We start from the raw sequence: 72,089 nt of genomic DNA, 5'->3' as shown, positions 1-72,089 counted from the left end.
TTTACAATTGGGAGTGTAGGCCAATACGCCACATCATTGTCCGTGCCAATTTTTCTCCATATTCTGTGGATGCCATATGACCCGAAAAGGTTTATTTTTATCTCATCAAACCAGATAACATTCCCGAATTCGTTCTCCTTATTTATATGCTCCTTAGCGGCCGACTCATTGAGGTCCCGGGTTCGATTCCTGGTCGGGTCGGGGATTTTAATCGCCTCTGATTAATTCTTCTGGCCCGGGGACTGGGTCTTTGTGTTTGTCCCAACAGTTTCCTCTTCATATTCAGACAACACACTACATTACCAACCACCACAGAAACACGCATTAGTGATTACATCCCTCCATATATTGTTGGCGTCAAGAAGGGCATCCGGCCGTAAAACAGGGCCAAACGTACGTGTGTGTGTGTGTGTGTGTGTGTGTGTGTGTGTGTGTGTGTGTGTGTGTGTGCGCTACACAGTTCGCACCCACGACTCCACAGTTGTGTGGAAAAGCGGTAGAAAAAGATGATGATCTATATGCTCTTAGCGAATGTCAGCCTAAGCCGTCTGTTTTTTCTACTTACGTATGGCCTTTTCCGAGGGATTCTTCCATAGTACCCTTGCCGATACAGGATTCCACAGATGGTGGAGTTGCTGATCTTCTTTCCAGTTCGTTCCTCCGTGAGTTGCCTCAATACTGGTGCATTTCATTTGGAATCTGACTTTATCAGCCGAACAACAAACCGTTCTTACCTTTCAGTTAAACACTTTCACCTGGGTTTCGTTGGCGTGTTCTTAATAGTGCCTTTGTATTTAAATTTATCAACTACAAACTGCACCGTAGAATGTGTTCTATTGATCAGTTGTCCAATCTTTCGTAATGGAAATCCTTTTGTGCCAGTTTAAATACAGTGCTCTTATGCTCCGTGCTTTGCACTCTTACCTCCACAGATACACTAGGAAGGAGTTTAACACACTTGACCAGTCGTATGCCGTCACTGAGTCTTTTCCGTGCATTGCAAACGAACGGTGCGCATCATCCTGTCCATGTGTACGAATACAACTGGTACACCCGTTTGTCGATGCTGGTACATTCATATCAAATCGTCCTGCCTATATGTAAATAAGTATGGTTATGACTAGCGAATTATCATTGACAAACCATGTTTTAACCCGTAATGTACGTTTTATTTCAGTTTTTCAATCGTTAATGTGAATATGCGAGTCTTGATAAGAAATTGAAGCCTGTACGAATAACAGAGTCACATACTGTATGTATATATATACAGTGAGCTCTGGTTAATTCGATATTGGAAAATTCGAGTGAAAATTACGAGCCATACATCCTAATCAATGCAAAAAATCATATTTTCGGAGCTTATATTGGTATAATTAGAAGTCAGGGTTTTATCGCAACTTACTTTTGTAACAGTTCTACGAATTGAAGCCTTCAAATAATTCCCAAGAATTCTCTATTTTGGTAGCTTCCTAGTAAAAAAAAAGAAATGAAATGGCGTATAGCTTTTAGTGCCGGGAATGTCTGAGGACAAGCTCGGCTTGCCAGATGCAGGTTTTTTGATTTGACTCCCATAGGCGACTTGCGCGTCATGATGAGGATGAAGTGATGATGAAGACGACACATACAGCCAACCCCCTGCCAGTGAAATTATGGTTAAAATTCCCGACCCTACCGGGAATCGAACCCAGGACCCCTTGTGACCAAAGGCCAGCACACTAACCATTTAGCCATAGAGCCTGACAGCTTCCTAGTTATGGTCAGGCAGTCGCTATTGTTAACAGACTTGACCTTTATCTCTGCGACTGTCAATGAGTAGGATCGGCATGGCCTTGACCATCGCTTGTCTACGGGGCATCCGCATTTGGCCACCGGAAATATTCCCCTGAAATCTTCAATCTTGGAATGCGAGCAAACATTTGCAAACTGTTTCCGTAAAACAGGTTTAAAAATAAAGAAACCAATGTAGAAATTGTTCCAGAAGAACTAGAAATGCACGTGGAACCTGAGCGATGACAAGAAGTAGTGACTGATGTCAGTTCTGCCGTGTATTTAGCTACTGATACTGAAGTTCTAGTACGTTGAGAACTAACAGGAGAAGAGATGGTGCAAAATTCCAATCCATCCTATGATAAATAGGAGAGCAGTCATGACATAGAGCCTGCACTGACCACGTCTGAAGCTTTCAAAATGGTAAAAAATTTAAGGAGATTTGTTGAAATTCAGTCAAATGTTTATGATGACACGTTTGAAGCTTTATATACTATTGACGACTTTGTCTATCATGTAAAACAAAACAAAAAATCACTGACCAGGCGAGTTGGCTGCGCGGTTACGGGCGCGCATTTATGAGGTTGCATCCCGGAGATAGTGGTTCGAACACCACTGCCGGCAGCCCTGAAGATGGTTTTCCGTGGTTTCCTATTTTCACACCAGGCAAATGCTGAGGCTGTATCTTAAATAAGGCCATGGCAGATTCCTTCCCACTCCTAGCCCTTTCCTATCCCATCGTCGCCATAAGACTTATCTGTGTACCGGGCGAATTGGCCGTGCGGTTAGGGGCGCGCAGCTGTGAGGTTGCATCCCGGAGATAGTGGGTTCGAACTCTACTGTCGGCATTCCTGAAGATGGCTTTCCGTGGTTTCCAATTCTCACACCAGGCAAATGCTAGGGCTGTACTTTAATTAAGGCCACGGCCGATTCCTTCCCACGCCTTGCCCTTCCCTATCCCATCGTCGCTATAAAACCTATCTGTGTTGGGGCGACGTAAAACAAATAGTAAAGAAAACACTGACTTTTTCAAGTTAGCAATGCAATTCGGGTATTGTTATATGTGCTAAATTCTGTGTAAATATTGTAAATGCTGATGTTTTACTAGAGTTTATACAGTACATTTTCGTGTAAAAATTATCTACAGCACAGGACAACATGGCAACTGTTAAGGTACGGTAGAATGCATAATACTTTAATAATTATTCATTACAGTGAATTTATTAAATTTTATGTATTTATATACTGTACCACATTTTCTTTAGAATAGTCATTCTTGGTTAATTCGAATTTTGACTAATTCAATTCGTTTGCTTCTGATTCCCTTTGGAATTCGAATTAAAGAGAGTCCACTTTATATAAATATACACATACAGGTGCCCCCATTTTTCCCCGGACATATGGCACCAGCTAGGAACTAAATATATCTCAGTCCTATCTTACACAACATCTTACAGCAATATTAGGTGTAGTTAGCCTGATATAGACTTCCCCACACTATGCAAAAACGGTACATCCAGTAATCTGGAGATAGTGGGTTCGAGCCCCACTGTCGGCGGCCCTGAAGATGGTTTTCACTGGTTTCCCATTTTCACACCAGGCAAATGCCGGGGCTATACCTTAATTAAGGCCACGGCCGCTTCCTTCCAATTCCTAGGCCTTTCCTCTCCCATCGTCGCCGTAAGACATAGCCTATCTGTGTCGATGCGACGTAAAGCAAAATAGCAACAACAACAACAACAACAACAAAAACGGTACAAGTGACAGTATGTTAGGGCCATCTCAAAAGCACTGTACCATTTTACATGGAGAGGAATCCAATATTCTAGTAATATCTACGAAATGATACTGTACTTACAAGCCTCCGTGGCTCAGGCAGCAGCGCGTCGGCCTCTCACCGTTGGTTTCCATGGTTCAAATCCCGGTCACTTCATGTGAGATTTATGCTAGAAAAAGCGGAGGCGGGACAGGTTGTTCTCCGGCTACTCCGGTTTTCCCTGCCATCTTTCATTCCAGCGACACTCTCCAATATCGTTTCATTTCATCTGTTAGTGTCCGACTCGTTGGCTGAATGGTCAGCTTACTGGCCTTTGGTTCAGAGGGTCCCGGGTCCGATACCCAGCCGGGTCGGGGATTTTAACCTTAATTGGTTAATTCCGATGGCACGGGGGCTGGGTGTATGTATTGTCTTCATCATTTTATCCTCATCACGACGCGCAGGTCGCCTACGGGAGTCAAATAGAAAGACCTGCACCTGGCGAGCTGAACCCGTCCTGGGATACCCCGGCACTAACAACCATACGGCATTTCATTTCATCTGTCAGTCATTAATCATTGCCACATAGGAGTGCGACAGGCTTCGGGAGCCGGCACAATTCCTATCCTCGCCGCAATATTGGGGCTTCAATCATTCCATCACTGACCCGGTCACTGACTAGAAAACAGTTTGTAGGTTTTTATTTTCACTGTACTTACAAACCATAGCCGCACCGGGCGAGTTGGCCGTGCGCGTAGAGGCGTGCGGCTGTGAGCTTGCATCCGGGAGATAGTAGGTTCGAATCCCACTATCGGCAGCCCTGAATATGGTTTCCCGTGGTTTCCCATTTTCACACCAGGAAAATGCTGGGGCTGTACCTTAATTAAGGCCACGGCCGCTTCCTTCCAACTCCTAGGCCTTTCCTATCCCATCGTCGCCATAAGACCTATCTGTGTCGGTGCGACGTAAAGCCCCTAGCAAAAAAAAAAAACCATAGCCAGTGATATAGCTGTCAGTAGAGAATTACGCACCTGATTGGTCCAAGAGGCCATTTTCTTTTGATAGAAACGGTCGTTCGTAGTATCATAGGAAAGGTGATGGGTTAGGACCAGCGACCTCGATAGCTGCAGTCGCTTAAGTGCAGCTATTCCTGTAACATCGTTACCGTAAGACCTATTATCGGCACACTTTATCTGGAAGTACTAGTGTACGGGGGTGAGGAGTAAGGAGGGAGCTGTCCCGGTTCCGGTAGTGCTGCCAACTGAATGAAAATGAAATTTGAATTGAATCGAGAATACCATCTATATGAAGTTTCTAAACCTTTATTATCTTCAGCCAACGACTGTGTCACGTACACATTATATAACATTATATAACATTTCTCGATGCGAATCTTGTTCCTAGCATGAATTCTATAGTTTGGCTTTGCTGTGTAAACAACAACAGTACTAGTACGTAAAGTGTCCGCCAGATGTCGCACTACGATGCTTAAGCGATTCATAGTTTGTGTTTCAAAGGTTGCCAGTACGAATCTCGAAGATTGCCGAGGTGGACCGATTCAGCACTAGGGTGTAAATGCATCCAGATAAAGTGTGCCGATAACATGTGTGTTGGTGCGACGTAAAGCAGCTTGTAAAAAAGAATGTTAGGATCAATTACAGACATGTCAATTCACAGCCATTTTGTATAGTCTCATCACATCGAAATAGATAGAAACGTGTTTTTCGCAGTATTTTATAATCCATGACACGAAAATGCTGTACAGCAAATGTGATATCTTTCGCCATGTAATTACTGCCGTTAGAGCGTTCAAAAAGAGGGTAAAATCGAGCCATAAGGCTGTAACACATCAGTAACTTTTCGAAGCGAGAACTTTCGCCTTCTTCGTGAATAGAGAGTTATAAGGGGTTGACTTTTACGCTGGTAGTAGCTGCGTGGAGTTACGCACCGTAGATATACCTGGATAGGCTACTTGGAGGGTTCGAATCCTTCTTGAGTCATTGCTTTGAAGTTTTCATTTCGTAGTCGTACGAAGATTCGACTTTTATGAAGTCTCAAATACTCTTCCAATGAAGTTATAGTAGATAGACATAATAATCATCGTCACGGAAACACCTGCTACGAGCAAATCCATTGTGAATACCACCTGAAACATTATACTGGACTCATTCAACCAAGTAGGCCCTAATAGGTACATACTCCACGCGCAGGGAATGGTTCCAACTATCTGGGCTTAACAGAGACATGATTCTTAAGCATAGTGTGGTGTTTGCAGCAAGGCAAACCTATCTGCGCGTTCGAGTTCAGAACTTGTAACATACAAGATCAGTTTCGAAGCAATAGATTATTCCATTAATACAGAGATACGAGACCTATTAAACTTCGTCGTGTGGAGTGGATACATGGTACTAATCGCAGCCAGCATGTGATTTTTTTTGCCGGATTCAGTGTTCGAATCTAGCGACAAGCTTTCCATTTTAATTTTTATACTCTTAAAGGCTTTCGTAATTAAGATTTAACTTATTAAGGTTTAACCTCCTTAAGTCTCAAAAGTCACTTTCCACCTTAAAAAGAAAGCATACATCAAAAAGGAATAATAGATTTAGATTTAGGATTTAGATTTGTCTTCAACAATGCGACCCACACGAACATTTAACAACGAAATAAAAAAATTGTCCTCTATCGGTCTCGAACCTCCGACTAACGAGCCCCGCCTTGCTCCTCTAACTTAAACCACGCTTGGCTATGACGAGCTGTCGTTTGCCAGGGTTGTATCAACACTAATTCTCGTCATTCAACGGTCATATTCTCTGTATATTGTGCCCTTCAGGACTCTGAAGTTCCGGCCAGGCGAAAGCCGGTCTCGAACCCAGAGTACCGAAGTGAAAGAACTCTCACAAACGTGAGCTGGTGCACATAGTCTTACCTGAACACATTTCTTCGCTCAGCCGGATAAGGGCGCTCTTCTCAGGGATAACATGGGGATAAGTGGGCAACAAAAGATAAAATACTAGGAAATGTGACTAATCAGGTAAGAATTCGCTAAATTAAAATAAAAATATCTAACAGAAAACATCACTGCATTCAAAGTTTAACAAACAGGGATTTATTACATAAAATTGAATTTATTTACAAAAATAAGAGCTTTTAAAATGCTTGGGTCAAGATAATGTTGAGCCGATGACAACCAGTTCACTGCCTTCACGAAAACAGCTGTGCTGTAACAAGCATGTTACAATTGTGTAAGTAACGACATCTAGAAAAACGGATATCTGCTGAAATACACATCTAACAGTAATTCCCATAAAACTTACTATGCCTCGTACCATCGAACCCCGGTGCAAACAAAAATCACCACATAATGTACAGTGTCCTGACTCGGACACGAACCCTAGTCCCATGAAGAGTAAGGCGTATAATATTCATAAACAAACAATATAAAAGAACACAACCAACATATCCAAGGGTGTCAATATCAAACGGGCCAGTGTAAAAATTAACGTAGAGCAAATAGAACATTAAAACAAATCATCTCCTTGCTTTCAAAACATCACGGTCGTCTCTTCCTCTAAACACACTCGACAAGCTGCAGACGGCAATATGACCAATTCTCAAGACTGTGACGTCAGGCACAGCACCCTCACCCTCCGACCACTTCACACGCGACAGTCCACATAATTTACGAGCTCAGCTGGGCTGCAGGCTAAAAAATCTCGCTTTTCAAAAACACCTCACGTAATCTGCTGCTAAAAGCCCTCTTTTAAATATACCTGGGCTATCCGCCCTCATCTCAATATCACCCGCACTATCACAAATCTTACTTCCGCCTCTCATGGGCTCAACCTTGGTGCTATAAAAACACAAATCACTAATCGATAGTCACATGGCCATAATACGGCATCTCCAATACATCAAATACACTCTCTAACTGTGCGGGGCTTTCTCATATCAATACATACAGTTGGCTATATGCTTAATGCTCATATCTCTCACATATTCGAACTCGCTCGCTCTATCAGTGAAGCTAGGTGAATTACGGGTTCCATCCTGGTCACAACTATACACGTCTACGTCTGCAGAGACAAATGCCTGAACGCGACCCAATAAAAAGTGCCTGCCTGTTAGACTAATCTACTATGACCAAAGAGTTCGACCTGACCCATAAAGATAACACGTACGCTAATGTAATACTATCAAAGAAAAAATAAACACGCCAACAAGGAATCTACAAACAATCATCTACCCTAATGTACGGGGTTCGAGCTTGAGGCCTAGCTCTTTATTACCAAGAAATATTCCTACCCTAATAAATCTGTTGACTGACGGCCCCCCGATTCCTATCTAAATTTAAATGACATGCTTGAAACAGAATTGGAAAGCTCTGACCTAATGTTATTGATGACATGACGGAGCGGCCCTCCCTGTGGACCACTGAATTTACCACATCATGACAGACTGCGGCGCTTGCATCAGATACTGTTGACCCCTTGGAGACATTCTTTCTTGCGTGACTCCTTCGTACAGCTCCTTAGAAAGTTGAAAGATGTCCCCTTCGACGTCGCGCTGATCAGGTGCTCCCAACGTTCCTGGATCGATGCCCGTTGTCGTGTTGGCTTCAGCTCCTGGTTGTGGCTTCCTCGCAATGATGATGTCAAAACTCGTTCTGACTTGATGCTGGGGTAACTGAAAACAAATTCATTCATTACAGACTGTCCAAACTCGATGCCTGTTTCCACTACTATTGTGTCTCACACGTTACATTGACCAAGTCTTGTTCAGCATTTTAAACCTGGTACACAATAGTTTCTTCACTACTCTTAGTCACTGTTATTTCATCCCTTCACTCGGACACCATGTAGTTCTTGAATTACTATCCTGAGCCAATATTAATTCTAGCCTTTCGTCAGTTATACCTTGACCTCAAAGAAATATGAAGCTACTAGTTCATCAGTCTCTTACAGGCAATACCTCATCTCCCCATAGCATATCCTCACAGGTAAAATCAAGAGTTCAACTGAATATTCAAGTTGATTACTTACTTCCTCGCAGTTACAGTAGTACTAGTAGTATGTGCAGCTCGAAGACAAAGCGTTGTTCTCAGTACCAACACGCAGTATGACGACTCGTTCTAGCCGCCTTCTGGTCAAAGAATGAGCCTGATATGCCAGGCGGCCTTATTTTTATAATCCAGTTTAGCGTCATCACGCCGCTTGATCGCGTGCAGGATACGCGCGCCCGCGACTCGAAGTTTTCCCGCACAAAGTACTTCCAGTGCTCTATTTAACGAATGCATTTATGATTGCAGCCCTAATGCATATCGAAATTAAGCAGAAATTATGCAGGTTGCAATTCTTGTCTCAAATCCAATGCAACTCTTCCGTAACCAAAGATATTAATTTAATTCTTTCTTCCCTCCTAATGTACGTTTTGCCGGGATCTAGGAAGCGTCCCCAATCTTCATTAAGAGGCTTGGCTTGGGACATAACTCCCTTTAATGAGGTTCTGGAGATTTCTCATAATGACGCTCTAGCTCACTTCACATAAGAACGCTTCTTCTGGACTCATTTATGAAAAACACTATAAGACAATGACTTCGTGGGTGGTCTTATATAATCCCAATATCCAATACTAAAATCAATATTCTTGGCCCATGAACAGTACGGTTCAATATGAAGTTTCTGTGATACAGAATTTTCACGATTCGTTACCATCATTCGGTATGTTATCGTTAATGCTGATTTTGTTGACACGAATAAACGAATTATAGATAGCGTAGTAAGACCAGACATCGCTGTGAGTTGCCAAGGTCAATGTTTTTAGGTTAGGCTATAATCTGCGGGTTGCATAAAACTGAGTGAATAGGGGCAGCTGTACCACTCGGTATATCTGTCTGCAGTGTAGGACTTGGAATAAGTTTTCCTTCATTCATTTTGTGAAAAAACGGGCGACTCATTTCCAGTTATGATGTAATCTATAGTGAATTTAATACCCCTATCCTCCCAAGTGTGGCCGCAAATAAGTGCAATGTTTACAAGAATGGCTCAGCAATTGATCATCTCATAATCTCATACTGGGAAAGAAATCCGGTAGGCGTTTGTCATTGCTGTTAGCTATCTCACACGTCGTCGTTTCTATTTCCAGGTCTCGCGGTGAAATCGCCCATTAACACTGTACTATCTTTGATGTTGATCTTGATTTTACACATTCCTGAACGGCTCATAAAACTTGTTTACCTCATTCTCATCTACTGCTTCACACGGTGAATGTAATGGCACAACTCTGGTTATAAAGCTTGCAACCACTGAATCTATCCTTATGATTAATGTGTCTAACAAAAACTACCTTTCATGTTATGATTTTCGTGATTAAGAACCCCAGTCCACCCTCTGTTATATCCATTCTTACATATTTTTTTAAAACGCCACACCATCCCCTATCTCTTACTTCCAAGTCCTCTCACCCAAAAATAGCATATCAGTATATTTCGAGTAATACGGCCCTCTCGGGACTGGGGGCTAGAAACTCTTTTATCCATCACCTGACCTCGAACCACCAAACATATCCTGACTACAGAGAGGACGTCACCCTCTGGGTGACCCGCTCCACCTCTGTAGGATCGGGAACGAAACATTTTAATTACTGAAGTGAGGGTTGCCGGATTACTGGAAAAGCAAGATTATTGGAATTTGTATCCTATACATTCTAGTTTTATACAAGAAAACCGAAGTTTGGTAACGGGGGTTCACACATTTTTTTTAAAATACAACGTTATTATAACATGTTTCTGATGTATATTAAATCCTTCCGAGATAAAAATGATCATAAAATTAGGCCATAAGGATAAAATAAACACTCCCCTAAGTAAAAGAGAAAGGAAGTCGCGATGTTGCTGCTGAATATTTGTAGCATTAATAAAGTTCGCGTTGTTTCCAATTTTCACACTAGGCACATGCTGGAGCTCTGCCATCGTCGCCATAAGACCTATCTTGTGTGTCGGTGCGACGTAAAGCAAATTGTAAGAAAGATAACATAATAATAATAATAATAATAATAATAATAATAATAATAATAATAATAATAATAACAACTAGCTGAAACGCGTCAAGACATGGCGGTCAATGGGGTAAATATTTATTGAAGGATTTCCTTATATACGACATTCTTGTACTTAATTTTTTTACAGCAATGAAAGAAATCATCTTTCTTCCTTAATCTGCTTACCCTCCAGGGTTGGTTTTTCCCTCGGACTCAGCGAGGGATCCCACCTCTACCTCCTCAAGGGCAGTGTCCTGGAGCGTGAGACATTGGGTCGGGGAATACAACTGGGGAGTATGACCAGTACCTCGACCAGGCAGCCTCGCCTGCTATGCTGAACAGGGGCCTTGGTGGGGGGTGGGAAGATTGCATGGGATAGACAAGAAAGAGCGAAGGAAGCGGCCGTGGCCTTAAGTTAGGTACCATTCCGGCATTTGCCTGGAGGAGAAGTGGCAAACCACGGAAAACCACTTCTAGGATGACTGAGGTGGAAATCGAACCCACCTCTACTCAGTTGACCTCCCGAGGCTGAGTGGACCCCGTTCCAGCCCTCGGGCCACTTTTCAAATTTCGTGGCAGAGCCGGGAATCGAACCCGGGCCTCCGGAGGTGGCAGCTAATCACACTAACCACTACCCCACAAAGGCGGACTGAAAGAAATCATAAAGAAATAATATTGTTTGGCGATAAGCGTGTGGCAAAGCAGGCAAAACCTTTATGAAATCTCCCTCAAGAAGAATAATTTTCGCACCAGAAGGAATGGAATGTCATTACCTATGATATAATTTAGAAGGCGATTCACTATTTGCCATTGGGACTTTATCTCATATTGAGCCATGCTTATCGAATATCGTCAGCTGCTTTGGAATTTAGTTTGAATCCAGACACCGAACTCTCATATAAATTTAGAGGAATTTTGAATATAATGTGCACTGTTCAACAACTGGCAAGACAAGCAGAACAGCAGATTCCTGTCCACGAAGTACAGTACAGTACAGCTGGCCTGGCCCCGCTGTGTAGGGGGCAACGCGTCCGCCTGTCACTACTACTACTACTAAATGTTTTCATTCCTCCCCTGAAGGGGGAGGTGGGCCTTCTAGACGGTGACGCCGTCTCTTAGGCCGGGAGGTTTGTTACGGTGAAGGAGATGTGCGGGGAAGGTGAGAGTATTGGCGCCCGTGGCCTATACCTGGAAATGTCCCAGCATTTGCCTTAGTGCAGGAGATGTGAAAACACCGTGATGTAGGTTGCCCTTTACTCGTGAATAACAGCCAGAAACTAGTGTTCCATATTGGCCGAAACAGTGCTAGTGCTCTCCAGAAACAAAATCTTCAAGTTCTTCCATTCGAAAAACATTGAAATCAAGACTTTGGATATGTTACTTCCGCATCTGAACATTTCACAGGAGCAACCGTGTACAGGTAAATCGTCTTGTGGATATAAAATATTCGAGCCTGAACTTTATTAATATTACTAGGCTAAATTTTGTTACATCGATTTTGAGAGAACGGTTGAACAGATTGGCATCGTAAAGCATTCTGACGAAAGCTTTTTGCCTATAGATTGCTTGATGATGATGCTTGTTGTTTTAAGGGGCCTAACAAGCCTAACACATTGCCTATAGATTTGCAGTGTGTCTTGAAAAAAAAATTCTTGCCGTATATCATTAAATCATTAAAGGAAAACGTAGCATTCTGACTGGCTTTTGCACTTGCCAGTACATAAAGCCCGCCTGAACCGTAAGAGTAGTAGTAGTAGTAGTAGTAGTAGTAGTAGTAGTAGAAGATTGGTTTTACAATATTCCATGCGACTTCCATGGGTTTTATAAGAACTTGAAAAAATGCTGCGTATCCACGGCACTCACGTGCATATTAGTTACCGCCGTGCTGAGTGGCTCACACGGTTGAGGCGCTCAACAGCTCCACCTTTAGCTGTCATAGATGGCCTAGGCATCACTGAAAAGGAGTACCGTACTAGGGACATGCTATTTGCTTTACGTCGCACCGACACATAGGTCTTATTGCGACGATGGGATAGGAAAGGCGTAGGAATGGGAAGGAAGCGGCCATGGCCTTAATTAAGGTACAGCCCCAGCATTTGCCTGGTGTGAAATTGGGAAACCACGGAAAACCATCTTCAGAGTTGCCGACAGTGGGGTTCGAACCCACTATCTCCCGATTACTGGATACTGGCCGCACTTCAGCGACTGCAGCTATCGATCTCGGTACTAGGGAAATGAGGACGGAGGTAGTTTCCTGCTTCTTTCCTCACTGAACCAGAAGTTGCTATTGCATATCAGTCTGCCAAGTCCAGTGAAATGCATGCACCCTATGTACAAAATTTACACACCTTTCATAGCATGGACTGGCTTCATAAAGAACGGTATTACTAGTATCGGTTATATCTCAGTCACGTTCCTATTGCCCAAGCCAAGGATAAGAGAGAGACAGGTCAATGAAAGTAAAACAGTTGCTGTAGCCTATACCAGAATACATAGTGCACTGTAAATACTGGGTCTCGCCAGCAAAGGCATAAAATCTTTCTATGTCTCATAAAATATACCGTCCGTACACCTCACTCCCCCTACCAGGAGTGTTTCCGTCTCTTTCACGCTATAGCTGTCCTCTTCGGGGTTCCCTTGTACAGCTCGTCTCACCTCCGATAGGCCGGGGCTGCCAAGGGGCCACCACGGTGGCTACCCACTTGAATTAGCCTGGAATACTGGACGTGGTGGACTACTGAACGGCCAGATTACGGAGATGCTAACACAACCTCTTGCCATGGACGCTTCCTTCCCACTCCTAGCCCTTTCATATCCCATCGTCGCCGCTTCCTTCCCTCTTCCCTGTTTAACCCTTCTGAACTTCCCATGCCCCCTCAAGGCCCCTGGATTGAGAAAGAAAGAAATAAAGATTATTATTATTATTTTCATTATTATTATCAATAGTAAGGGTCTGATCGTCTGTGTTACAGTAATGGATTGGGAAAATAATTTTATTTCCAAATTTTTTAGTTACTAGATCCTTCTTTTCGTAAAGAAATTCAGGATGTTACTCCATTCTCACTGCCTTTGTCTTGAGTTAATTTTTATATTGGCTCTCTACGAGTTACTAAAACTATCCTTCAATGTAAATTATTTGTATCCAATTCCAAAAAATTAAGAGGTAGAAAGTGAGGATTCTAGAGAATGTTCATAAGTTGAGGAATACAAATTTAATTATAACTTCACTTGCAATTATCGTCTCGGATACAACCCTCCCAGTTGAGTAATTCCTAGAACTTCTTCAGGAAGATTTTCTTGTTTTCCGTCCGGCTGCTTGACTGAATGGTCGACGTACTGGTTTTCGGTCCAGGGGGTACAGGATTCAATTCACGGCCAGGCCGAAGTGTTTTAAAAGCTCTGTATAGTAACGTATGGTTGTGTGTTCAGTATTTCAATCGCTGCGTGGATTCGTGTTGTTAGGTCCTCCTTTAATGAAATAGGAGTCTCGTACACCATATCCTTCACCGTGCCCCAGACAAAAGAAAAAATCACCGCGTGTCCAATTTCTGCAGTCTAGCTGGAGGTTGACACTGCCAGGACACTGCCCTTGAGGCGGTAGTGGTGGGATCCCTCACTGAGTCCGAGCAAGAAACAACCCTGGAGGGTAAATGGAATAAGAAAAAAGATTATTATTAGGGAGATTTATGTACACTGACTGACAGTGACAATGCAACACCAAGGAGGAGTGGTTCGAAAGGGATGAAAGTTGGGGAAAAAACAGAGACGGCACGGACGAATAATTGATGTTTATTTCAAACCGATATGCAGGTTACACAATGCGCACGGCATCGACTCAGTAGGATGTAGGACCACCGCGAGCGGCGATGCACGCAGAAACACGTCGAGGTACAGAGTCAAGAAGAGTGCGGATGGTGTCCTGAGGGATGGTTCTCCATTCTCTGTCAACCATTTGCCACAGTTGGTCGTCCGTACGAGGCTGGGGCAGAGTTTACAAACGGCGTCCAATGAGATCCCACACGTGTTCGATTGGTGAGAGATCCGGAGAGTACGCTGGCCACGGAAGCATCTGTACACCTCGTAGAGCCTGTTGGGAGATGCGAGCAGTGTGTGGGCGGGCATTATCCTGCTGAAACAGAGCATTGGACAGCCCCTGAAGGTACGGGAGTGCCACCGGCCGCAGCACATGCTGCACGTAGCGGTGGGCATTTAACGTGCCTTGAATACGCACTAGAGGTGGCGTGGAATCATACGCAATAGCGCCCCAAACCATGATGCCGCGTTGTCTAGCGGTAGGGCGCTCCACAGTTAGTGCCGGATTTGACCTTTCTCCACGCCGACGCCACACTCGTCTGCGGTGACTATCACTGACAGAACAGAAGCGTGACTCATCGGAGAACACGACGTTCCGCCATTCCCTCATCCAAGTCGCTCTAGCCCGGCACCATGCCAGGCGTGCACGTCTATGCTGTGGAGTCAATGGTAGTCTTCTGAGCGAACGCCGGGAGTGCAGGCCTCCTTCAACCAATCGACGGGAAATTGTTCTGGTCGATATTGGAACAGCCAAGGTGTCTTGCACATGCTGAAGAATGGCGGTTGACGTGGCGTGCGGGGCTGCCACCGCTTGGCGGCGGATGCGCCGATTCTCGCGTGCTGACGTCACTCGGGCTGCGCCTGGACCCCTCGCACGTGCCACATGTCCCTGCGCCAACCATCTTCGCCACAGGCGCTGCACCGTGGACACATCCCTATGGGTATCGGCTGCGATTTGACGAAGCGACCAACCTGCCCTTCTCAGCCCGATCACCATACCCCTCGTAAAGTCGTCTGTCTGCTGGAAATGCCTCCGTTGACGGCGGCCTGGCATTCTTAGCTATACACGTGTCCTGTGGCACACGACAATACGTTTTACAATGAATGTCGGCTGAGAAATCACGGTACGAAGTGGGCCATTCGCCAACGCCGTGTCCCATTTATCGTTCGCTACGTGCGCAGCACAGCGGCGCATTTCACATCATGAGCATACCTCAGCGACGTCAGTCTACCCTGCAATTGGCATAAAGTTCTGACCCCTCCTTCTTGGTGTTGCATTTGCTCTGTCAGTCAGTGTATGTTGTGATTATGTTTAAAAAGTTTAATAATAATAATAATAATAATAATAATAATAATAATAATAATAATAATAATAATTTATTATTTAAAAGCTCTGTATAGTAACGTATGGTTGTGTGTTCAGTATTTCATAATAATAATAATTTATTATTATTATTATTATTATTATTATTATTATTATTATTATTATTATTATTATTATTATTATTAAGGGTCTGATCGTCTGTGTTACAGTAATGGATTGGGAAAATATATTTTACTTCCAAATAGTAAAGTTACTTGATCCTTCCTTTCGTAAAGAAATTCAGTATCTTATTCCATTCTCACTACCTCTCTCTTTTTAATTTTACAATCTGCTTTATGTCGCACCGACACGGATAGGTCTTACGGCGAAAGGCCATGGCTTACCAAGTGACCGCCGCTCAGCCCGGAGGCCTGCAGATTAGGTGGTGTCGTGTGGTCAGGACGACGAATTCTCTCGGCCGGTATTTTCGGCTTTCTAGACCGGGGCCGTCATCTTTCCGTCAGACAGCTCCCCAGTTGTAATCACGTAGGCTGAGTGGACCTCGAACCAGGCCTGAGATCCCGGTAAAAATCCCTGACCTGGCCGAGAATTTTCCGTCTACGAGTGCACGTCTTTGTCCTCTCTGGCTAGGCGTTGCTTAGCAGCCAGGGACAGCAAATACCTTAAATGCTTTTCTTATGGATGGAGTCCATTCGCCGCTCCTTTTGCTCAGCAAAGTAGTATGACGAGCTCATTGAATTCATTTGAAGCCAAGAAGTTCTTCTCAATGGAGCACATAGCCTAGCTAACGTGCACAGTCGGTATGCCTTCATTGTATTCCTACTGAAGGTTTTTATTCTTCTTTTCAAAGCTGAAAAGCACCGAGCTCGATAGCTGCAGTCGCTGAAGTGCGGCCATTGTCCAGTATTCGGGAGATAGTAGGTTCGAATCCCACTGTCGGCAGCCCTGAAAATGGTTTTCCGTGGTTTCCGTGGTTCCCATTTTCACACCAGGCAGATGCTGGGGCTGTACCTTAATTAAGGCCACGGCCGCTTCCTTCCAACTCCTAGCCCTTCCCTGTCCCATCGTCGCCAAAAGAACTATCTGTGTCGGTGCGACGTAAAGCAAAAAAAAAAAAAAAAAAAAAAAAAAAAAAGCAAAGTTGAAAAGCGCCTTTTACCCTCAGATGTTGTCATAGGTAACATTTTCGCGATATTCAAAAATGCAGGAAAGAAGTGTTAAAGCACCAGATGCATTTTCAAAATCATTCCTACTATATAAATCACTTAATTCCTGCCTAATTTCCTGTTAACTCGAAGTGAATAACTTAGCGACCATTTCACATTCAGAATCAGGAAAGGGCTTTCTAAATTTTGAAAATAAGCTGGGCTGAAATAGCTTTGCTGCAGATAAATGCTCGTTAAAACTAGAACGATCGGCCATATCTGTTAAAATTTCGTCACACACCACTTTTGCCACGAACTATTTGCTGCTGTTAAATTAGGGCACGGGTTTGGATCACACTCGCAATACTCTGTGCCGCACTAATCCAGCGAATTTCTAATGTTCTGAATAGGCAACAAGGTAGAAACATTCCTTAGAGCCTTTACACTGTCAATTTCCCTATGTTGTAGTTCACTGAATATAATATCAGCAAGTGGCATGATTTTACTAAAAAGGTTCGAGGCAAAAGTGGAAGTCCTGATCTCTTAAAATGTTCCTCAAACCTGTTGCTTTTCTGGTTATGGAGTACTCATTAATATAATCTTCCACAATTGTTCCTAGGCACTCACTCGGTTCATTTTTGTGGACGAAGTCAGTTCTTACGCATCATGCCCTAAAATTCCAGCAAGTGTGGGATCCGTTTATTAACGACCTCATCTACCGTAGTACGGCTCTCCGTTTCCAAGATTCCGAGAAAAATAAGGAAAATCTCTCCAAATTACAAAAATTAACCTTTCACTTGCTTGTTCGGGGTTGCACACAGCTCAGTAATGAAGTTAATTTGATCGGCGTAGCAATGAAGAAAGTGCGCATTCATTCTTGCCTGTACACCTGTGTGTTGCCCGCTCATCACATCATAGCTCTGAGCTTTCATTGTTTCAGGGGACGTATTTACTTCCAGTATCTCCAGTTCGACGAGTACAATTTGACTAATTCCGTCTACAATAAGATGACTGGGCAGCACGAAGCTAAAGAACATTTCGTTTATTTCGCCATTCAGTTCATATCGCACAATAAAAACAAGCTCAGACAACGTGGTACAGTCAGTGGCTTCATCAGCTTCAATCGCCAAGTAATCTGTCAGAGAAATCTCGTCATATATCAACTGAAGGCCCGTGGAATTGGTTGAATCTAGAAGCTCGTTCTGTATTGATTTAGGTAGTCCCAGAAAAACACCATTGGTAGTTTCATGAATGTGCTCCTTTAATGTAGAGTCTAGCTCGGCCATTAAATTAACCAACCCACGAAACATTCCAGGATTATCGGATGAATCGATTTCATCGCGTCCTCGCAGTGCGAGCTCAAATTTTGGACGAAACTTGATGCAATCAATGTTTACTGAGTATATAACGGTTTTTCGATACGTCCTCATTGAACTGCCTTATTTTCAATCTATACGCACTGTCGAACTGGCACCTTACCAAGCATCGCGAACTGAATACTATTGTTTTTATACTTTTCGCTAGATGTATTATTTCCTTATTTTCATTCAAGTGTTTTAGGTACGTAACAGCAGTTAATGTCCACACGAGATCACCAGGATTCATTGCCAAACACGTGTAGCAAAAGAAAGCATTTCTTACCTCACTTCCACACAACCAATCTGCGTGCTTGTAACAGTGTGCGACTGCATTTTTTGATTATCCAGCTTTACTTTTGTAAGGATTCTGAACCTGTGTAATATTTAAATCAGGTTTTGGAGGTCCTAGCCTTTTTTAGTTCTAATCTACTCTCAAAAGAAAGATTTACGCTCTTTAAAATAGCGTCCACAGAATTCATTTTCGAAAGCAGGAATAATTAACTTCTGGTACCCTAAGAAGTAAGCATGTTTAGAAAAAGTATGAAAATTCGAAAGAAAAAAACACATTCAAGACTTAAGCAGTGTGAACACAGCTCACCAGTTTGAACTCTAGAGCCTGGCGCATTATTATTATTATTATTATTATTATTATTATTATTATTATTATTATTATTATTATTATTATTATTATTGTACCGGGTGGTACACTTCCGCTCCGCTAATTCAAACCTTGCGCCAGTTGAAACTCCTCTACTGGAGGAAGTCTGAACTTTATCTACTGTGTTAATTCTCAAGTTTTTCAGAAGATGTCACTACTTGTAAATTTTGAAGTTTCTGAACTGGGTCGTTTTCGATGTATTTTGTTTTGCCTGTAGTAAGAAGTGTGGACATTCTCTTCCAGATGGCACTACTGAAGGACTACAGTTATGCACCCTAGTGCGAAGTGAAAGAACTGTGTTTTGGAGAAATTTTGGGTTCATAAGTTTGTTCTTTGTTAAATTTTTTTCAGTCATTGTTTAAGTTGGCAATATTAACCCTTTCTTTCCGACAGTTTTGAATTTGACCAATAAGGATTTCTGTAATTAATTTTCCACCAATAAGGTGTTTCTTCCTCATCTAGTGTAGGGGTTTTCGTCGTTAACCAATAAAATTTTGTGGGAGGGTGTTCTCATTCCTGAAACGCCTTGAACCTTCCACGAGGGTATATAAACTGCTGATTTTCGGGTCTCCTGGCCACTTCAGTAACATCTATCAGTGCGTAAAGTACGTAGCAGGGGGCGGGAAGCGCCTCTTTCTTCGGGCAGCAGTTCAGCCACCAGGTAATGGCCGTTTAATAACTTCTTTTCTTGTCAGCTCAGCAGTTTAACTCTCGGGGCAGGTCCGAAGCCTTTCCACCATGTAACTTTTCCCCTAAAATGTAAAGACACTTAGTATCAATTCTATCTTTTAAACTACATATCGCCGGGCTGAGTGGCTCAGACGGTTAAGGCGCTGGCCTTCGAACCCCAACTTGGCAGGTTCGATCCTGGCTCAGTCCGGTGGTATTTGAAGGTGCTCAAATACGACAGCCCCGTGTCGGTAGATATACTGGCACGTAAAAGAACTCCTGCGGGACTAAATTCCGGCACCTCGGCGTCTCCGAAGACCTTAAAAAGTAGTTAGTGGGACGTAAAGCAAATAACATTATTATTATTATTAAACTACATATTGGGATGGAGAGTGCTTAACCCTCTCGAGCTCCCACTCATATTGCATTGAGGTGAACTTATTTTCACAACCGTTTCTTACTTAACGTAATGTAAATTGTCTCCTTCTATAAGTCACCTCTTTAGTATGGGATTAGCACTTGCAGTAACGGCCTAGTGCCAAGTAGGTTTTATATTAAGTGTATTAGGAGTGCAAGTACGCCTCCTCTCAAGTTGGTATTTTAGAGGCCATGTAATTGACCTGTTTCTTTACCGAATAGGCCTCAGTAGGTTGGGTATTTTTACCCCTGTGTTATTTGTGTTTGGAGGTCAACTTGAATGTGGAGTTTGGTGTGGCCTTTGATAGGCTTAAACTTAAGAGCGAGTCGCTCTTTCTTAAATTTTGTTTTCTGCGCGCCTCGAGGAGGCTTTACTGTGTAATCGGGAGCAAGTGCTCCTGGGCATGATTGGGGTCTTCTGCCCCTTTGTTGAATTCTGTATATCGTAAGGTTGGGCTTATAGCTCAAGAATTGTGTGTCTGGCTCTCGGAGCCCAAATTCTGTAACTCTGTACATTATCGATTTGTGTTTCGGCTACTGAGTACCTGTTCTATTTGTTATTTCTTAATCTTGAAAAGAAAATATAACCTTGTTAAATTTTATCTTAACTTTAATTTCGTATTTTTAGACCTGTTCACCCCCGCACCTTCTTTCACCTCTGCTAATCCACCAAACCGCGGTAACAATTATTATTATTATTATCATTATTATTTTTATTATTATTATTTTAAGAAGTATGTACCTCAGTGAGGCTACAGAATTAGTTACAAATAGAGGACTGCGGCGGCATTTAGTAAATTCACAGACGCTTGCAGACTGAACGCTGAAAGGCATAACGGCCTATAATGAAGATGTATGTATGTATGTATTATTTAATATTTAATGGATATATAATGTAGAAAGAAAAATTATACATGCATACCTCTTATTCACCAATCATCTCAGCATTTTTTCTGTCTAGCAGTGTGGCTATGCTGCTGGACATTACCTTGTTGCACTTACTTTAACTTCGCGCACTTTGCAGAAGAGGATAATTCCTTCGGCAGATAAACATTCCTCCCAGAACGCTTTAATGCAATTTCTCAATTTAACACTTTCGTTAGGTATCTTTATGTTTTCTTTATCACTGTTAATGTAAGAATGAAGCCTTGAAAAATGGCTCTGTTGAAATATTTAAGAAAGGTGAGGTGAGAAAGGTAATTTAGGTGGCACCTGAAGTGGTCACGAGCCAGAATTGCTACGCGGATAAGAAGATAAAGCCATTGTGGTGTTTCCTTATCTCTTAACAAGGGTGACATTCCAGTGGACGTAAATACCCGCACTGCAAATCTTATTCTACAGGACGTTATTCTAAAGCTAGTGATGTAAAATCAGACGAGAGACGATACAATAAGCGTCAACTATACAGCTTTGAGGCCCGTGCTTTAATGTTCGCCGGGCTGAGTGGTTCAGGTGGTTGAGGCGCTGGCTTTCTGACCCCAACGTGGCAGGTTCGATCCTGGCTCAGTCCGATGGTATTTGAAGATGCTCAAATACATCAGCCTCGTGTCGGTAGATTTACTAGCACGTAGAACAACTCCTGCGGGACTAAATTCCGGCACCTCGGCGTCTTCGAAAACCGTAACAGTTGTTAGTGAGACGTAAAGCCAATAACATTAGTAATATCTTTAAGGTTCGTCAGAGTGGCACAAACACATTTACACAAGCAGCATTCAAAGTAAAGTACCGTTACAGTTTTCCGTGCAAAATATAACAAAAAATGACCCTAAACAATTAAAATGACCGAAACATTACCAAAACAATAAAAATGGTAAAATAATATGCCCTAAAATAAGGCTCAATTCGTGCTTAATTTCGACAAATAGCGAAAACGGAAGCCAGGAAAACTATTATTATTATTATTATTATTATTATTATTATTATTATTATTATTATTATTATTATTATTATTATCCCTCTCTGAAAGGTCAGCGTTCTGATCTTCAAGCCGTGGGCTTCTACGTTGAATTCCCGCCGGAGTATTGGTATTTTAAGCGTGCATACTGAGTTCCTGTGGTTAGGAAGGTGAGACTTGGTTTCGTCCCCAACATTCCTGTGATCACATCACAGGACATTTCAGTTCCCTACATTACACCGACACACAAAGCCCACTTTCCGCTGCAGAAGCCGCCCATCCTCATAGGAACGTCTGCACTACAGTACATGGGCTGTACCAGATTACTACACATGTATTTTGCAATAATAATAATAATAATAATAATAATAATAATAATAATAATAATAATAATAATAATAATAATAATAATGTTATCCTTAGTCTACAGTAGGTAATACATGTAATGCTTACCCGGAAGGACCTGGGTTCGGTTCCCATCAGAAAGCGTTTCGAAACGAGGTTTCAACTGGTGGAGAGGTCCATTGTTCTGGGACTCCTTGATGAGTAAGATTAATTCATGGTGACAAGGGCGAGTGTGTATAGTGCTAATCACCCTCTCTCATTATGAAAGGCCGGGCTGAATGGCTCAGAAGGTTGAGGCGCTGGTCTTCTGACCCAGAGTTGGCAGGTTGGATCCTGGCTCAATCCGATTGTATTTGAAGGTGCTCAAATACGTCAGCCTCGTGCCGGTAGACTTACTGGCACGTAAAAGAACTCCTGCGGGGTAATATTTCGGCACCTCGGCGTCTCCAAAAACCAAAGTAGTTAGTGGGACGTAAAGAAACAATAACATTATTTATCTATTCATTCACTAAAATGGGAGAGTGCTTCCGTAGCATAACGGTTAGCATTATTAGCTGCCGTCCTCGGAGGCTTGGGTTCGATTTCCGGTACTGCCAGAAAATTATGAACGACAAGAGGCCTGGCGCGTGCACCTCACCTCCATTGGAGGTGTGCCCGAAAAGAGCATACCGACTGCAATGGAACTTCATCGCGTTAACAATTAAGATATCGTAAACTTATTAGAAATTATTCTGCCGTAAAGTGATATTTACATACCTAACTGTATTTTTAAAAAGTAACGTGGCGTATCCAAGGCATTGATTGAAATAAAACTTGAAAGGATGATCAATTATGACATGTCCACGAACCTACTACGCTGGCGTAGCAGGGGGAGAGGTGATACTCCCACGTGGCGCGTCCCTGGGGAGGAGGTTATTAACCGGCCTGCCGGCGGACTTGAGGCAAATAAAATACCTCTCGCGGACCAAACACACAACCCCCTGTGGGTTGGGGACGCAGACGAAGATTTCACTAACGGTATCCCCAGCCTGTCGTACGAGGTGACTAAAAGGGGCGACCAAAGGATGGTTATATTAGAACCATGAAACTACTTGTGATTAGTACCACCACGCGGGGAACACCATGGGTCGCTTTTACTTGCGCGTAGTACCACTATGTTAGGTACCAAATAGGTTTTCGATTAGCAGCAAACGAGAGCGCGACGGCTTTTACAGTGCCTGTGATTAGTAGCACTATATGAGCGACACCATGGGATGACGGGACCCATGGTTCTAGCTTACCTATGATTAGTGCCCACTATATGAGGAACACCACGGGACAGTACGAGTCCCTGTGGTTACTACACTTTTGTGATGAACACCATACGTTTGCGTTGCCTGTAAATGGCGCAGCAATGTGCGACACACCGTAGGTCTGCAATACATGTGCGAATTTCATTACCTGTGAGTAGTACCATAATGTGCGGAACACCGAGAGAGTACGCTACTTTTGTTTAGTACTACAACATGATAAATACCATGGTTCTACTTTTCTAGCGATAAGTACCATTATTAGGGGCCGATGACTTGGATTTTGGACTCCTTTCGACTACCAGCATCATCGATTCAGTATCGTGCTATACAAGCAGTCCCTTGGTCAGTAATACTATTGTTTTACACAAGCTTCTGTGCATGTGAGGCACTGTGGGTCGGTTCCACTGATCGTTTTAAATTCACATCCATCCATCTATCCACGGACGGACGGAGGGAGGGATGGATGGATGGATGGATGGACGGACGGACGGACGGACGGATGGATGCGAATTTAAAACGATCAGTGGAACCGACCCACAGTGCCTCACATGCACAGAAGCTTGCGTAAAACAATAGTATTACTGACCAAGGGACTGCTTCTATAGCACGATACTGAATCGATTATGCTGGTAGTCGAAAGGAGTCCAAAATCCAAGGCATCGGCCCCTCATAATGGTACTTACCGCTAGAAAAGTAGAACCATGGTATTTATCATGTTGCGGTACTAATCACGTTTTGAATTCCGGCCAGTGGAGGATTTTGGATTTTTAATTTGTCATTTCATTTCGTACCATTAGGGGCGATGACCTAGATGTTAGGCCCTCTTAAACAACAAGCATCATCATCATCGTCAATTATGAGATGTGTGCAATGAGAGAGCCCCACTGCTTGAGCTAACGGCATGAGAGCGTTTTGAAGCAGCAAGTTCAAAGGGTCCTGAGCAGTTGAGCGCGTACCACCAAGCTAGCGGTTGAACATGGACATGGCCAGACGAGCAGAACCGGCTCTACTGCTCACACGCTTCCTGCCCAACGCAGTTTCAAGTCATATCAGTTTGTTTCTTGTTGCTCAGCTGTAAGCGAGTTTTCCGGAGCTCACTATGTCCTTTGGAGCAAATAAATAATTGATTTCATCACTTTTTAAACGACCGGGATGTATCTCACAAATATTTTAAAGACAGGAACGTTACCTGACAGATTGTTAATGATATCCAGAACAATGGGCAATAATAATGTATTTTATACCTTTATATGGCAATTTGCTTCTTTCAGTTAATAAAAATGCAATATTTTCTGTAGTGACGTTATATTATTTTCTTATGGACATAGTTTCCTGTATTAATGGTTTAATGTTTAATTTCTCTACTTTTTACAAATGTCAATGCATAATTGGTTTTTATAGATCCCTTTTTTTACCTTTATGCGAAACTATGCTTTCTAATGAAATGAAATGGCGTATGGCTTTTAGTGCCGGGAGTGTCCGAGGACAAGTTCGGCTCGCCAGATGCATGTCTTTTGATTTGACTCCCGTAGGCGACCTGCGCGTCGTGATGAGGATGAAATGATGATGAGGACGACACACACACACACACACACAGCTCCCGTGTCAGAGGAATTAACCAATTATGGTTAAAATTCCCGACCCTGCCGGGAATCGAACCCGGGAGCCCTGTGACCAAAGCCCAGCACGCTAACCATTTAGCCATTGAGCCGGACATGCTTTCTAATGATTCAATATCTCTATTTTCTTCCTTTATACAGTTAAGCAATACTATTCTATTTCAAGTACAATAGAACTAGTGTTGGTGTTTTACTTACCTGAAATAAATATCAAGCCTCTCCTCTACCGTGATTTTTTTTTTTTTTTTTTTGTAATTTAGTTCCATTCTCTGCAACCTGCGTTTCAGTTTATTAATAATTTATCAAATGTCTCTACAGACATTCGTAAGTATTAAAAAAATCGTTCACTGCAGTTGTATAATTATTTATACAGTTATTAAACTCGCCGTGTTCTTCCCGTCGTAAATTCATTTCATGAGTGGGCTGTCTCTCACTGTCAATCAGATGAATCCATAGTGGAGAAATCTCGCTTAGAAATAACAATCTCTCAAATCTTCATAGCATTGGCGGCATGTTGTCTGTGCAATTCCTGTTACAATACTGCTTTCTAGAGTTGGGTCGATTCGTGAACGAATCGTTAATTTGAACGACTCAAAATAAAGAATCGTGTGAATCGATTCGCGGTATGAATTATTAGTCGTTCAAATGAATCGTGGAATTTGGAGTCGTACGAGTAAGAATGAATCGTCGTTCAAATGATGTGTTGTGAGTCGTTGAATTTGGAGTCATATGTGGTTGTACCCAACTCCGCACGAAGCTGGCAGCGAGCATTACCGATTCGTCCCGAAGTCTGCGATGCGTGAGCTCACGAAACTTCAAAATACGTGAAGTACTCATTTATAATTATTTTGTATATCCTAATCATTTATCAGTTTTGGTAAAATCCAGTATTATTAATTACTTTGCTTGACAAAAGACAGTAAATGAATTTTATTTAGAGATTCAATATACTTTAATGTTTCTGGTGATATTTTGTATTTACACAGAGCAGTTCCTGGTAAGAAACCTTTCACGCATCTATGGATCTTTGGAATAGTTCTCCGTCCAGCTTGAATGAGTCGCGAAAGCACTGGAAAAGGATCGTGAACGAATCGTAAGAATCGATTCGTAATGTAAGAATGAATCGTTAGAATCGATTCTTGAAAAAGAGTCGTATTGCCCAACTCAACTGCTTTCTGTCCGGCCAACGTACGAGCACCGGGCGAGTTGGCCGTGCGGTTATAGTCGCACGGCTGTGAGCTTGTATTCGGGAGATAGTAGGTTCGAATCCCACTGTAGGCAGCCCTGAAGATTGTTTTCCGTGGTTTCCCATTTTCACATCAGGCAAATGCTGGGGCTTACCTCAATGAAGGCCACGGCCGCTTCCTTCCCACTCCTAGGCCTTCCCTATCCCGTCGTCGCCATAAGACCTATCTGTGTCGGTGCGACGTAAGGCCACTAGCAACGTACCAGCGCAGCTCAACGCTACTTTCCTGCTCGCTAAAGATCAGAGAGCAGCTCACTTGTAATACTTCGTGCTGAGAAGACTAGATGGCGATACGCGCTGTCGAAGCGCAAGCAAAGCCACAGCAATTTGTTTACACAATGCTATCGTACAGTCCGTTTGTCGGTCATTGTTTATGCTCTATTCCTGAACAAGTTATTATGTTTGCCTACGTTATTTCTGTGTACAGGTAATAGTCAAAGGAGTATTTCGATGTGAACCTTCCAAGTTATGTAGAGTTATTTATCTCATAAGTTCTGTACATACAGTGTTGCCAGGTCTACAAATACAGAACGGTAGATTGTACGTAAACATTTCGGGAGTTTTAACGACTATTTCTGTAGTTTCTCGAGCACTGAAATGGAAATGGCGTATGGCTTTTAGTGCCGGGAGTGTCCGAGGACAAGTTCGGCTCGCCAGATGCATGTCTTTTGATTTGACTCCCGTAGGCGACCTGCGCGTCGTGATGAGGATGAAATGATGATGAGGACGACACACACACACACACACACAGCTCCCGTGTCAGAGGAATTAACCAATTATGGTTAAAATTCCCGACCCTGCCGGGAATCGAACCCGGGAGCCCTGTGACCAAAGCCCAGCACGCTAACCATTTAGCCATTGAGCCGGACATGCTTTCTAATGATTCAATATCTCTATTTTCTTCCTTTATACAGTTAAGCAATACTATTCTATTTCAAGTACAATAGAACTAGTGTTGGTGTTTTACTTACCTGAAATAAATATCAAGCCTCTCCTCTACCGTGATTTTTTTTTTTTTTTTTTTGTAATTTAGTTCCATTCTCTGCAACCTGCGTTTCAGTTTATTAATAATTTATCAAATGTCTCTACAGACATTCGTAAGTATTAAAAAAATCGTTCACTGCAGTTGTATAATTATTTATACAGTTATTAAACTCGCCGTGTTCTTCCCGTCGTAAATTCATTTCATGAGTGGGCTGTCTCTCACTGTCAATCAGATGAATCCATAGTGGAGAAATCTCGCTTAGAAATAACAATCTCTCAAATCTTCATAGCATTGGCGGCATGTTGTCTGTGCAATTCCTGTTACAATACTGCTTTCTAGAGTTGGGTCGATTCGTGAACGAATCGTTAATTTGAACGACTCAAAATAAAGAATCGTGTGAATCGATTCGCGGTATGAATGATTAGTCGTTCAAATGAATCGTGGAATTTGGAGTCGTACGAGTAAGAATGAATCGTCGTTCAAATGATGTGTTGTGAGTCGTTGAATTTGGAGTCATATGTGGTTGTACCCAACTCCGCACGAAGCTGGCAGCGAGCATTACCGATTCGTCCCGAAGTCTGCGATGCGTGAGCTCACGAAACTTCAAAATACGTGAAGTACTCATTTATAATTATTTTGTATATCCTAATCATTTATCAGTTTTGGTAAAATCCAGTATTATTAATTACTTTGCTTGACAAAAGACAGTAAATGAATTTTATTTAGAGATTCAATATACTTTAATGTTTCTGGTGATATTTTGTATTTACACAGAGCAGTTCCTGGTAAGAAACCTTTCACGCATCTATGGATCTTTGGAATAGTTCTCCGTCCAGCTTGAATGAGTCGCGAAAGCACTGGAAAAGGATCGTGAACGAATCGTAAGAATCGATTCGTAATGTAAGAATGAATCGTTAGAATCGATTCTTGAAAAAGAGTCGTATTGCCCAACTCAACTGCTTTCTGTCCGGCCAACGTACGAGCACCGGGCGAGTTGGCCGTGCGGTTATAGTCGCACGGCTGTGAGCTTGTATTCGGGAGATAGTAGGTTCGAATCCCACTGTAGGCAGCCCTGAAGATTGTTTTCCGTGGTTTCCCATTTTCACATCAGGCAAATGCTGGGGCTTACCTCAATGAAGGCCACGGCCGCTTCCTTCCCACTCCTAGGCCTTCCCTATCCCGTCGTCGCCATAAGACCTATCTGTGTCGGTGCGACGTAAGGCCACTAGCAACGTACCAGCGCAGCTCAACGCTACTTTCCTGCTCGCTAAAGATCAGAGAGCAGCTCACTTGTAATACTTCGTGCTGAGAAGACTAGATGGCGATACGCGCTGTCGAAGCGCAAGCAAAGCCACAGCAATTTGTTTACACAATGCTATCGTACAGTCCGTTTGTCGGTCATTGTTTATGCTCTATTCCTGAACAAGTTATTATGTTTGCCTACGTTATTTCTGTGTACAGGTAATAGTCAAAGGAGTATTTCGATGTGAACCTTCCACGTTATGTAGAGTTATTTATCTCATAAGTTCTGTACATACAGTGTTGCCAGGTCTACAAATACAGAACGGTAGATTGTACGTAAACATTTCGGGAGTTTTAACGACTATTTCTGTAGTTTCTCGAGCACTGAAATGGAAATGGCGTATGGCTTTTAGTGCCGGGAGTGTCCGAGGACAAGTTCGGCTCGTCAGATGCAGGACTTTTGATGTGACTTCCGTAAGCGACCTGCGCGTCGTGATGGGGATGAAATGATGAAGACGACACATACACCAATCCCCCGTGCCAGCGAAATTAACCAAATAAGGTTAAAATTCCCGACCCTGCCGGGAATCGAACCCGGGACCCCTGTGACCAAAGGCCAGCACGCTAACCATTTAGCCATGGAGCAGGACACTCGAGCACTGAAATATTATAACTAAATTAAAGAATGTAATAGTCATTTGAATTTATTATGAGAAAAATACACAATTTCACTCACCCATACTCTCTGGCCACTCAATTCTTCTTGGTCTTCTTCTCATTTTTCTTCTTATTCTTCTACTTCTCTTTCTTCCCAATCTTCCTGTAGATGTAGTTATTTATCAGGCGTAGAAACTGTGTGCCAATTTTGAAGTCGTAGCAGGATGCAGATTTTATATTCTATATGCGGGTCGGTGATTTTCCTTCAAATGATGCAGTCAAACGTGAGTTTTGAGTTCAATTAAGAGGGGAGAGATTACGTAACTCGAGCCTAAATTGAATGCGGGGAAGTACCTAACGAGTGATGTTGTCGATAAAACGTCGCGCAATGAGACGAGGAAAGAGTTTTTCGGCACAAATATGTTATGTGCCATTAATAATTATTAATATTTTTCCTTAAATTTGGATTAGAAGAAATTTCGGGAGACTTTATTTTTTTTTTAAGGTTTTCTGGTGTGCTACAAAAATCGGGAGATCTCCTGAAATTTCGGGAGACCTGGCAACACTGTGTACATACAGAAAACATAAACACGGTTCAACCTGGAAAAAGGGCTAAATACCGGGGTACATAGTTGTCACATGTCAAATATAATTAATTTTGTTTCCTATGCATAACGTAATGAAATGAATATAACTAAACGCACTTACTTAGTACAAGGCGTTTGTATACAAAGTAAATTATTTTGTTTCCTCATCATAATCTACCGCACTGAATATAACGAGATATTGGGGACAATAACATGTTAAATGTTTAGATCTGTTTAGATACGGGCCCCTTCACTAGTTGTAACTGAGAGTCGTGCAAGCAGCTGCTAGGCTGTACCTTCCGTCAGAGCGCATGATCTGCTCCTCTACCAGCCTGAGCTGATTTGTGCCCGCCTTTGAATGAAGACATCAGAACATGACTGGATGCTTTCCATTGTCACATGGGCTGTCAACAGCATGGCAAAATAAGCAATTCTGAATAGGAAACCGGCAGTTCCCTCGTTTGTGCTAATAAAATTTTATGTTAATAGCGAGCACGTTTACATAGAGATGAGCAAGGTTTCATACTACGTAATATTTTAGCTTCCGTTATGAACGGCACTGAAGTATGAAAACTTTGATATTTTGATATATTCATATACTGTACGTGTTAGTAGAAAAGGTTTGTTGAGTGTAAAATTCTGTTGGCCTTGTCAATTTCACGCTTTCATGTCGGCCATCATACGTTAGAACTCGCTCCAAATAATTGTGCCACGCGGTGTGCGAGAGGGGAAGTGTACACGCATGTACAGAAATGGTGTCCCGATATAAACGAAGGACTGCGTCCCCCCACATCCTCGCTTAACGCATTGCTGCAGGTGGACAGGCCGCTACAAGACTGTTATGATTGAAATGGGCACAGTGCTAGATGTATAGCAATACACATACTGTGCCTTCAGCACTACCCGTTCACTCCCTTTCCTTCCTTTTCGTTATTGGATTGGCCTTCATCACCACACCTTCACTCCCTCCTCTCCTTTACGGTTCTGGAGTGGGGAAGTGTTGATTGTTTATGTCGGGACACCATTTCTGCGCATACGTGAACACTCGCTTCTAAGCCGTGCAGAACGGTTCAGACGGTTGAGGCTCTGGCCTTTTGACGCCAGTCCGGTGGTATCTGAAGGTGCTCAAATACGTCAGCCTTGTGTCCTTAGATTTACTCGCACGTAAAAGAACTCCTGTGGGACAAAATTCCGGCACCTCTGCAACTCCGAAAACTGTCAAAAAATTGTTAGTGGAACGTAAAAATCAATAACACTACGGTATATTAACAACACTTACTTCTACTATGGTTTTTCATCTCAGAGTGAAGGACTTGAGCTTCGAAGACCTTGACTTAGGACGGGCCAGAAAGCGGCAACATTCCCCTGAACAGGAGATGTACTAAAGAAAGCATGCTAAATAGTTCAGTCTACTGCAGACCTTAACAGCGTTAAGATAATTTACGAGCAGATTGCTAGTAATGACCCGCTATGCTCGGTAACAGAAAACTGGCAATGGTGCTTCACGCTGTTGCAATTTTGATTGTCACTTTTTTCTTCCCTGTCCAGCAGTAGCGCCAGATGTGTGCTAAGCCCTCGAGCGAGCTAAACCTCACTCATTGCTTCAAGGACATATCAACAGTGCGCCCGCTAGTATGAGATTGGATAAGACTTTCATAACTTAGGATGACCGAACGAGTTGGCCGTACGGTTGGGGGCGCACAGCTTTGAGCTTGAATTCGGGAGATAGTGGGTTCGAACCCCAATCTTGGCAGCCCTGAAGATGGTTTTCCGTGGTTTCCCATTTTCACACCGGGCAAATGCTGGGGGCTGTACATTAAGTAAGGCCACGGCAGCTTCCTTCCCACTCCTAGCCATTTCCTACTCATTGTCTCCATAAGACCTATCTGTGTCGGTGCGACGTAAAGCAACTTGGAAAGAAAACGAAAAAACTTTGGATGTAAGTTATGTAAAACTCTGCTGTTGGTGGGGAATTTAGATTTTTATTTTCTGTGCGCGGCACAATATTATTTGCATCTAAGTTATCCACTGGAATTTTTCCTGACTGCGTTGTTCACGCAACCCAGCTACTTTTAGCCATTAATTGTAACACTTTAAAATATGTTAATTGACCATTCCCCAAGTTTCATTGAAATCTGTCCTGTCGAAACCAAACAGTTCCCATGTTACTACGGATACTAGGAATAGTAAATATCGTTGTCCTCCATTACTCCAGGGTCCCAATGGTATGTATGGAATGGCAGAGCCGAGAGCTCAACCTTGCCATAGTAGCCATCCACTGTTCATATTCCTCTACTGAATATTTTGACGACTAGCTTCAGAATAAAGCAGCTTCTGTTAAACATAGGTTTCACTATATGTCCTCTTGTGCTGGAAAGACTAATTAAAATACAGAAACAACATGCGTGTTCTACACGACGAACTGGTATTTCCTCTGAAACTGGCTCGTGTTCTTGCGACTCAACCATGCGCATCTGAAAACAAAATAAACTGTTTAACACAGAGAGGCAGTGATGTCCCTCAGAGGCTGCATTATGTAGGTCACGCCAAGACCAGAGGCCAAAAGTCTTCAATCAAGCACATAAACAAGCACAGAGGGAACTTGATCAAGTCGAGTGAAACATGCGCTCGTAAGCCGACAGCTACACTGAATACTCCCTTGCTCTTCATTTACTCGTAAATACCAAGGACCACATTTAAAACCAGACAGGATACCTCATGCACTACGAGAAGTCTTGGAAGTCAATGACAATGCGGTTATGGTCACGCCGCAGTCGGTTGAAATTTATGTGTGCTTGCATGCTAGATTTCCATATTATTTGATTGAAATGGCGTATGGCTTTTAGTGCCGGGAGTGTCCGAGGACATGTTCGGCTCGCCAGGTGCAGGTCTTTCGATTTGACACCCGTAGGTGACCTGCGCGCCGTGATGAGGATGAAATGATGATGAAGACGACACATACACCCAGCCCCAGTGCCAGTGAAATTAACCAATGATGGTTAAAATTCCCGACCCTGCCGGGAATCGAACCCGGGACCCCTGTGACCAAAGGCCAGCACGCTAACCATTTAGCCATGGAGGCGGACATTATTTGATTATAAGACTTAGAATGGTGTGCTGGGACTTATAGTTAGTCTTACAAACTCCGAGCTCCTAACAATATGCCTCCCCGGTCCTGTCGAGGTGAGAATTCTTACACTTTTTGTCACGACGTGGGTCAGAACATTATAGTTGCGAACACCATTCTGCAAAAATCAAGAGAACGCCGGATATCATTGTGTTGGATAACCACGCAAGTAACTCTTATATGAGTGTAAATTATTACGTAATAATTTATTATTTATCAGACCTCCATCTGTTATATGACTCGAGTCAGCATCCTTCTCAAAGAGGAAGTAAATAAGTATTCATTGTACTAAAATATGTGCTGATCAGTAGCCAATCGCACTATGTGTGGTAACATATAAACACGAAGCGATTTATTTGCTTAGATTAATGACCATAGTGTTTCACCCTTCAAAGGAAAGGAACTTACTACCAGATTGATATCTAATAACCACGAACCTGCTACGCAGGCGTAGCAGGGGGAGAGGTGATACTCCCACGTGGCGCGTCCCAGGTGGCGGATAGGGGGGTCCTAACCGGCTTGCCGGAGGACTTGAGGGAAATAAAATACCTCACGCGGACCAAACACACTACCCCCTGCGGGTGGGGGACGCAATGTAGAATACACCCGCGGTGTCCCCTGCCTGTCGTAAGAGGCGACTACAAGGGGCAACCAGGGATGATTGAATTAGAACCATGAAACTACTCTTGATTCGTACCATCATGCGGGGAACACCATGGGTTGCATGTACTTGCGAGTAGTATCACTAAATTGGTACGAAATAGGTTTGTGATTAGTTGTAGTAAAAAGCCTGGCCTGGTGGATTCCAGTACCCGTGCGTTGTATCCATGTGAGCAACACCGCGGGTCTGGGCGTAGCCTGTGAGTTGTACCGCTGTATGAGCGGCACCGTGGGTCAGCGTTGCCTGTGATTGGTACCCACTATGTGAGGAACACCACGGGAATACCGGCGCCTGTGACTAGTACACCTAGGTGAGGAACCTTACCGGTTTGCGTTGGCTATGAGTGGCGCCATTGTGTGAGAAACACCATAGGTCTGCGTTCCCTGTACGAATTGCAATACTTGTGAGTTAGTACCATCTTGTGTGGACCACCGTGAGTCTTCGCTACTTTTCATCAGTACCCCAAAATGACAAATACCATGGTTCTACTTTACTCGCGACATGTACCATTCTGTGGGGCCTTAGACGTGAATTTAGCACCCCTTCAGACATCAAGCATCATTGTGCTTTATAAATGGTCCCTTGGTCAGTAATACTCTAATTAACTAACCTTCTTTTTGAGTCTGATCCACTCTTTTTTTTGTTTTGTTTTTTGTAGGGTTCATGTCCATGCATTCATTCTTCATGACATTTTTTATTTTATTTTAGTCAGTGGATGAATTTGAATTTTTTGTTATTTCATTTCGTACCATTAGGGGCCGATGACCTCGATGTTAGGCCCCTTTAAACAACAAGCATAATCATCATCATCATCATCATCGATATCTAATAATAAACAGGCCAATAGGTCAGACCAGAGCCCCCCTCCCAACACACCCCCCAACATACACACTCACAAGTGTTAGAGTATATAAATGCCGATGTAATCTGTGTATGATTGGTCAGTATAAGAGTAGATCTACTGTAGCTTGCATGCTGAAGGACTTCACTTCGGTTTCTAATAAATCATCTGTACCTTTCATCTTCAATAAGTCTTGTTATTCAGAAGTTATCAGAGTACCATATCAACTACGAATACGGTGGGTATCACGTACTTGGAACTTTGAATAATACTATCATCATTCTTCGACTTATATGACATCTTCTATTGGACTCGAGTTACGACTCAGGTCTGAACCCAAGATACCTTAATTCGAGACATAATTCAAAACTGATTATCGTCGCACCTTCGGCTACGCAACAATGGTTTTCAAAACGTCATGATGGTCTATCAGAATCTACGTATCAGTACGACACATTTGATTAGCATGCGCACCTTATTAACAATACCAAACCATAACACAACATAATATATGAAAACCTACAACCTGCTTTCCCGTCATTGACCGGGTCAGGGATGTAATGAATGAATCATATATAGGCTAGTAGTACGATGGGGTCGCCACTCCCAAAGTGATTTATTACTGGCTGATAGGTGCTATGAAATGAGAATGGAGAGTGTTGCTAGAATGAAAGATGACAGGGAAAACCGGAGTACCCGGAGAAAAACCTGTCGCGCCTCCGCTTTGTCCAGCACAAATCTCATATGGAGCGACCGGGATTTGAACCACGGTATCCAGCGGTGAGAGGTCGACGCACTGCCGTCTGAGCCACGGAGGCTCACAACATAATATAATCATTCATAAATCGCTCGGCAGTCCTGAAGATGATTTTCCGTGTTTTCTCATTTTAACACCAGGTACATGCTGGAAATGTACCTTAAGGCAACGGCCACTACCTTCCCAATCCTACCCCTTTCCCGTCCTTGCATCGCCGAAAACACCCGACGTTCAATCACTAGCAAAAAAAAGAAAGGCAGATATAAATCACCACAGTAATGTCATGCTGAAACAAGAGACACCATTTTTGAGAAAAACGACATTCAAATGCAGCGTTGAATATTTTGTTAAGAAAGATACATTTCAGAACTGTAACTTTCTCAGTGTAATTTATACGTATGCAGGTGTTAGAAATGACTTCAATGTTTACAATGATGAATTGCAATTTACTATGATGTTGCATGCATTTTTATTCAGTGGTTCGACTACAGAGAAAGTCCAGTAAGTTTAATTCACACTGTCAAACACAGTCAACTACCAAACACAGACAACCAAACGGCAACAGCTTAACAGTGTTAAACAGCAGGATAATACTCCTCATAACAACGGCCATTAACACTGATCCAATTACATTCACGACACATGTTCCACACGCTGACCCACGATAGTACGCACACGGTACTCCAAGGCAGTACACAACTATTACTCTGCTCACTACACGACGGTACTCTGACTCCGGTGGGGCACAAACGGCAAGCATCACTTCTGCCGTCCAACTGCAATCGCTCACTCACGTCGGTTCTCCATGCAATACTTCAAGGCAACACGAGCTATACCCCGCTCAGATACTGCCAATTAATCACTACTGATCCGCATTTAAGGCAGCCGCACAGGTGGCAGATTCCCTATCTGTTGTTTTCCTAGCCTTTTCTTAAATGATTGCAAAGATATTGGAAATTTATTGAACGTCTCCCTTGGTAAGTTATTCCAATCCCTAACGACACTTCCTATAAATTAATGAAAATGAAAACCTACAACCTGTTTTCCAGTCATAGACCGGGTCAGGGATGTAATGAATGGAACATATATAGGCTGTTATTACAATGGGGTCGCCACTCCCAAGGTGATTTATTAATGAGTGATAAATGCTATGAAATGATAATGGAGAGTGTTGCTGGAATGAAAGATGACAGGGAAAACCGGAGTACCCGAAGGAAAACCTGTCCCGCCTCCGCTTTGTCCAGCACAAATCTCACATGGAGTCACCGGGATTTGAACCACGGTATCCAGCGGTGAGAGGCCGACGCGCTGCCGTCTGAGCCACGGAGGCTCCCTATAAATGAATATTTGCCCCAATTTGTCCTCTTGAATTCCAACTTTATCTTCATACTAGCAAGATACCAGTGCTTCGCTACGGTATTATACTGAAATTTATAATTGGATGCTTTATGTTTTATATATAATCCACCGAAATTCGCGATCTGACTCGTTTTCTGAGAGAATCCACCAAAATTTGCGATCTGACTCGTTTTCTGAGAGATTACGGCAAAGTTCCTCCCATTTTCAATCTTTCTTTCCAGCAATCGATTTCGTACTTCCTGGGCTACGTCCAGGTATTCCACCCGGTCAGTTGCATCCCTAAATCTTTGCCATCTTTTCTTACAAGTATTTTCAATATGGATCAAGTCCTTGAGGAGATCCGGCGTGGTGTCGTCTTGGGTGCCTTGGCGGTACTGAACCCGCAGCCGGACTGCATTCGTAGTCATTACCCGTCCAGGACACATTTCCAGCGCGGTCCGCACATTTCGACGACGGTCCAAGACATATTATTATTATTATTATTATTATTATTATTATTATTATTATTATTATTATTATTATTATTATTATTATTATTATTATTATTATTATTATTATTGTTGTTGTTGTTGTTCTGGACCCCACAGCAAGATGCATGACGGCTACTTGGCGGTAAATTACATCTGCTGCCATCGTCATTGCTGAAAATGTGACCAGCACCATTGTCGCGGTTAGGCAAGTGCGCAGGATTTCTGGCGATACGAATGACATACTTCCGTGCATTGCTGACCTTACTATAGAGGTGAACAATTGCACGGTCCGTCTCATTCCTATGATTTATTTCAAATGTGTTTAAATTTTTATTTATATGCCAGGTGAATCTACTATAATCTAAGAACATTCTCCAAAGGAAAAGATGGCTCTTGAAAACGCTATTGGCTTTACGTCGCACCAACACAGATATGTCTGATGGCGACAATGTGGCAGGAAAGGGCTAGGACTGGGAAGGAAGCGGCCGTGGTCTTAATTAAGGTACAGCCCCAGCATTTGCCTGGTGTGAAAATGGGAAACCACGGAAAACCATCTTCAGGCCTGCCGACAGTGGAGTTCGAACCTCATATATTCCGAATACTGGATACAGGCCGCACTTAAGCGACTGCAGCTATCGAGCTCGGTCTTGAAAACGAACCCAGGAAAGATTAAAAATAATCGGTTTATGATCAGAATAAGTACATAGAAAATCCACAGCCTGTTTCCAGTCATTCTACCGGGTCAGGAATGGAATGAATAAAGCCCCCATCTAGCGGCGAGGATAGGAATTGTGCCGGCTGCCGAGGCCTGTCGCGCTTCTCTGGGGCAATGATTAATGAATGCCAAATGAAACGAAATGATATTGGGGAGTGTTGCCGGAATGAATGATGACAGGGAAAACCGGAGTACCCGGAGAAAAACCTATCCAGCCTCCGCTTTGTCCAGCACAAATCTCACATGGAGTGACCGGGATTTGAACCACGGAACCCAGCGGTGAGAGCCGGCGCGCTGCCGCGTGAGCCACGGAGGCCCCTTATAAGTACATTATGCACGGTAAAATCAATTGCTCTCACCTCTTTTTTCACCCCACCGCCGTTAAGTTGATTTACCACCCCACCCACCCCCAAAAGGAGGCGCGTTTCTTTTTGTTTAAAGGAGATTCCAAATACCAATATTCACGTCTGTTACCTTCAGTTTTGAAATATAAGTATCCCCATAAACATAATTACCTTTTTTCACTTCCTTTCACACTAACCCCCTTAAGTGAATTTTCCGGCAACAATACTTGTTTCCTTAATAGTAAAGGATAATAAATACCAATTATCACGACTCTAACATCTTCAGTTTTTGAGATATGTGTCCTCAGGAAAGGACTTTAACTCCTTTTCACTCCCCCCCAAGATGATTCTTCCCCCCCCCCTCCCAATAAAAACGCGTTTTTCTTTGTTTTTAAAGGAGATCCAAATACCAATTTTCACGTATGTAACAACTTTAGTTTTTATTAGATTAAGTATCCTCATACAATTAATTCAATTTAGTTTTCAATTCTTTCACCTCCCCTCTCCCCCCCCCCCCCCCCTGCATTGGATTTTCCCAGAATACGCGTTTCTTTACTTTTAAAGCAAATTCCAAATACCAAATTTCACGTCTGTAACATATTCAGTTTTGAGATATCAGTATCCTAATTAAAATAATTCAAACCCATTTTCAGTCACTTTTACCCCCCACCCAAGTGGTTTTTCCGAAAACTAAAAAACCCCATATCTTTATTTTTAATAGAGATAAAAATAACATTTTTCAATTCTGTAACATGTTAAGTTTACGAGACATACTGTAGAAATTCTAATTATGAAATTTCACCCCCTTTTTAGTTCCCCTTAAGTGGAGTTTCCAAAAGCAAATGGCCTATGTTTCTTTACTTTTAGAGGAGATTCCAAATATCAATTTTTACGTCTGTAACATTGTACGTTTCTGAGATATACTACAGATCTTTCTAAAATTAACCCCAAACTGTCACTCCTGTTTAACCCCCATTAATTGGATTTTCCTAAAACAAAAAATACGTATTTTTTATTTTTAAAGGAGATCACAAATACCAATTTTCAGGTCTGTAATATCTTCAGTTTCTGAAATATAAGTAGCCTCATTAAAGGCATTCAACCACTTTTTCACCCTTTTCCACCCCTCCTATTGGGATTTTCCGAAAACAAAAAACGTTTTTCTTTATTTTTAAAGGAGATTCTAAATGCCAAAAGTTTTGAGATATAGATACACTCATTTTGAAAATTAACCCACCCTTTTAACCCCCTTAGCGACGGAATATCCGAAAATTCTCCCTTAGCGAGCACCTACATGTTAATATGAATATATCCCCAAAATTTTATTTCGTTATGTCCAGTAGTTTTGGCTCGGCGATGATGAGTCAGTCAGTCAGGACAAGTTCTTATATATATATAGATTGTGATCTTTCCTACTTTTTAAAGACACCACCCAAACTTATTCGTCTACTGATGTCCTCCCACGCCATCTCTCCACTGACAGCTCGGAACATACCACTTAGTCGAGCAGCTCGTCTCCTTTCTCGCAAGTCTTCCCATCCCAAACTTTGCAACTTTTTTGTAACGCTACTCTTTTGTCGGAAATCGCCCAGAACAAATCGGGCTCCTTTTCTTTGGATTTTTTTCCAGTTCCTGAATCAAGTAATCCTGGTGAGGGTCCCATACACTGGAACCATGCTTTAGTGTGGGTCCCACCAGAGACAAATATGCTCTCTCCTTTACATCCTTACTACAACCCCTAAATACCCTCATAACCATGTGCAGAGATCTGTACCCTTTATTTACAATCATATTTATGTGATTACCCCAATGAAGATCTTTCCTTATATTACTACCTAGGTATTTACAATGATCCCCAAAGGGAACTTTCACTCCATCAACGCAGTAATTAAATCTGAGGGGACTTTTCCTATTTGTGAAACTCACAACCTGACTTTTAACCCCGTTTATCATCATACCATTGTCTACTGTCCTTCTCACAACATTATCGAGGTAATTTTGCAGTTGCTCACAATCTTGTAACTTATTTATTACTCTGTACAGAATAACATCACCACTTCTTTACACATATGACTGATATATATATAAGAAAACATAAAGCCGGGCTGAGTGGCTCAGATGGTAAGTAAATGCGTCACCGTGGGTCTGCGTTGCCTGTGATTAGTACTCACTATATGAGGAACGCCACGGGAATACCGGTGCCCGTGATTAGTACACCTAGGTGAGGAAGACGATGAATTTGCGTTGCCTATTAGTGGCGCCATTATGTAATAAACACCATAGGTCTGCGTTACTGTGCGAAGTACAAATACTTGGAAGTAGTACAGTAATGTGTGGAACACCGTGTGTCTACGCTACTTTTGACTAGTACCGCAAAATGACAAATACCATGGTTCTACTTTACTAGCGATAAGTACCACTATGAGGGGCCGTTGACTTGGATTTTAAACTCCTTTAGACAACAAGCATCCTAGATTCAGGATTGTGCTTTAGAAGCAGTCCCTTGGTCTGTAATACTATTGTTTATGATAGTTTCTGGGTCGGATCCACTGATTGTTTTAAATTCATATCCATCCATTCATTCGTCATCACGTTTTTTGTTCAGGTCAGTGGATGATTTTGAACTTTTGAATTGTCATTATATTTCGTCTCATTTCGTACCATTAGGGGGCTGATGACCTAGATATTAGTCCCCTTTAAACAACAAGCATCATCATCATCATCATCATCATCATCATCATCATCATCATCATCACCACTTCGGCTTCACATCGGAAGTTAATGGTTACGATGTTAAAACAGGGTTTGTTTATTTATTTATATATTTTATTTATTTATTTTACTAACGTACGCCTGTCTGTTTTACATCATACTAACTCAGTGAGGTTTTTGACGTTGCTGGATTAGGAGAATGCAGAGTCTGGTAAGTCAGATACCGTTGCTTTATTTATACAGTAATACATCAGAACATTTACCTGGTAAAAGTAAAATAAACTCTTTTCCTCACCCAGAGGTGGTGCAGTTCTTTTCAGGCACAACCCCAATGGAGGTGAGCAGCATGTATCATTTCAACCACATACCAGCCCTTCTGCCATTCTTAAATTTCTGGCAGTAACGGGAATCGAACCCGAGCCCCCCGAGGACGGATGCTAATAACAGTGTTACGCTACGGGGACGGACATTTAGCTGGTGTGAAAAACAGCCTACTTCGGAAAACTATCCTTAGGTCGAACGATCATTAGGTTCAAACCTAACTTCCCTTGAGAGCAAGCTAAGAGCTACTTGACACGTACCACGTAGTCAATTCGCTTGGTAAGATGGTAATTAATATGGGGTAATGTAACATCGTGTCCTCGTCCCGAGGTGATGCAGCTTTCTATCCAATTACGCTGACTGCGCTCTGTCGTCAATGGAGCAGCAACGACATCAGTTTTCTACCGATTAAGTAGTTACACTTTGGCAATGGAAAGGAATTAACTATGCTTAATATTGTGTGTGAAAGTAACGCATGGATAGGAAGGAGCTATCAGTTTTAAGGCATTGCTCTCTCACATCCTGTGAGGTGGAAAGAAGTTGCTTTTGGTTCATGAACCTGGGCCGTTAAATTGCACACATTTTTCAGGTACACGACATAAATGAGCATAATCCGCGCACGCGTAATTTCCTCACACAGTTTTTAGATATGTAATCTGCAAACATAAACATCGTAGGTAAAAAGAAGTCGTATGTAACTTGCACGCAGGGCTTACGGCGTTTATTTCCTTAAAAATACTCAAACAACTAAAACAATATTGTAAAATTACACATAGGATTTATAAAACATACATATTTAAAAATCACGTCTTTGTAATATCTCCATAAAATTATTTCACGATAATTGCAAACTTTATAACACAGCAAATTATTTTGGCAGATGGCATTTTGCTCACTTAATTCATTCTATTGGCGATATGACCCACATTGAAATGTTGTTTTTTTCCATATTTTCCTTCCTCCTTTAAAAAGCCCTGATTTTCAAATTTTGCTACTTCAGACTCCCCTGAATTTTCTCGCATGTATCTCTTTGAAATTCAAATAATTCATTTGTAAAAGTATAAATATTAGAGTGGCAGAGTAAAATGTCTTGTTAAGTATGTTATGTAAATACTCATATGTATTAGTTATTGCAGCATGGCTGGCACATTCGAAATCCACAAATAGAGTGGTTGGATTTAGTCGCAAGTTTATACACTGACTGACAGAGCAAATGCAACACCAAGAACGAGTGGTCAGAACTTTATGCCAATTGCAGGGTAGACTGACGTCACTGAGGTATGCTCATGATGTGAAATGCGCCGCTGTGCTGCGCACGTAGCGAACGATAAATGGGACACGGCGTTGGCGAATGGCCCACTTCGTACCGTGATTTCTCAGCCGACAGTCATTGTAGAACGTGTTGTCGTGTGCCACAGGACACGTGTATAGCTAAGAATGCCAGGCCGCCGTCAACGGAGGCATTTCCAGCAGACAGACGACTTTACGAGGGGTATGGTGATCGGGCTGAGAAGGGCAGGTTGGTCGCTTCGTCAAATCGCAGCCGATACCCATAGGGATGTGTCCACGGTGCAGCGCCTGTGGCGAAGATGGTTGGCGCAGGGACATGTGGCACGTGCGAGGGGTCCAGGCGCAGCCCGAGTGACGTCAGCACGCGAGAATCGGCGCATCCGCCGCTAAGCAGTGGCAGCCCCGCACGCCACGTCAACCGCCATTCTTCAGCATGTGCAAGACACCCTGGCTGTTCCAATATCGACCAGAACAATTTCCCGTCGATTGGTTGAAGGAGGCCTGCACTCCCGGCGTCCGCTCAGAAGACTACCATTGACTCCACAGCATAGACGTGCACGCCTGGCATGGTGCCGGGCTAGAGCGACTTGGATGAGGGAATGGCGGAACGTCGTGTTCTCCGATGAGTCACGCTTCTGTTCTGTCAGTGATAGTCACCGCTGACGAGTGTGGCGTCGGCGTGGAGAAAGGTCAAATCCGGCAGTAACTGTGGAGCGCCCTACCGCTAGACAACGCGGCATCATGGTTTGGGGCGCTATTGCGTATGATTCCACGTCACCTCTAGTGCGTATTCAAGGCACGTTAAATGCCCACCGCTACGTGCAGCATGTGCTGCGGCCGGTGGCACTCCCGTACCTTCAGGGGCTGCCCAATGCTCTGTTTCAGCAGGATAATGCCCGCCCACACACTGCTCGCATCTCCCAACAGGCTCTACGAGGTGTACAGATGCTTCCGTGGCCAGCGTACTCTCCGGATCTCTCACCAATCGAACACGTGTGGGATCTCATTGGACGCCGTTTGCAAACTCTGCCCCAGCCTCGTACGGACGACCAACTGTGGCAAATGGTTGACAGAGAATGGAGAACCATCACTCAGGACACCATCCGCACTCTTATTGACTCTGTACCTCGACGTGTTTCTGCGTGCATCGCCGCTCGCGGTGGTCCTACATCCTACTGAGTCGATGCCGTGCGCATTGTGTAACCTGCATATCGGTTTGAAATAAACATCAATTATTCGTCCGTGCCGTCTCTGTTTTTTCCCCAACTTTCATCCCTTTCGAAGCACTCCTTCTTGGTGTTGCATTTGCTCTGTCAGTCAGTGTATTAAGGATGTAAGTATTCGATCCTAATATTCAAATATAAGTTTTTTAAAACTTTTCCCGGATAACTGTAATGCCTACTGTGTAGGCCTACTTCATGGATGGTAAACAGTTGTACAAAATATTTTGTCCATTATGTGAATGAGCCACCCTTGAAAGAAATGTCCAGATTAAACAAGGCATTCATATCCATTTTACAAGAAAATTTAACCATTTTATCTTGTCCATCATCGATGAACAAAAATAGTAATGTTCATCCCTGTTGGTTAAAAAATTAAGTTGATTTATACAGCTTGCTTATCTTATATGGTTCTGGGCAAATTTGATGGATATATCTTACGTCGGCTATTTTGTGTTTCTACGTATGTGATGAATGCCATTAAAAGTAAAAAAATAATAGAAATATCCGGTACATTATAGTGCAGATCCTCAAACTACTACTACTACTACTACTACTACTACTACTACTACTACTACTACTACTACTACTACTACCGGGCGAGTTGGCCGTGCGTGTAGAGGCGCGCGGCTGTGAGCTTGCATCCGGGAGATAGTAGGTTCGAATCCCACTATCGGCAGCCCTGAAAATGGTTTTCCGTGGTTTCCCATTTTTACACCGGGCAAATGCTGGGGCTGTACCTTAATTAAGGCCACGGCCGCTTCCTCCCAACTCCTAGGCCTTTCCTATCCCATCGTCGCCATAAGACCTATCTGTGTCGGCGCGACGTAAAGCCCCTAGCAAAAAACTACTACTACTACTACTACTTTAGACAGTCTTTCACATATATCACCTAAATATTCCCCCTTACATGCAGTGTTTACCATTTTTCGATTAGTTTTTCCATATCATCATGATTGTCGTTTAATTTTAACACTTTCTAATAACAAAAGGATTTATTTTGGCAGATGGCATTGCTCACTAGATTAATTCTATTCAGGATATATGCTCTCTCATTGAAATGTTGTTTTTTCTCCATATTTTCCTTCCTCCTTTAAGAAGCCCTTATTTTTAGAATATTTTATATTGCATAACATTTTCTTTACAGCATCGCCACTTTTTTTCTTTCATTGTAGCTTTGGGTTCCAAGGAGCGATATAGCCAGCGACCCTTTATCATATACAATTGCACAACGACAGATATAACAAAACTGAAGAACACTGACTGAAACACACACATGGGGCTGCAGGATCGGGTATTTTGTTATGGTGTTTGGAGTGGAGTTTGATGTCTGGAAGCTGCAGAGATATTGGTAGGTCTAATCCTGAGTAATGACACTCGGAGCACGACTAGTGCGTCTGGATCTTATGTAAGGTGCTACTCATAGGGCCGGCCGTGCTGTAATACCACTTTGTGATTCAGTGAGGAAAGCAAGTGCAAACTACCTCACTCCTTGTCTTGGCTATAGATCAGGGCCTCTCAAACGCTCAAAATCTCATGCGTGCAGGGGTTCTGATCACTGTGCATCGGTCCGATTCGGCTCAGTTCGGACCAACATTTTGTCTCGGAGTGGCTCGGCTAAGCTCGGCTCAAATCTGCTCGGTTGACGGAGCGCTGCAGAGCATGTGGGGAAGGGAGAGACAGCGCTATTGCTCAAAATCCAGGAGTGGGGTCTGCACTCTGGTCAACCTAGCCAAGTCGTCTTGTGCACCTTGCGCCACGCAATGCACCGGTGCATGCACTCTGAGATGCCCTGCTATAGATCATTCCATGTTAAGAAAACAGTATTACTCTTATGGACCTACAAGGAGTGAACACATCCCCCCCCCCCTCTTAGACACCCATAATTTCTCGTTATTAAGGAATATTATAATGCACTTTACATTAAATTATGAAAGAAAGAGGGTTTTGTTTTCCTTGAGTTATTAAAATTACTACTTATCATTCTCTCTTTCATAAATACATTCGCAGGGAGGAAGCAAATTGACGTGAAAGCCATCGCTTTGTTGCCTTCCTTCATTTTCGTTCTGAGTTGTTCCTGGTAGGCCTGTATGTTACGCTATGAATCGCCGGCAGCTTATCACTGTTGAAGAGAAGTAATCTATTTATTTGTGTGTGTGTGTTCTAATACTCTTGTGCTGTACAGCAGTTATTACTGAAGATTTTGATGCTGTGGTGTGCAGCGATACATCACGCATGACTTGTACTGATACAGAAATTCGCCATGATTTTTATCTGTGCTTGGTTTTGTTATTTAGCTTTTTGTTTCTTAAGCGCATTTAATTTTTGCCACCTGTACCACATTTTTACAAGCGCATTTTATTTTTATCATTCTTTTCGTGGGGCGATACCTGGACCAATTAATTAAATGCGATTAACTGAATCCCCCACTCCCGAGCCTATAAAAATCATGTGTTGTCTATTTTCCACCCAATTCCCGTCGAATTTAAGTACTGAGTTTTGTATGTGCTGTAGTTTACCGTTGTTGCTTTAAAATTCTAAATAATCCGTCTCTAAAACCCCTGTACCCTAGATTTCACAAAAATAATTTTCAGCTTCAATTCTTCCTCCTTTTAACTTGAAATCAAATACTGAGTGTAACAAATTTTTGTGCCATTGTTTTCCCGTCATGCTGTGAGAACCAAAATGCGCCCCTCCAAAACCCCCGTCCCATTGAGTCCATGAAAATCATTTTCAGCTTAATTTATTCCCCCTTTTACCTTGAAATGAAGTACTGAGTTTCCCAAATGTATATACCGCTGTTTTCCCGTGATGTTGTTGATCAGAGCCGTTCGATATGGCAACCTTGTTGCTATAAGAGCAATACTATTCTTTTTAACATGGAACGATCTATAGTACGTCTCATTTTGTACCGTCATCGGTCCTTGCTATTTTCTTACGTCCTTCAGTGGTGCTTTTAAGGATCCAGCCAGCCTCCAGGTTGATGACTTAATAGATAACCTATAAATCATTACATAAACCAAGTGGCCACGTGGTTTGGGTCATGTAGCTTACACTCGGGTGGTGGTGTGTTCGAACCCCGCTGTCGGGAGCCCTGAAGACAATTTTCCCTGATTTCTCATTTTTACACCAGTCAAATGCTGGGGCTGTACCTTAAATAAGACCACGGCCGCTTCCTTCCAACTCCTAGGCCTTCCCTATCCCATCGTCGCCATAAGACCTTTCTGTGTCAGTGCGACTTAAAGCCACTAGCAAAAAAAGAGTTTCCTTTGCCATACTGAGTAACTTTGGAGTTTTCTGAATTACATTTAATGTATTTCTCTTTGTGGTATTTCTGATCAGTGTAGTGTAGAATGCCAAAGAAGCTGAAAAAATTATAATTGATAAGTTTTGCCTTGGATTTTAAGACATAAAACTTTGTCTGCTTCCGTTCTTTACTTCAGAGGATTGACTTGAAGAGAAGTAACAGGGATATGATATCACTTTGTCATGGGGAGTTGTGGCTGATACCTGTATGTTATTTGGGGCCTGGCTTCACAAGGTGGTCGTTGTTTCCTCGCTCGATGGTGTAACACGAAAAGTCTCTCAGATCACCCGTTTAGGCACTCAAATTGCACTTCTCAATGGTGTGCCGGAAGGTTGGACTTGACTGCTTACCCCATTTATGGAGACTGTTCGCACTCCATGTCCTGTTCGGATGCGATTCAGAATTTTCCACATACCTCCCTGGAGTTCAAAGCCCTTGGGTTTCTTTATAAGGTCGACAAATGTCACGTACTTCGGATAGAGCACTCTCAATCCAGAATTCATACCACTTTATCAACGTTGAAGCCACTATCAGCAAGCTGTTGGACTAGTCTTAGGGGTGGATTTCTGGAACGAAGCCAGTTTATTAACGGAATGTCATCATAAATCAAAAGTTCGGTGTTGTTCATTATTTTCAAATATTCCTCTAGCAGCCTTCTTAATTCTGCCTGAGTGTTGGGAACCAATATAGTGGAGTAGTTCTTGTGCATCCAGAGATGGTTCTCATTGCTATATTGAGCTTAGTGTCAAACTTTTTTTGTGGGAGATATTCATCCTGACTGGAGCACAATATTCAGCCGTGGAGAACACTAAGCTGATCACAAAAGCTCGAAGCGTATCTGCTGTTGCTCCCCAGTTGGTGCTGCAAAGTTTCTCAACGAGGTTATTTCGAGTGATTAATTTTCGAGGTGTAATTTCAAGATGTTTCTGGAATTACAAAGTTCTATCCAGAGTGTCTCCCAAGATATTCTGGGTGACTATGGTAGGTGTTCAGGTGAAAGCTTCTGTCCTCTGTTTTGGAAAATGTTAGTATACGATTATGTCTCCATTGGGTGAAATATTTATGTAGCTTCTCACTTTATTTAGTGTTCTCAGCAATTTTGTGTCGAATAGCCAGGCACAAGTCGTCAACATATCCGGTATATAAAGGTTGACAAGTACAGGGGATATTACCGATCCCTGAGATAGGCCATTTCTTAGTTTTCTTTCTTTGCTCACGCGTTTACCCTGCCTGTTCGAGAGCATATTATCGATCAGCCTCAAATTGGTTCGGCAAGGGATGATTCTGATCAGTATACACGTAAGTCCTACTTTCCATACCGGTATCGTAGGCAGCGGTCAAGTCGACGAAAACTACAGATGTCTTTACTTGCCTTTGAAACCCTGCTTCGATTTAGTAGTTATAATTAAGACCTTGTATGTACAGCTACTTTTTAGGTTTGAAATTGGCTTGGTCCACTGGGATGTTTTCCAGGATCCTTGGGAGTATCCTGTTCAGTATAACTGTCTCCAGAAATGTATAGTACAACTGAGTAGTGCTATTGGACGGTAACTCTATTTTATCGGGAGATTTGGTCGATTTTAGGACGGTAATTACATTGGTAATTTTGAAAGCATTTGGCAGTCTTCTCGATGTTCGGATTGGTGTAAAAAACTTAAACATATCCTAGTCTCCTTTCCAATAACGTATTAGAAAGTCAGGAGGTATGCCGTGAAAACCAGGCGCCTTGTCTGTTCTCAGGTTCTTGAGAGCTGTTTCTGGTTCCTCCATTGTGAACTCTTCAGAGTATTCCGTGTCATAAGGTATTATTTACCATATGTAACTAGTAAGTTGACTTTCTACTCCTTTGGATGAGTTTCATCTCGTAGGGATTTATGTACTGAGATATTTGTACTGTCTATTTGCTCTCATGACACTGAGAGATATTTCCCAATTTCTTCAGTAAGCTGCACGACTGTCGACTTCATTTCTTAAAATTCAGGTCCGTTGTAATCTTTGCCCATTTCTCCTTTCTTGCTGCATTCAGTTTTAGTACCGAGTCATGGACTAAATCTAAATCACCTCCCTCCTTGTAGGATGTGTAAAGTTTTCTCATTCGTTGTTCCATCCCGGAATATATTCCTCGCTGTATCCCCTAGGTATAAGTTTGTTTGCAGTTGAGATAGTGGCACCAACAGATCTGTCCTAATCTTCAAATGCCAGTATCCAGTAATCGGGAGATAGTGGGTTCGAGCCCACTGTCGGCAGCCCTGAAGATGGTTTTCCGTGGTTTCCCATTTTCACACCAGGCAAATGCCGGGGCTGTACCTTAATTAAGGCCACGGCTGCTTCCTTCCCATTCCTAGGCCTTTCCTATCCCGTCGTCGCCATAAGACATATCTGTGTCTGTGCGACGTAAAGCAAATAGCAAAAAAAAAAAAAAAAAAAAAAAAATCTTCAAATGTTTCTGGGATCCATTACTTATTACTCATGGGGCCGATGACCTTCGATGTTAGGCCCCTTTAAACAACAAGCATCATCACAAGCTTATTACTCATTACTTTATCTGAGAAAGCATTTCCCAATTTTCCTTCTAAAAATTCCGTCTTGGCCTTAGATCGAATCATAGGATCTGAATCCCTATTTCGTATATTGATTGGACGTTTCTGACTGAATGGGAAGTCTCCTAGGAGTATTTTGGACATCTGAAGAGGTTGGTGTTGACGATTTAGTGTTGAAAGACAGAATGTATCCTTGTGTTTTGCATCAAAAATCAGGCTCAAGCTGTTCTGCAAGTGTATTACCATTGTGATCACTGGTGTTATATTTCCATATAATATGGTTGCTCTTGAAATCACCCACATAGATAGTTCGGTGAGTGAGTGGTGGGGTAAGACTTCAGGTGGCCATTGGATTATATATATTCACTACTATATTCTCTTCTACTTATGTGGTAATGCTCTGGATGTCATTCTCAGTGTTAATACATACTAGGTGGGCATTTCCTATGTTGCTACGAACGTAAGTTGCGCAGACGTATACGTGTGACGGTATATGGCACCAAGTACTTCGTATCCTAGTACTCTGCCTCTTGATCTAAGGCCACTAAACCAAAGGGAAAATTGGCATAAAACCACCATCAACGCTGTAAAACCCAAAATAATATTGTAAACATGTCAAATCAAAATTGTAAAAACACGCAATATGTCAACCCAGCACAAATGTGAAAACTGAAAAAATCAATAAAGCACTTAGCCAAGAGGTCGGGATCCCCACCCAAGCTCCTTCACCGAAACAAACCACCAGCTCCCCTCCTCCAACTCCATCACTCCATCACTCCACCAAACCCGCCAAATCTCCTGGCCAGAGAGAAGGCGTCACCTTCTAGTTGGCCCGCCCGTCCCCTTGGGGAGGGGAATGAAAACCTTTCCTAGGTACTAGGTCTAAGGTCATCTGTACTGTAGGCCTATTTGAGTTTCTTCGATAACAACAATGTCAGCCTTCTTTTATCAAGCATCTTGGACAGTATCTCACATTTTGATCTGCTTGATCCTTGTATGTTGAGATGGCATACTCTAAAGCTAGGCCCACCATTCCTTGGCTTGCGGCTCTGAAAATAGCTATTTAGATACTAATTTGATTCTTTCTGTATTATAGCCAGAAGAACTTAAGTCTGGCTGCCTGGCAGCATTAAATACTAATCTGGGCACATACGGTTTTCACTTCTGTAATGTACAGTAGCTCAGCTATCCGTATGCGAAATTTGAATGAAATTGGAGTGGAACATCTGAAAGACTTCTCTTGTCAGCCTACACCAAACATGACTGTGAGGTTAAATCCTGGGGACAAATGCGAGAGAAGTGCATTTAACCACTTCATTTAACTTAGTACCAAGGTTATGGATAGTTGAAAACCGGTGTCTTCTACTCCCCCAGGGGCTTTCATGACTTGTACGGAGATGGATTAGATTTTTATTTTGCGATTTTCCGCTCAACATGTTTCAGTAATTTAGATAACTGAGTTAAGAAAACTTAGTTGGACGTAATACTAGCAGCGTTGGTATTTACTGGAAGCCACAATTACAGTTACCTGAGTCTTATCTTGCGGTTACCTTTCATCTCAAGAAACTGCGATACGAATGTTGTATTGACCTAGTTACATGAATATCAACCCAATTTCCATAAAAGAACGCATTTCTCAACGTGATCTGCGGTGCACAGATGACGGCCTCTACAACACGCCCTATATGGTTCTCCTTTCTAGTTATGGGATACCGCTAAGGCCAGGGAGGAACATTAACTTGCATGTTGTTTGTTTATTTGTTTCTTTGCCGATACCAACGTTCTTTGCAACGTCAGCAGTACCGAGCTCGGTAGCTGCAGAAAGCATCCACTATTCGGGAGATAGTGGGTAGCGTTACAAAAATGTTGCAAAGTTTGGGTTGGGAAGAATTGAGAGAAAGAAGAAGAGCTGCTCGACTAAGTGGTATGTTCCGAGCTGTCAGCGGAGAGATGGCGTGGAATGACATTAGTAGACTAATAAGTTTGAGTGGCGTTTGTAAAAGTAGGAAAGATCACAATATGAAGATAAAGTTGGAATTCAAGAGGACAAACTGGGGCAAATATTCATTTATAGGAAGGGGAGTTAGGGATTGGAATAACTTACCAAGGGAGACTTTTAATAAATTTCCAATTTCTTTGAAATCATTTAGGAAAAGGCTAGGAAAACAACAGATAGGGAATCTGCCACCTGGGCGACTGCCCTAAATGCAAATCAGTATTGATTGATTGATTGATTGATTGAACCGCACTGTCGGCAATCCTGAATATGGTTTTTTGTGGTTTCCCATTTTCACACCAGACAAATGCTAGGGCTGTACCTTAATTAAGGCCAAGGCCGCTTCCCCACTCCTAGCCCTTTCCTGTCCCATCGTCGCCACACGACCTATCTGTATCGGTGTGACGTAAAGCAACTTGCAAATGAAAACCTACAATATGTTTTCCAGTCAGTGACCGGTTCAGGGATGGAGTGAATGAAACCCCCACCTTGCGGCGAGGATAGGAATTGTGCCGGCTGTCGAAGCCTGTCGCACTCCTCTGGGGCGATGATTAATGACTGACGGATGAAACTGAATGATACTGGAGAGTGTTGCTGGAATGAAAGATGACAGGGAAAACCGGAGTACCAGGAGAAAAACCTCTCCCGCCTCCGCTTTGACCAGCACAAATATCACATGGAGTGATCGGGATTTGAACCACGGAAGCCAGCGGTGGAGGGCCGATGCGCTGACGCCTGAGTCACGGAGGCAGAAAGCCACTTGTAAATAAAAACAAAATAAAAAAAGAAACTTCATCAATAGGTATGTTTATTGACTGACCGTTTGTCAGCTTTCACTTCTGGAAGACTGTTCTTATTGCTATAGATGTTGATTCCCATAGGGAATCCGAAATATTTGTTCCGAATGAGCAAATTTATAATACCAATGTAAATGGTCCGTTATTGGACATTATAAATCTTCCAGCTAACTCATTCCTTGTTACCAGCGCTTCGCCCCTGTGTGCTAGGCTGGGTTCATCAGTTGGTACCTAGCACACCCACCAAGGCGCATGGCTAGTGCATACCGTCGAGTGTTAGGACGGGAGGTGTCTATAGTGATCCGTTATCTGCGGTCACACCGACAGATTGCACAGGTGAAAGTGTCTCTAATCCAGAACCTTAATAGTGACAGTCTGTCGCGGAGGGCAAAAGCACGAAACCTGTCAACATCCACAGGGATACTGTGTATGTATACCTATGCGGAGAGGAAGTGATGCCGTACATTTGCAAAGGCTCAAACGTATGTCAAAGGCAAAGACCAGAGTAGTCGCCTATTAACATCAGACACAGTGATGAACGGAGAATTTCGTCAAGGGGGAGGTTCATTTTTGAGCCTGGTTACTTAAGTTCAGTTTACCAGTATTCTAATGATGTTTACTACTACTACTACTACTACTACACCTGAAATACACCAGTGAATACGGAAAGTCCACAGTCTGTTTCCAGTCATTCGACCGTGTCAGGTATGGAATGAATGAAGCCCCCATCTAGCGGCGGACATAGGAATTGTGATATACCGAGCTCGATATAGCTGCAGTCGCTTAAGTGCGGCCAGTATCCAGTATTCGGGAGATAGTAGGTTCTAACCCCACTGTCGGCATCCCTGAAAATGGTTTTCCGTGGTTTCCCATTTTCACACCAGACAAATGCTGGGGCTGTACCTTAATTAAAGCCACGGCCGCTTCCTTCCGACTCCTAGCCCTTTCCTGTCCCATCGTCGCCGTAAGACCTATCTGTGTCGGTGCGACGTAAAGCAACTAGCAAAAAGCAAAGGAATTGTGATGGCTGCCGAAACCTGTCGCACTCCTCTAGACTGAGTTTTTTTCTATTTGCTTTACGTCGCACTGACACAGATAGGTCTTATGGCGACGATGGTATAGGAAAGGCTTAGGAATGGGAAGGAAAGGACCGTGGCCTTAATTAAGGTACAGCCCCAGCATTTGCTTGGTGTGAAAATGGGGAAACCCCGGAAAAACATCTTCAGGGCTGCCAACAGTGGGGTTCGAACCCACTATCTCCCGGATGCAAGCTCACAGCTTCGCGCCCCTAACCACACGGCCAACTCGCTCGGTTTGGAGAGTGTTGCTGGAATGAAAGATGACGCGGAAAGACAGAGTACCCGTCTCCGCTTTGTCCAGCACTAATTTCGCGTGGGGTGACGTGGCTTTGAACCACGGAACCCACAGTGAGAGACGGGCGCGCTGCCGCCTGAGCCACGGAGGCTGTCAGTGAATATATTAAAACGAAATTGTTTGAAGTAATGAAAGTTATGAAACTCACTCAGCCGGTCCCTTTGTCTAGAGTTAGTGTGTCTGCCTCTTACTCGAACGCCCCTGGTTCTTTTCCCGGCCAGATGAAGGATTTTCCCCTGGGTCTCAGAGCTGGTTCGAGGTCCACTCAACTTACGTGAGAACAATCGAGGAGCTGCCTGAGGCTGAGAAAATGGCTCCGGTCTAGAAAACCAAGAGTAATGGCTGAGAAGATTGGTCGCGCTGACCACACGTCACCTTGTAATCTGCAGGCCATCGGGCTGAGCTGCGTTGGCTTAGCAGGTCATGGCCCGTCAGAAGTATAACCCCATGTGGTTCGGTTTGTTATGGTTTGGTTTATAATTCCTACTCGATATGATGAAAAGAATGAAATGGCGTATGGCTTTTAGTGCCGGGAGTGTTCGAGGACATGTTAGGCTCGCCAGGTCCAGGTCGTTCGATTTGACTCCCGTAGGCGACCTGCAGGTCGTGATGAGGATGAAGTGATGATGAAGACGACACATACACCAGCCCCAGTGCCAGCGAAATTAACCAATGATGGTTAAAATTCCCGACCCTGCCGGGAATCGAACCCGGGACCCCTGTGACCAAAGGCCAGCACACTAACCATTTAGCCATGGAGCCGGACGATATGATGAGGATAACATGATACTCTATGGAGATTTCTTTGTTTCTCCATTCTACTTTTGTCTGCGTAGCTGTTTGCAACAATTTCCGGCAGGTTACCCTATGAAATCTGCATCTATACACTATGTACAATACACACTCAAAGACATGTGCGTTCGGAATGCTGAAGTTTATTATTATTATTATTATTATTATTATTATTATTATTATTATTATTATTATTATTATTATTATTATTCGTCCGACTTCCTGGTTGAATGGTCAGCATTGAGGCCTTCGGTACAGAGGGTTCTCATCAATGCGGCCGTGGTTCGATTTAAGATTTTCTAAATGAAAGGACTATAATCACGATATCAACGGTCATGTAAAACGACAAGCCTGATTGCTTACTCGTGCCTTAACCTCAACACTAAGTGGGACAGAGTGATAAACCTAAATCCTGATTCCCTTTTCCCTCAGGGGTGAACCTGGTTTTCATTTTTACTGTAGGCTGAGTGAATCCCAGAAGTCTAAATTTCGTTCCTGAATTTCTTCTCTTCCTAATGGGGAATGGAATCCATGTCCTTCGTGGTGAACTGGAAACGCCTCTATCACCTTAGCCAGGCAGCCCTTACTAACTAAGAGGTATGAGCAATTCGATTAAAAGCAATCTAACATTTGTTCTTTGCAGCTGGTAGTATACATTGATGAAAATTGAATGGCCAGTGGCGTGTAGCAGCCTCCTTCTCACCGAGGACGGCAGTGATGTGACATGACATGGACTCCGCAAGTCACCAGAAGCGTTGGGAAGCCATACAGATCAATGATCGCTGCATGGCCTCCCATAATTTCCCTGAGATTGGTCCGAGGGCGCGCATATCTCTCATTATCGTCCCGGATGTGCTGAATAAGATTGAGGTTATTTGATATTGGGGGGCCTGACAACAAGCATCCTCATATCACAATTCGGGAACGATGGGTGGGTTCATCATCTTGTTGTACGTACCTGTCTCCTACTGGGTGATATAGGAAAATAAATGGATGTACATGATCCGACAGCGAGTTCCTGTATCGTTCACCAGCGGAGGACGTTTGCAAATGTACCAGGAATCCCATTTCATCCCACGTAAACAGTCCTCATACGAGGATACTAACATCATCGGTCTGAACTGTATTCTACTGGCAAGAGGTTTCCATTGCCCTATGTACTTGGGGACGCACTCGAACCCAGCCATCGCCGTGTACAAACCGCTACCACGATTCGTCCGTACAGGTGCTTCAAGAGTCCACTGGTAGTGCTCCTCGGCCCATATCAATCTTTGCACGTTGCGACGTGCGGTGAGCAGTGGTGCCCTGATGAGATGGAGGCTTCGGTACCCCATTGCAAGAAGACGGTTCAGCTTGGTTTGGCTACTGATATACCTCGTTGTTGTCCAGTATTGAATTCACGAGTGGTCTGCTGCAGTGTGACCCGTCTATCCGCTCTTACGAGTACTATCTAAGTTAAGGGACGTCAGCACTTGTCATTAAAATGTCGTACTCCACGGCAGTTGAGCCTGGCGGTGGTAGTTTTTCCGAATCCTCGTACTCACTGTACACATTTGTTGGTGGCCCGTGCAAATCCCAGTGTCTAACAGGCTTTGGAGATGGAGTGACTCGTACAATCTGGTCGCGATCAAACGTGCTGAGATCTTGTGAATTACCCGGTGTCCTGTCAGTCGCCACTCATTAGAGTTCTCATTAGAGTATTCCTGAGGGTTTTCTCCACCACCTCTCTTTACTATATAAATCCAGCAATGTTCGGCTTCGTACGGGGAAAGTGTTACACTAACTCTGCGAATCCATCAGATGTGTTCATGTTAGGTTAGGTTAGGTAAGGTTAGCGCTTCCCATGGCTGTTCGTTCAAACTTCCATATCAGGCACAACTAGAATGCACTAAATAATTATGATCAGAACAGTATAAAATTCAGAGCGAAAATGAGAGGAAGTGGGTCTAGCAGGCAAGTAAACTTTTTGGAGTGAAAGGGATTGTCCAGCGGAAATTTCCGTGGTTATTCCAGTGGTCATTGTCTCAGGGGAGGGAGCCGGACAGTGAGTGAGTGACAGTGGTGTAAGCAGCTAATGGACTGGGAACGATTGTTACTGGTGGCGAATGACATACAGTAGAACCCCGTTTATCCGAAATAAAGGGAGCGGAGTCACTTCGGTTAAAGCGTTTTTCCGGATGACACGTGGTAAACATTTTCGGAAGTTAAATGTCGAAATAAAATGCATTAACTCTGTTAAGCAAAGGTGCATACTGTATATTAACATTAAAATCTTTACATAATGTCACTCATTGTATAAAATCAGTGATTTTCTTCTGAATTTTCTTGGTGCAGCGCTGGCGTGTAGCTATGCCGCGCCACCGTTTAATCAACAATACATCAGCTGCTGTAGATTCGTGGCTTTGTTCAACAAAGCGCAAAGCAAACTGAAATAATGAAACAGTTTATTTTGCAATGGGGTAAGAAAATCATCGGAACTACAGTAAAAAATCCTCAAGGCCAGTGGAACGACCTTGGGTGAAAGAAAAATATGAATGGAGAAGGGTCGCTGGACTCCCTGGTTTTCTAACAGAAGCTGCAGTATAGTCCGGGCAGTGAACAAGATGAAATTCCCGCAAGTGAAGCAACGTTAACCACAGTCTACACAATCTTCATGACGAGTAATACAGTAATAATAATAATAATAATAATAATAATAATAATAATAATAATAATAATAATAATAATAATAATAATAATAATAATAATAATTGTACAGGTCGGTACACCTCTACGCCGCACATTTGAATTTTCCGCCTTAAAGTCCTCCTCTGCAGGAGAAACTCTGAACTTTAACAACTGTATCAATTATAAGTTTCTCAGAAGATGTCACTACCGGAAATTTTGTGATTACGAAGTTGTCAGTACTGTGTGGATTTCAACGTATTTTGTTTTCTATTGATCAAGAAGTGTGGACATTCTCTCATAGATGTCTCTACTGTAAAACTGGGATCATGCACCCTGGTGCGAAGTGAATGAACTTTCTTGAAGAAATTTTGTATTCAGAAGTTTTTGTCTTTACTAAATATTGTTCTTTCATTTGTGGGTTGGCAATATTAATCTTTCTTTCCGCCAGTTTTGAACTTAGCCAATCAATAATTTCTGCAATTAATTTCCAACCAATCCTAGGTTTTTCTTCTATTTTGATGTGTAACTTTAAGCGACCAATAAAATGTAGTGGGTGTGTCTTAATTTTTCATGAAAGGTCTCGAATCTTCCCTGAGTGTTTAAAAACTGCTGATTTCCACGGCTCCTCGCCACTTCTTCAACCTCTAGCTTAGTGTATGGACGTGTAGCAGGGGGCGGGTAGCGCCTCTTCTTTCGGGCAGCAGCTCTTCAACAAGGTAATGGCCGTTAACATCTTTATTTCTTGCTAGCTCAGCAGTTTAACCCTCGGGGAAGGTCCGAAACCTTTTCAATGTAACCCACCTGTCTAAAAATGTAACTTAGTGCCGGCTTATGTAAAAAAAATTATTACTTTAACTGTAAATCGGGAATAGAGAGTGCTTTACCCTCTCCAGCTCCCCTTCATTTCTGATTTGAGGTGACTACGTTTTCATAACCGATTTTCTTCTCTTCTTAATGTGTTAAAAAAATTTCTTGTACGAGTCTCCTCCCTAGTTTGGGAATAGCCCCTGTGTCATCGGCCTAGTGCCCCTTAGGTTTTAAAAGGTTTCATGTAGGAGTGCAAGCAACGCCTCCATTCATCTTGGTATTTTGGGCCATTTAATTAATCTATTCTTTTCCACTGAGGCCCAGTAGGTAGGGTACGAGGTACCCCCGTTTCATTTGATGTAAGCTGTGGCTTAATGGCAATTTAGTGTAAAAATCTGGTATTGCCTTTAATAGGCTTGAAAAAATTGAGAGCGGAGCAGCTCTTTCTTGTGTTTGAAAAGTGCCTCTGGGAGGCTTGAGGTTAAAAGATGGGAGCAAGTGCTCCAGGCAATAAGGGGATTTCTGCCCTTTGGTAATATGTGGTTGTGAGCTGAGAGCTCAGGAATTGTAAAAGGTGGGGCTCGAAGCCCAGATAGTAAAGTATCTCTAAATCTTGGCTTTCCTGGTCTTGTACTTGATTTGTTAACGTGTTATTTGTTGTGTGTTCAAATTCTATGTCAAAATCGTTAACTTTTGCAAAATATAACCTTTAATTCAATTTTAATTAATATCTCGGCTTTGTAGTTGGACCCATTCCAACCCGCACCTTCTTTCACCTCTGCATTCCATGGGTAATCCCGTAATAATAATAATAATAATAATAATAATAATAATAATAATAATAATAATAATAATTCCTGCTTGCTCAAGAAAAATGTATCATGGAACGAACTAGATGGTAAGAAACAAACTGTTCTGTTTATGCTACACGTGCGTTCTGGTATAAGTCATAGTATAAAAATAGGGTTTGCCTAGCAGCTCTCAGCACATATAGCAAGAGAATTACTTATATCAACGGCTAAGAACGGGAGCCTAAAAACAAAATATTAAAATACAATTTTGCCAGAGCATTTCGGTTAAGCGGAGCCTCCGTGGCTCAGACGGCAGCGCGTCGGCTTCTCACCGCTGGATACCGTGTTTCAAATCCCGGTCACTCCATGTGAGATTTGTGCTGGACAAAGCGGAGGCGGGACAGGTTTTTCTCCGGGTACTCCGGTTTTCCCTGTCATCTTTCATTCCAGCAACACTCTCCATTGTCATTTCACATCATCTGTCAGTCATTAATAAATCACTTTGGGAGTGGCGACCCCATCGTACTAATAGCCTATATAAGATTCGTTAATTACACCCCTGACCCGGTCAATAACTGGAAAACAGGTTGTAGGTTTTCATTTTCATTTCGGATAAGCCGGGTTTCGGTTAAGCGAAGTGCGGTTATTGTTGCTATTGGCTTTACGTCGCCGAAGTTCGGTAAAGCAGGGTTCTACTGTATATTCATCTTACCCATCCTGTGCTCATCTCTTACTCAAACGGCCAGTATGAGGCCTGACGATGTCCCAGTCACGTGCCACGCCGTACTATTAAAATCCCCGGGCCAAAATTGCAGCTATCTCTAATTCAGTTGCTCGTTTGTGTATATATGTAATTAAAACAGTATGCAGTATGGATTGAATTCTGATTATATTGCTGGAAGTCATTGAATTCTACAAATTTGCGAACGATATTGAAATGCCTGTGTAATTGTTTTGCTGTAGTGATTGGTAAATTTGGTCTGTTTGCTGATGGCTTAATAGTGAGTTACAGAAACAAGTATGCCGTCCAAGTTGAAGGCAACCACGCAAGTAGGCTTCAGTGTCCAGTTGGTCCTTCTTAAATATCAAACACTAAGACGTCACATTGATTACATGTCTTCCGAATATCTGCAGGTCTCTTAAGCTGGGCAGTGGTCACCTTGGTGGGTCTAAAGCTATGAAGGTTTTTCGTAAATGCCTGGCAAAATTTCAGCGCTGGATTCCACATACACAGTGCAGATAAAACGTTTATATGAGCCCGGAAATTCGAAATATCTGAGATATCTGACTCTCTTGGAAGACAAGTTTCTGGCATTCCGTCTTTGTATTTTTGAGCATCTTCTTGCACGCCATCTTGATTGCTAGATCATTAGAGGTGGGCCATTCGCTTGACCTCCATACTTACCTGATCTAATCCTGTTGGACTTCTTTGTGCTGCGGTCTTTGGAGTCGTTGGTGTACGTGACTGGCCTGGAGGATGAAGCAATACTTCGTGTAAGAGTTGTGAAGGCTTGTCAAACGGCACGTACAACACCAGGTTTGTAACCCATTGAAACGACGAGCAGAAGCCGGCAATATGGGAGGGTGTGAGCATTTAGAACACTTTTTGTAAGGTAATCAACTAAATTATAGCAAATAAAAAGTTCAGCTTACGATACTTACGATTCTGATATTATCTTAGTAATTACGAATTTCCGGACCCATGCTTAGGCAACTTTCCTTTCTCTTTATAACCACTCGGCGGGTAACACAAAAAAATTAAAAAACATGAAAACAATTTAGAATAGTTGAAACACAATCATAAAATCAATATTAAGTAAGGTAAAATACACGACAACTAACGCCAGGAGGTGAACAGCGGAAGAAACCCTACGAGGCGATGAAACTAGGTTTTTGTGACCAAAACATTCGGAAAACAGTAATTTCCTAAAAGTTTAGTTGATTAAAATAACTCAATTAAAAAGAGGAAGAAAAAGACCAAGACTTACGTAACATAGTCAGCATAGGAGGAAATAAGGCTTAATATAACATACTCAAAATAGAGCCACGGGCACACTGCGCAAAATCAGGTTATGCACATAGCAGGATCACGTGTGCTTTGGCACAAAAGAAATATAATTAATGTCCTATTTTGATGATTCTCATTGTTTTTACAGCGGGCTAGTCCCATGCTAAAACCTTACATAACAAAAGCTTTAAAAGGATACGAGTTACGTCAGCAACTAAGCCACTTCAGCAGAAGGAATGTAAAACTCGCATTCGGTGACACTGAACTACCGAGGTCAAACCTTACGGATAAAGTTTAGTTAACGTAAATAGAAAAAATTTAAATAAAGTTTACTTCCAACAAAGGTGAAGGTGCCTGTAGTTGAAAAACTGCATCATCGTGATATCGAAGTTTTAGCGATTCACGTGAAATCCGAGGACGAAGTCCGGCATAATTAAATATTTTTTTTGTGGGTTTCGATGCCTTTGGGTCATTCTGAGATGATGTTCTCAGACACTACCATCGTTGTTGATGATATCAAAATTGTGGTACTTTGCACACTTGTGCTGTTTAAAAAGTTGCGCATGAATGCGTTCCTCTGTAAGGAGGGAAAAATTGACTTATTGAAAGAAGTTTTTATGATAGCATTACGTAGGCTAAGTCGCGACTTTGGTTTACATTACAGGTAGCAAAAGGATTTAAAAAGACTTTCCTCCTCACAAATTAGGATGGGGGTAATCGATAAATTACCACGATGACATTTTATTTATTGTTAAAAGTTACATCACATTTGGGAAATATCCCTGTGGCAATGATCACTTACAGTATTGTAGTCATAAAGTAAAGTTAGAAAACTTAATTACTCAACAACAACTACAACAAGAGCACAACAAGCAATTCCATGGAAAGCAAATATTACAAGAAATACTACTACTGTAGTTTAACATCCTAAATCCAACATCATCACATACACATTCACACACAACTTGAGTATTTTCAGTGCTTAACGCTACGGCTTATTATACTATAGGTTGTGCTTACTACTAGCTTAACATTACAACACCGCTATACACAAATTCAGACGTACTTTAAGTATTTCAAAATGTTACACTATGGCTTACAGTAGATTGAGCGGTCCTATTACTATTATCTTAGCGTTGTAAATACAGCACTTTCATATACAAATTCACACATATCTTAAATGATTCAGATGCCTTAACACTACAGTTTACAGTGGGTTGAGTGTTGCATTAAATTATGACGACATTTACACACAGTTTACATAATGCTGGAGTCTATTCTTGAAGCATCTTAAATTTTTGGGAAAAGGCTCCAAGACAGCTGCAGTTAATGCATTCCAGTCATCAATTCCCCGATTTACAAAATAATCAATCAGTCAATCAATCACTACTGAGGGCAGTCGCCCAGCTGGCAGATTTCCTATCTGTTGTTCTCTAGCCTTCTCTTAAATGATTGCAAAGTAATTGGAAATTTATTGAACATCTCCCTTAGTAAGTTATTCCAAATCCTAACTCCCCTTCCTAAAAACGAATATTTGCCCCAAGTTGTCCTCTTAAATTCCAGCTTTATCTTCATATTGTGATCTTTCCTTCGTTTAAAGAAACCACTCAAACTTACTCGTCTACTGATGTCATTCCACGCCATCTCTCTATTGACAGCTCGGAACATACCACTTAGTCGAACAGTTCGTCTCCTTTCTTCCAAGTCTTTCCACCCCAAACTTCGCAACATTTTTGTAACGCTACTCTTTTGTCCGAAATCACCCAGAACAAATCGAGCTGCTTTCTTTTGATTTTTTTCAATTCTTGAATCAAGTAATCCTGGTGAGGGTCCCATACATTAGAACCATACTGTAGTTGGGGTCTTACCAGTCACTTACTTGCCCTCTCCTTTACATCCTTACTACGACCCCTAAATACCCTCATAACCATGTGCAGAGATGGTGTCGTCCCATTTGCGATCAGTCTCATTTGCGGTCACTCAGGTAGAATACAAGACTAATTTATTTTTGACCGGTTATGCATTCTCCCATTTGCGATCACTCTTATCAGAGACATACAAACAGTCAGGTTGCTGTGAGGGAATTCCCTACTGAAGGACTGGCAATGTAACTGGCTATCTACACACTAGCCGTCTTACCAATAAACGGTGTATAACATTTATACAAGGTTTATACACCGTTTATGTGAAATTCGTTACTAATACACCGCGTATAAGCCTCCTGTGTATACATCTCTTATAGTTATTCATTGAATTGCTTATACAGACCAGAACCCTTGTATCAGCGCTGTATAGCGGGAAAAGAAACGAGTGAGCAGTTTATTTTCGTGGTATTTATTGTCTACAGTAATATAATCGTGGTGAAATATTCGACTTATCCATTTAACATTGAACACACATTGAAAGAATGGACGATAACGGTGATTATCTTCACGGTATTTTAAACATAGAAGACATACACCATTCAGAGGTTATGGAGGCTAGACGTCTTCGTAAAGTAAAACACTTTATAGAGTCGGAATGACAATGAATGACTATAAAAGAAATTATGGTTGGGCGTATTTTTGTGTAATAAATTTCCAGCTGTCTCACTTAGTGTTGCCACTGCCTTTTCGACATGCCGTGCTGCTCCGCGACTTTCCGGAAAGTTTTGCTCGTAGACAATCAGCAGAAGCGATCATAAAGGCGGTGAACGTGCGAAAAACGCCAGTGAATTGGAGGAAGAGATTCCTACGCCTTGGAACGAGTGTATACGTGCTGTATAGTAATACAATGCGTATACCACGTTTATTAGTAAGAAAAATATAAAACGCTTATACAGGGTTTATTCACTGTATAACTATACAAGTGTTAAACAACTGTATAAGGACTTTGTATTAGTAAGACGGTAGGATTCTTACGAAACGTATGTTGAAACTCATTAAATTACTTATATTTACCGTTTGAGACTGATGCGTTAATATCGGGACTGGCAGAGAATAAACAAGACTCAAATTAACCTTTTATTTAGAGTTACCAGATGTTTGTGGGTGTAAACGCGGTTAAATGAGTTTTAAGAAGCAAGACAAAAGATGGGCGTATTAAAACCGTTGAATTTTACAATTTACAATTTCAAAACAAAGGATTTTGCTGTAACACTTTGCTTCAAAAACACATCCAAAACCCAACTTCATCCCGAACTTGGATTAACAGACATATATAAACAATATAAAACACTTTTAGGCTTCAATTCTGGCATAGGAACTCAACACTCAACTAGAAAAAGCTATGGAGACCACATTCAACAATTGCCACATCAGCAGCTGATTTGATAAACAGTGTTAGAAACCTCTACAGAGAGGGAAATAATTTTCCCTCAGATATCCCAAAGGACCATCAGTCGACTACACGAACCAAAGAATACATGAACAGGCTGAAACATACTTTTACATTCATAGAGGTTTCTGTATTAAATAAGGGAAGAAACACAAAATTAATGATAAAACTAACAGTAATTCACTTTTAAAGTATAATTATAACAATTTATCAATATACAATGACCTCTTTAGTACCTTGTGTGCATTCCCTTGTTCTTTATAACCATTTGGATCTATTTTGACATGCTTTCCACAAGGTCCTTGCACATTTTCTGAATTTCTTCATCTCGATGCCATTTATCTATGATGATTTCGATGAGGCCAATTCTGGTCGTTATTGTTCTTTTCGTCAGTCTTGACTTCACAATTCCCCATAAACTTTCAGTTGGGTTGCAGTCTGGGCTATTACCAGGCCAAGGCAATGTCTTTATAATGGTTTCCTCCAAGAATTTCTTAACAGACTTGGCCTTATGGCATGGTACTCCGTCATGCATAAAAATGCAATCTCCATCAGGAAACCAATCCCTGATCTGAGGCAACAGGCGGGTTTGAAGCACCCAGTTGTACTGATTCTGCTCCATCATGCCCTCAACAATGTATAATCTGCCACATCCATGAACTGACATGCAACTCCATACCATCACTGAAGTTGGATGTTTAACTGTCTGTGTGATACAGTTTGAAGAAAACGCCTCATCAGGGGTCCTACTCACATACTGGCTGCTTTCCTCGGACACAGAAAATATGACTCATCAGAAAAGATTACCTGAAAGATATTAAGCACTAACTGGAATGACGTTTTCAACAGAATGTTTTGAGAATATAAGAAAATAAATCAGTATTTCTGACTGAATTTTTGAAAAAATCCACTTAACCCATGGGGATGAAGTTACTTCTTAGCAAACACTAAATTATGAGATATGTCATGTGTTATCTACTTTAGACGCCTTGTGAGTCACAACTGCAAACAATTGCGGCCACTACTGTATACGCTTATGTTTCTCTTTTGAAGTTTCTGTACCGAATATTGAAGCTTGAAAATAGGTGTCTGTTTCGAGAAGGACTGTGGCACCAACGGATAACTTTAGAAATATGCTCCGATTCTCTTTCTTCCAATTCAGAGATTCATGTAAATAGTCAGGACACTTCCAAACACCGTTAGACCCTAAGTGAACCTGATGTTTCAGGGACGATCGTGGTTTGTTGTCTTTCTTTCGATAAGTTGTCCGCCTCCGTAGCGTAACGGTTAGCTGTCGTCCTTGGTGACCCGGCTTCGATTCCTGGAACTGCCAGAATATAAGAATGGCAGAAGGGTTGGTATGTGGTTAAAATTGAACATGCAATTCACTTCCATTGGGGGAGGTGCCTGAAAAGAGCTGCACCATCCCGGGGCGAGGACACGAGTTTACTTATGCGATAAGCTTATCGTGTTTGAATGTTGACTAATGTGTAATTATCGATTTTCACACCTGTGATACTTACCCTGCAGCGTGTAATATACACCGCTTGCCATTTAAATTGCAACACTACGTGACCCAAGTGCTATACAACGTGCGTTTCTGACGCAACTGTACACCATAGCGTGTTCTAGAGGCGAAAAACTATCGAACATTGATAGTCAGTTGCCTATTATCGATAGTCAGCGATATGTTTTTTTTCCCTCATTGGCTTGTTTTTCGCGCTAACAGAAATTGTACAGTTGTTTGCAGTGAACTGGTGAGGAGTTCGTTCTAATTCATAGGTGTGCATTTAAGTACCTCTGCGTACCTGCGACTTCAGTGCCGGCATAAAGACTATTTTTCATTTTCGAAGGTGGGATTCTCCATTCAACCTAACCTTAGTTTAGTTAATGCCAATACGGGACAAGAAATTAGATTTATGTATTGTTAGAGACTGTACGTAGGCGAGAGAAGATAAGGCACATTTAAGGTCAAGGACTTCATGAAAGCAACCGAAAACTCTCCTGCCGTCTGTTGAGAATGCTGTAAAACATTTCTCCAAAGATATTACAAGTAGTGTAAATTGGACAGTTCGGGCGCCTCCTCCTCCTCCCGCGGCGCGGGAAATTTGAATTCTGGCGGGAAATTTGAATTTTGGCGGGAGATTTGAATTTTGGCGCGAGATTTGAATTTGTAAACAAAGCCACGTGCTTTTTGACAGCTGTCATCGACAACAACGCATCGCTAACCTCACTGCTGCCATCTTGACGGGCCTAAACCACAGTGGTACCAACTTAACCTAACTAGCGCGAGGTAAACAAAGCCACGTGTTTTTTGACAGCCACGTGCTTTTTGACAGACAACAACGCATTGCTAACCTCAGTACTGCCATCTTGACGGGCCTAAACCTCAGTGGTACCAACTTAACCTAACTAGCGCGTGGTAAAAAAAGCCACGTGCTTTTTGACAGCCACGTGCTTTTTTGACAGTTGTCATCCGCCATCTTTAAACCACAGAGCGCTGTGCTGCCCTCTTTAGATGTAAAGTTCGTCACTTGTCATCGGCAGTACTGCCATCTTGGCGGGCCTAAACCTTAGTGCTACCAACTTAACCTCACTAGCTCGAGATAAACAAATCCACGTGCTTTTCTGACAGCTGTCATCCGCCATCTTTAATCTATAGAGCACAGTGCTGCCCTCTTTAGCTACTTACCTTTGAAATGTGGTGGCGGATAATTTCAAAAATGCTTTTTGACAGCAGCCATCTTGCATCGCAAACCGCAGTGCTGCCATCTTTAGCTAGATACCTGTGGTGGCAGACAATTCCACGTGACAGCAGCCATCTTTGAGCACAGTGCTACCCCTCTTTGTGGCGGCGGGAAATTCCACGTGCTCTTGTTTGGGAACAAATTCACGTGCTATTTTCTGACAGCTGTCATCCGCCATCTTGCATCACAAACCTCAGTGCTACACTCTTTAGTTGAAATGTGGTGGCGGCAAATTCTAAATGCCCTTGTTTGGAAACAAACCTATGCGCTTTTTTGACAGCTATCATCCGCCATCTTTAATCCAGAGAGCACCGTGCTGCCCTCTATGTGGTGGCGGTAAATTCCACGTGCTTTACAAACCCATGTGCTTTTCTGACAGCTGTCATCCGCCATCTTTAATCCAGAGAGAACAGTGCTGCACTCTATGTAGTGGCGGCAAATTCCACGTGCTCTACAAACCCATGTGCTTTTCTGACAGCTGTCATCCACCATCTTTAATCCAGAGAGAAAAGTGCTGCACTCTATGTGGTGGCGGCAAATTCTACGTGCTCTTGTTTGGAAACAAATTCTACTCGCTCTTCAGCTGTCATCCACCATCTTTAATCAAGAGAGCACCGTGCTGCCCTCTTTGTGGTGGCGGATAATTTGAAAAAATTCTTTTCGACAAGCAGCCATCTTTAATCCAGAGAGAACAGTGCTGCCCTCTTTAGCTACTTACCTTTGAGGCGGTTAATTTGAAAAATTCTTTTCGACAGGCAGCCATCTTTAATCCAGAGAGAACAGTGCTGCCCTCTTTAGCTACTTACCTTTGAGGCGGTTAATTTGAAAAATTCTATTTAACAAGCTGCCATCTTTAATGAAAAGAGCATCGTGGTGCTATCTTGCGGGTAATATTTTACGTCACAGCTGTCGTCCACCATCTTGCATTGCTAACAGTGCTGTCCTCTTTAGCTACTTACCTTTGAAACAAAAAATCTATTTGACAAGCTGTCACCCGCCATCTTGCATCGCAAACCTCAGTGTTGCACTCTATGTGGTGGCGGATAACATGAAAAAATCTTTTTGACAAGCAGCCATCTTTAATCAACAGAGCACCGTGCTGACATCTTTAGCTACCGCCATCTTACATCGCTTACCTCGCTGCTGCACTCTTTAGTTGAAATGTGGTGGCGGTAAATTCGAACAAGTTTAATCACGCATCGGGAAAGCTAGAGTAAGCACGTGCTGTTGTGATGACGTCATTGTGCATGTTTAGGCTTGTCCGTTTTCTTAAGAGTAAGTCGGTGTAAAGGAATGTGGTAGCGGTAAATTCGAACAAGTTTAAACATGCATCCGGAAAGCTAGAGTAAGCAAGTGCTGTTGTGATGACGTCATTGTGCATGTTTAGACCTGATCGTTTTTCTTAAGAGTAAGTCGGTGTAAAGCGATGCAATAAGTCCAACATTTTTTGAATGCGATCAAATATTTATTTACAAATGTACTACAACAGTGTTCGTTTTTGCTGCTGACAAGGTTGGTGTGCTTCTTAACAACGTATGCTTCTGAAATGCCTCCTGCAACATTCAAATTAAACAAAGCATTTAGAAATATATTATACTAAGCATGTTATGCTTTACAGAGAAGATCATATACTTCTTACCTTGCTGCTATTCCTTTTCAGAATAATCATCATCATCATCATCATCATCATCATCATGAGGTACTAGAGAAAGTTCATTCATACACTGTGTACAGTGTTCAATCCTCGGATTTGGTCCATCCCAATCATCATCACCATTTTCTCCTCGATGCTTGTAATGTCGTTCACAAGTTCTGCATAAAGCTACTTCGATCGACATCTTACTGTGTAGAGGAAGGATGTCCCAAAAATTATGTACGTAAGAGGCAGCGTACGTATATAAAAATCCTGGTGGTAAGTATTGAATAAGATGTTTCGGCATCGACGATCTACGTTTATAGAACATCTTAATAGCCTCACTCACTCGTGAAACATAAATAAGATGTTGCGTATGAGCATGCAAACAGCATGCACATTTACAGTTTTGTTCCATAGCGTACGATGTCGAAGCACACACTAATGAAAATGATAAAGATCTATTCTTATTTATAGTCTCGTAACAATATTCGTTAGCGGATGGTAAGTAACATCACTCATATGAATAATAAGACAATAGGCTGCTGTGTTAGCAGGAATGTTTTCAGATGTTTCAAATTCTAAACGAATATCAACTGGAGATTATTTTATAGATTCTTCATGATAAGAGCAGTCTATAACTACAATCGGTGCTTTATTTTTAAATTCTTGAGGTGTAAATAGCGGACGATCTTCTTTCTGATAATACGATGATTGAAATTTACAAAACATGTCATAGAGCATCCCAAACTTATTTTTCTCAAAGTTAATGTCGATGTTTTCGTAGGGATACGTAATTCCGTTGAGATATAGTCTAACGTGTCTTAATTTGCAGTGATCAAACAGTGAGCTATCTTTTTCGTGATTGAATTTACGATTAGTTTGAAATCCAAAAATAATGTACAAGGGCTTCTCAGTAAAACGTGATGTTTTAACAGCCCAGCTATGCTTGTTTGTAGGTGGTAACACAGGATATTCATGCAGCTCCCAACTTCTAAAACGTATAGGTAATGGTGTATCATTTTCTACAATCTTGAGCAATCGAAGTTTTTCACGATCAGATAAGGTTACATGTGGAATCCGCCACAGTATACGATGCAGTGTTATTTTCGATTCTACAGGTGTTTCTACTGCTTTAAGAGAATTGTAATCACTTCGATCACGGATTAGAATAAGCTCTTGTTTTGCGTTGATTATAATACGTGTAAAGTCTTCTGCGCATCCGAAAATATGTTTCAGTGATAACATACCCGTAAAAGTACCATCCTCATTAATCATCCAGTTGTTAGTAGCTTTTGGACACCATCCAGCCATCCGCAAAAGATTACTTTCTTCATCACAGAAAGAAGGGTAGAGTTTCATTGCACTTGTAATACCAACATTCTTCGTTCGATCTATTTCAACATTATTTACTTCATATCGCGCTTCAGAAAAGAGAAAAGCTAGAGCATGGTTGTTTAGTTGTGAAGTGCTTGGTCCACTTCCATCAGACTTTCCTAACCGTCCTTCAATATAGAGGTAGCTTTCGTGTGGTAAGGTGTAAACATCTTGTTGATTAATAATAAAATGAATTTCATCATTGTTATTTAATTCAAACGTAAAAGGTTGATAGGAATGAAGCTCACTTCGTACTACACCTTCACGACTTTCTACTGTATTCGTAATGTCTAGCATTTCTTCCATTCTGTTGTAGTAGTGTATATCCTAAATCTTGGAGTATCTGCTTATGGGTATCTGTTAACTCGATGAGTCTCTGCACACATGTAGTATGTCTTCGGAATGTACACCGTGTTTTATAGATGGTTTTCATACTGATTTAAGATGTAGTTTGTAAGCTACGTACGCGTGCTGATCTAAATGAATAAGCTGATTATGTTTATTTACAAGTCTAAGAGTAATGTTGCTAATGTGTTTTACAGACACAGGATGATAAAGATCTACTGCTGGTTTCTCACAAATAGTATATCCACGTTCCTCTGTAACAATAAAGTCGTGCAGGACGTGCGAAGGTTGTAGATTACTATTCAAGTCTGTAATAATATTACAAGTAATGTTCACATTATAATCATCGAAGAGTTTTATAGGTTGATCAGACTCGTAACGTACGTTCGGTAGGAGCTCCCTCGATGAAAATCCAAGCAGTGGTCCAATCGAATCAGGTTGTGATTTGAAGTCAATCTTAAATGATGATTCAATAACACATTTATGTGTAATGTTGCTTATAGTGATTGAGAACTTGTAATTATGATTACTAAAACTATCTTCCCCAAACTGATCAATTAACGTACTTTCAATATAGTCGTGAATATCATGTACTGTATAACTACCTGAGGGTAGTGTTAGCACATACTCTTCGTAATAGAACTTGTTTAAACCATCACGCACATTATAGATTTTATTGTAGCTTTCAAACGATACTAGTCCAAGACTATGCGGCTGATAACCAAGTTCGATTGGTGGATTAAAATAGACGGTTGTTTCAGGTCCTTCTCCACGTACAGCAAACGTTCTTTCACTGTTCGTCATCACGTAGACACTAATGCACTTTCTCTACTGTCTGGGTTTGATGTAAGAACATAAGACATAATCGTCCGCACATGCGTGTATTAAAGTTTTGCACACGGTTTTTATTGTAAACAATGTCTGCACTGCTTCCGAAATAACGTATGAGCTCAAAAGGAGGAGGTAAATCTCCATAGCTATCAAAATACCATACTTTAGATTTACGTTTTACATAAGCAACGTAATGAGTTCCTGGTCCACGACTGTCGTCCAAGTTAATTACGGCACTCTCACGTTCACGTGGGCGTACTGGTAGTTGATCGCGCATATACACTCCTCGAAAATAATGAATTCCTAGTTGTTTAGCAAACGTAAAAACTTCATCATGCGTTAGAGCTCGATATGGCAGTGCATTCAGTAGACGTTTTTTCTAGAAATGTAGACACCAAGCCCTTTCTTGTATAGCGCTAGCTTCATGTTCACACCTTTGCCTCGTAACGCAATTGCCTCCATCGTCTTGTTATGACGTTCACTCTCTTTCAACTGTTGTTTCGCTTCTTCTACAGCTTTGACAGTTCTCGCTACAGCACTAGCACCACCTAGCAATGACCCTAAAGCTGCTAAGCCAGCAAACAGCGCAGGAAGAAATCCTCCACGTTTTGGTACAGGAATAATTCGCGCACGTTTACTAAATATTGCTCTGCACTTTGGAGAAATTCTCGCTCTTGCTGCGCGTAACGCCTTAGTAATAGCTACACGAGGATTGTATTCCCCTCGAATAGCTTTTTGCGCAGCCTTTATAACATCTTTCCATCCAACAGTTTTTACTTTCTTCTTCTTCTTCATGTCGTTTGGATATCGTTGTTTCACCATGCTGGACACGACTTTACTAGTCAAGAGCAAATCATAAACTAACCGTTGCCTCTTGTTTCGTTTAATATATATATTACTATTACGTACTTTATGATTCAGTTAACATGAAGATTATAGAGCAGCAAGACACGCTACCTGTTACCGACATTGTACCACATCTCTTACCTAGTTCTAGTACAACTACAAGAAAACGTCATGGAACGTTGTTTCCTTTTACTGTTCGATGCATTATATCAGGTCCGTCGGGATGCGGTAAAACAAATCTTTTACTCACACTTATTACTTCTGTAAATGGTGTACGCTTCGAGAATATT

This window comes from Anabrus simplex, chromosome 2 (assembly GCF_040414725.1).
Source record: "Anabrus simplex isolate iqAnaSimp1 chromosome 2, ASM4041472v1, whole genome shotgun sequence".
NCBI lineage: Eukaryota > Metazoa > Arthropoda > Insecta > Orthoptera > Tettigoniidae > Anabrus > Anabrus simplex.
Note: the sequence above shows the minus strand (reverse complement) of the source record.